This window comes from Uloborus diversus, chromosome 1 (genome assembly GCF_026930045.1).
Source record: "Uloborus diversus isolate 005 chromosome 1, Udiv.v.3.1, whole genome shotgun sequence".
NCBI classification, from domain to species: Eukaryota; Metazoa; Arthropoda; class Arachnida; order Araneae; family Uloboridae; genus Uloborus; species Uloborus diversus.
The window spans coordinates 183,479,070-183,551,158 of NC_072731.1; positions in this window are offsets into that span (position 1 = coordinate 183,479,070).

Here is a 72,089-nt window from a genome sequence, read left to right on the forward strand (position 1 = left end):
GGTATCATCAACTCATTTTACGCTAAAAATAAAACCATTAATAAAAAGGGTGAATTTTATTTGTTATGATTAATTAGAGTGTTTGTTATTGTGTACAAAACACCCTAAAACTAACCAAAGTGGAGGGAGGACGACTTGCATTTGAAAGTACTTTTCAAAAACCTGGTGGAAATTTACAAAGAAAACAGATTTTAATTTTAGTGAAAACAAAAAGGACGCTTTCAAGTTTGACGTACGCATTTAACCAAGTAATGCTTCTCGTAAAAATAAATAAATCAATGCATAAAAACTAAATAAATTCACGAACATGAATTTTAAGGGATGCAGAAAACTCAGAGAGAACTACAAACAGTATGATTCTAAAGACAGCCCCAAACCTCTCTGAAAGACTCGATTAGCATGATGCAAAAAAATCGAGGAAAAAAGGATTTCCATCCGCATCAGTGCCAAAACAAAAACAGCGCTGAAATTCCCGATAACTTGCAAACAGATGCAATTGTCGTAGGGAAGAATCATCCCCAGTCACCCACTTAACTAGTGGCCCCCGCTGCAAACGACAACTACGACAGAAGAAAGGGGTTGAGCTTGTAGGCAGTCAGCGAGGTCATTTAAGCAGATTAGGGGTCGTCCTTGTGCGAAAAGTCTATTGATTCGCGGCGCGGCATGGTAATGCGGGGCAGTAGCAGCAGGCGAGACAGAGAGAAAAAGGTCGATAAACCATCGGGGGCTGTGAGGATGAGGATAAGAAGGATGAAAAGAAGGAGGAGGACCTTTCTCCAAAAAGAGACTGGATGTTGTCTGTCTGGGCTAGTGGGGAAGAACTGGTTTCGCGTGAGAATCGGAAAGCTGCTGGAGAAAAGGAACTAGAGGAGACGGGGTTACAGAATTGGTGATTTCACACTTGTGAGGGATTTTAAATGATGCTGCCTCGAATTATAATTTTAATGCACAACATGGAGAAAGCGATATGGGTCAACCTGGAAACAGATCTTTTGACTTAAATATACGGTTTTTCTCCTGATGCCCCCTAAATGCATTCGACGAAGTTCTTCATTTTCGAAATCTAATTTTCCTAGTTCAGTATCAGCAGTGCATCTGCTGGTGTTAAACATCGGAAAAAAACTTACAAAATAGATAATATATGAAAAATGATTTATAACGGTAATCTTTAACAAGTTTTACAGTTTCACATCCCCTTCCCCCAACCATTCATAATGAGACGTGCATGATGACAAAAAATACAACTTGCTTAGTACTTTGTATTTCCTTTAACTTTTAAAAATCATTTTAAACAGTGATTGCGTTGAACAGATGAAATCATTTTTTGAAAACTTTGCTGAAAATTTTAAATTATTACAGGGGCCATCATTCCACAGCCCTTAAAACTTTCTCCTTCATCTCGTCAATTGCAGTATCTCGTCAATCCACAAGTCTCTCTCTTGACAGACTTGTGGAGAAGAAGCAGTTCTCTCTGACAACGGAAATTAAAAATCTCACTTTCAAAGCGGGACTTCAGCGCCGACTGTACAGAAGGACATAATCAGGCACACATGAATGAAACCGAAAATAAACTAAAAATAATAGCAGACAGTTTCCCCCACGCACGAAAGGCGGCAAAAACGATGTGAAGGTGAGATGATTCGGCATTGTTGTAGTTGCCGACTGGCTAAATATACACCCGAGACACAGACTTCCCAGCAGCTGACATAGACCTGTTCCAATTTTACTTTTGCTTTCTTTCGGAGTTTCCCCTTTTGTCTTTAGGTTCTTGCCCGCGAATCTTGACTTTTCAAGCGGGGAGGATGTGGTTGAAGAAATGAGTACTTGACAGCTTGATGATGTCGGAATTTCGATGGTGTTACATCTGTGGTTGGATTGGATTGATGCCATACGAGAAATAAAAAAGAATTTGCTAGAAATTACTCAATCATGCAATCAGCTAGTTCTTTCTATTGAGGATTATTTCTCAGAACCGTAAATATGTTTAATGGCCCACTGTAAATTTAACTACAGTATAACTTCGATTGAAGGATACCCAATTTAACGATTTCCTCAATTTAATTATTCATTTCAGTGGTCCAGATTTAATTGTATAAAATGTTTATGGTCCTAGGTTTATCCATATACTTGATTTCATGATAACTTTTTCCAAACCGACCCTTGACAATCGTTATACTGTATACCAAAAAGATAGGCTTTTTCCTAATTTTTTGTTTCGTGAACAATATTGCCTTGAGGCACAAATAATTTCACCTAAATTTGGTTCTTTTTAAGACCTTGATCAAAATATCTTATATTATGTTTTAGCGCCGAGAATAACTTGCAATCTTCTTTACTAATAATAAAGCTAAAAGCTGGATTTCTGTTACGCGCATAGCGTTTAGACCGTTCGGCCTATTCCAATTTTAAGCCCATTTTACCGAGCAAATTATCATAACATGGATGAGTAAATTACCATTACATGAACGAGCAAATTACCATAACGTGGACGAGCAAATTAACATAGCAAATTGGCGAGAAATTCATCATCCATTATTTGTAAACATACAGGCAAACCAAATGATCTTTTAATTTTCTAATATGGGCAAAGCTGTGCGAGTACCGCTAGTATTGAATTTAATACGATAAAAATATCCATTTAAATATAATATTTAATAATAGTATAAATAATTTACATTTCTAAATTTTGCACCTAGGACAGGAAATTTGGGCAGCAAAATCAAATATTTAATTTCAAAATGAGCTGAATGACCGCTAATTTCTAACGCTGATTACGCTATAAGGACTATTATAGCAAACAAAACGTATGCATTGAAAATTACTATGAAGATATCCAAGTAAAACATGAGTATGCATCCGATTGTTCTATTTTTAATTCAATCAAACGAAGCAAAGCAAAGTATTCCATTTTGGGGCATAGTGAGAAATCGTCAACATTTTTCTTTTCCATAACTGCCAACATCCCAAAGGAAAAAAAAATCCAGTAGATAATTACGATGCAAAGCAACATCGCATTTTTCATTTTTATTTAGGGACATATAGTTTTTATTTATCATTCTACAAAATACAATTATATGCAAGACATAGGATAATTAATGGAAATATGAAACACAGGAATAAAGTAAAATTAATACTTAGCATACAGTTAATATTTAATATTTATCCTAAAACTTACTTAGAAGAAAATGAAGGATTGAACAAAAAATGAGAGACCAACTTCGTAAAAATAACTTTACAGAGATCTTTCTTTTCTCAAAGTTCTCTAAATAAAGGGATGTTTTTCAAAATTTAGAAATCGGGAGATCTACTAAAAATATTGGGAAACTCCCAGAAAAAAACAGTAGAGTTGACAGGTATATTTTTCTGTTATTTGCACAGAGCGAGTAAAGCTTTTAACATGCAATGAAAAGGGGGGGGGGAAACCGAAGTCACGAAGTAATAGAACGTTTCCGGTACTTGGATAAGAAACATCCGTTCTCGATGTTCGGAGACAATGACGAAAGAGAGGACTTCTATCATGTCTCCAATTAAAATGGGTAAAAGAGGAAGGATTAAATCATGCGTTTAGGCTTCTTAACAGAGTTTAGCAACTCGTCTCAATCTTAGAAGTATATTATGGCTATATTTAGAGACCCCAAAAAAGCGGTCGCCATGTTCTTTCACATATTGCATGGAAAGAAAGATAATACCGATTTAACATACACTTCACAATTGAGTTCGAGTAATGAATCAACAGGCGAGAATTACTTAAAATACACCTTTCTAAAATAGAAAACTGATCTGATTTCTTAAAACTAACCGTGCTTCTTTTTCATGTGAAACGAAAACCGTAAGTTATAAAAATGATTAATATACATTCTCTCAAATCAATAGCGCAACCAGAATTTACCATTTTGGAGAGCCTCAAAATCAAAATTCCCTCTTCGGTGCGCCACCATCTAAAACTATTAGGTGTAATGCTTCAGTCATTTTCAATTGTAATGAAATTTTTATCACGCACATTTTCACCCGACATTTAACAAGAACACAAACTTTAGAGAAACAAATATTGTAGAACTGAGTTGCAAACATTTCTCTAAAACTAAAATTTAAACTTTTCGAATCTGAATAGGATGGGTTTGATTCTTTATTTAACGACTTTCAAGGTGCAACAAAAATCGTCCTTCAGTAGAGTGCGTCCTTCTTAAAACAGAATTTTTCTGCAACTACGGTAGAAGGTTTGGGACCGAGAAAAGTTTTTTAAACAGAGCTAGTCGTTAAATAGAAAACCAACTGTAAATCAAAAGAAAAATACATTTAAAAATAAATAACTACGTAATGAATTTTTTTTTTTGAATAAAAATCATTTGCACCCTATTCATTTCACTTTGATTCCTTTTGACAATCTCTAACTGAAGTGTAATAATAATAAGCCTATGGAAATCTTATTTTTTTTCTATTTCGGGAGACAGAAAACTAAAATTATATCCAGATTCAGATATCGACTTACCTCCCACTAGACGCTGATGATAATGATTTTTTTTCTTTGATTCGATAAAAAAACAACGATATTTTAATAATTTATTTGACTACAAATTATATAATTTAACTGACTACAAATTGGTTCGCTTTATGTATAAAGACCTACTAATTAGGAAATAACTGCCATCGGCAAATAGCTAGCGTCTTTATTTATCGAACTTTCACTTTCTGTGTTAGCAACTTCCGGCGAACCGCTAGTTTACTTGTTTTTTAACTTTCTTCAACTAATAGCAACTGTCAGAAAACGGTTTTGTTGCCTAACATTGTCAGTAATCACTTTCAATTCGATCTCAGTTATAAAATAGTAAATGGAATGCATCCTTTGAGCAAGTCGGAAGCCGTAGTCTGCTAGGAAACTTCTGAGGTTGCTCAGTGAATTCAAATTAGTGTTGGAGCAAAAGCACGAATCCAGAATATGCGATAAAGCTTGGTTCTCACAAAAAGGTATGAAATAAAATAAGTATATGCTTTCTTGGTTACAACACTCAATAATTGCAGTTAATCTTAAAATGTTCATAAGGTAAATTCTAAAGTAGTCCCCCCCCCCCAAAAAAAAAAAAAAAATTAAAATTATAAATTTAGCCAAGAAGAAATATAGGTATAATAAAAGATGTATACCGCCGCATTTTGTGTAACATTTGCTTCAGACGTACATGTACTCGGCCTCTCTTCATTATATAATGCACTATTTACGTTTAAATTGTATTAAGATTTATAGGGGGAAATTTTTCAAAATTAAAGTATTTTTATTTTTTTTTTATAAAATCTGGAATCAATTTGGAAGGTCACCCGAGGAGGACCTTCCCCCTCTCAAGAAAGGTTTTTTGACTTTGCAAAAAAGCTGTCTTCTCTCAAGTTAGTTTAAAAAAGATGAAAGCACACGATTTGATCAACATCTGTTTGTTAAGCATTAAAGGAAAATAAATTATTCTTTTCATTTTTTTTAAAATGGGATTTTTAAGTAATCTTGCTTTTAAAATCGTAAGTATTGGAAAATTTGATTTTCAAATTGAATTTCTAAGGTTGTATGCATCTAAGGTTTACAATAAAATACAAAGCGAAAATTTGATAAAAAAGAACAATATTTTAATCTCTCTTTAGAGGTCCCCCTTCCCTTCCCATGAGGAGGGACAATGAAAAAATAAAATAAAAATAAATGTATAAAAAAAGCCAGTTTTGGAGTCGGCCATTTCAAAATCCAGGAGTCGGAGTCGGCAATTTTTGTTCCCACACCGTAGGCCTGGTTATAACCCCTCCAGGGTTGATAGTAGACGCAAGTAAAATTTTCTGAAGACTGTGTGAAAATTTCGGAAACTATAAGGAGCTCGATACCCCCCCCCCCCGTAAAAACTCTCCAAATATGTATTAAAAAGTCATTAGGAAAAAAAAATACTTTAAAAGTTTCTTTTTTTTTTTTTTTGAATCATTTTTCAGTTTTAGAATGTATTGTCAATCCAAATTTTTTGGGAACAACAACCCAAAATTTTCGGATCACAAATACCCCTGGCCCCCCCCCCCCCTCCACCTTCGCCACTCCCTCGGATTCGCCCATTATTAATTTTCAATTATCTAAACATGCTGTTCCCTGTCTTTCAATGCGTATGTCACAGTGATCTTTCTCCTACTCTGAAAAATTACGCCCTGGCAGAGTGAGAACGATAGAACCTGCAAACGTTCCTTCCTTGAGAGGAATAGTTAATGCAAGCCTTGGCTGTCACCCGGCAGCACACTCGGCCACCACCTGAATATGCAAAGTCGACAATAACGAGCAAACTTGCCCCAGAAGATTCGTGCTCCTTTCATCTGTTGACTGCTCCCGACATCTATTTTAGATCTCAACCCTCCCCCCGACACACACACACACACACGCCGTTTCTTTTCCCGGACTCCTGGATGCGATCCGGTTTTCCGCAAAAATAATGTGCACTTCGCTCGCTCGATTTGGGGAAATCTCTCCAGGTGGACTTACTTTATCTTTCCTCTTCATTTGCTTTTCTAATGAGCATTTTCTTTTCTCCTGTTTTCGCATGAGCACAAGGGCATTCTCCCTTCCACAAACAGAGGGGTTTCTGTCTTTATATTGTCGTGCTTGTTTATAGCGAGGTCGCATATAGCAACTATGACGTAATAGTTTAAATTTTTCTTGCCTTAAGAGCTGGAAAAACGAAGAGTCATTCCGTTCGGAAGAAAGAATAAATGAAATATTGGGAAAATCTGGACAAGAATTTAACTTTTACTGAAATACTCATGAATTAAGCATGCTTTACCCGGAGCTCAAGCATTTTACAAAAGAGCAAAAGGGAGTAAACAAAGGCAGAAAAAAAATGGTTTAATGAAAGACATAATACCGTTTTTTTTTTTTTGGTATTAAAAAAAAAAAAAAAAGCCGTTTCTATATTCGGTCAAAAAAAGTTAAATTTAAAATAGTTAATTTTTTTTTCAAAAAAAAAAAGTATTTGTGGCAGTGAGAAGCGAAGGGGTGTAAGTGGGAAAAAAAAATGAAAATTTATTGATAACCCGTACAAATGGTAGGTGAACCTCTCCTGTGGTCTTGGGGCAAGAGATGGTACTAGTAGCTCTGGTATGTGCTGTTTTACAGCATGCTTTATAAAAACTTTTCAATGAAAGCCTACCTAGGATCTGATTTTTAAACACGTTTTACTCAAAACTTGAAAATGCGCACTTGGGGCATTCCACGGTATTTTTAAAACTATGTAGAGTCCGTAACGTGACCCTTTTTTGCCATAACTTTTTAATTTACCATTTGATTTGCAAATTATTTTAATTTGAGCTGGTGTGTTGGTAGGAAAAGATCAAAATAAAATAATATGCTAATCAAACAGTAAACTAAAAAGTTATGGCAAAAAAGGTCACGTTACGGACTCTACATAAATGTCAAAATTACCTTGGAATGCCCCACTTGCATTCCTTTGCTTCACACTGCATCATTTGATGTTCTGCCGTGCAAAGCGCAGAAGTCGAATCTTCATCTGAGTTCAAAATGATAAATTCCCTTTTAAAGTTTTTGCCACGCATTTGATTCAGATGCAACTTTTTCAGGAAATTAAAAAAAAAATATTTCCCACTGACAAATGACCATAAAATATTGTAGTGGCAAAGAATCACCTGGTGAACATAACTCAATTTTGATGAAAAGTGCAGATACTGTGCTTAGCACGGCAGTGTTCAATATTTTCATGCTTTACTGTATAATACGTAATTCATTTATTTTCATAACGAAATTTTCATTGGGTTCATTCGACTTCGTTACAAACGGGATCGACTGTACCTGTGAATAAATATGCACTATAGACAAAGATATAGCTAGATTTGTTTGAAAGCATGGAAATGCCCCTAGACATTTTTTCGAGGAATGAAATACATTTTGGTGGAGTGAAGGGTACGAAAACTGACGATAAAAGGGATCAATTACATTTAAAAAAAAACTAACTTTCTAGATAGTAGAAAAAGAATCAATGCGTACCATTTTTGTTTTCAACATTTAAAAAATGCTAGACATCTTTACTCTAAAAAACATGCAAATGTTACGTTTCAATAAGTCCAGTTGCTTTTCCCCATTTGCATCAATGCTAAATTTCTATTTAAAATATAAAGCATGAGAATACGCCTGACAAAATGTTTGAGGCGCTTTACCACTACATTTCAACAATAAAATAGAAAAAAAAAAAAAATAAATAAAAAAGTTAGTTCCGTCATTTTTCAAACATTGATTGAAGTCATGCATGGAAAATAAGGGGCTATGAGGTGGTTAATCAACAAACAAAAATTTGGTTTTCACTATTGTTGTATTCACTACACCATTACAACATGCATTTTGCAATTTTCTTCTAAAATTACTACTTTCATTCAACTTTTTTTTTATTTTTTAATATATTTTAATTTAAAAAAAATACATGTATTAACATGCTGCAAAATCTTAAATAATGGCAATGCTAATTTTTTCAATTGGATCTTTTTCGTTATGCACAATGCAGTATATATTTCATGAGTTCTACCTTTAGCACAACGCTTTAGGATTGCTTTATAGTTAGTATAAAGGATAAACGTTAGCGATTAAATGGTTAATAAGGGAAAAAAAGGGGGGGGGGGGGGAGGGCGGGGTTCTCAACCAAATTTGAAGTGTCTACTGGGTACGAGCTACTAACTTAATATTTGAATTTTTAAGTCTAGATTACAGAATTCAATTTTATTATTAACTATTGGTACCCGCACGGCTTTGCCCGTAATAGAAAATTAAAAGGTCTTTTGGTTCACCTGTATATTTACAAATAATGTATGGTAAATTTTCCCGCCAATTGGCTTGTGCCCATGTTACGGTTCCACGTTATGATAATTTCGTAATTTGCTCGTCCATCTTACGATATTTTTGTTCTTAAAATTGGAATAGAAAAAGAACCACATCGAATTTTTGAAAACTCGCTTCGAGGTGCACACCCTTATGCTACAAACTAACTTTGTGCCAAATTTCATGAAAATCGACCGAACGGTCTTAGGCGCTATGCGCGTCAGAGATCCTGACAGACAGAGGGACTTTCAGCTTTATTATTAGTAAAAATAAAGATAATATGAAGTTTATGCTATAAAATTTGAACTGAAACATTATTCTTATTATTTTCAATATTATGGTAAAAAAAAACTAATTCTGAAAAATTAGAATAGTAAAAATGAAAAATAGGTGGGGGAGGGGCAGAGAAAACAGAGGGAGAAACTGTAATAATAAAAATCATTTTCATTCTCATTAATCGGCTGGTTACGTTTTGCCGCTTAATCGGTAATTTGCTTATCGCTCCATCTTTATTGTTATATATTTTTTGTTGCTTTCTTTTCTTTTTTCAATATTTGCAATTTAAAGGAGAGGTGCTTTTACTTAAGTTTAGAGATCAATGACTAGAATGTTTTCCTGTAAGTATTGCTTTATGCATGTGTACAATATTTGCAACGAAGTCGTTTGCGTTTACCCCGTAACACTTAAGTTAACGAAAACAATTCCCTGTAAGTGTGGCATTTTTGTCATGGAAGTACAGCTGCAGTGAAGTCACTCACCAGTCAACTCACTATTTCAGTGGTTCTCTCAACCTTTTAACTGACCACTTGGTACCCCGTTCGCAATTCTAAGCGGACCACATACGATAGAAATAATACATTCACAACAATGGGGCTGTTTCCTTCAGTCAAAAATAGTACTTTTTGTCACTGAAATTGATAGAATAAGCAAAAAAAAAAAAAAAACATGGACCCAGAAAATACTTTTATTTTCCCAACAGTTATTTTTTAATTATTTTTTTAAAATGTCCGATTTTTGAAACAAAGCGTGGTCTTGATCACGTCACAAATGTTGCACTTCTCCGCACCTTTTTACCGCGATTCCACGTTATGATAATCAAGAAGCGAATTAAAATTGCGCTCTACGCTTGCTATCAACCATATCGTTGTCAATACACGTGAGTAAAGATGCGAATTAAATATTTTGATCTGTGAATGGTAATATAGAATGGCATTTCATCATTTGTGATGTCATCAGACAGAAGCATAAACATTGAAAGCGCGCCGACTTAAGTAATTTTTTAAAAATATTAAACTTAAACAAATTATTTAAAAAAAATGGTCAGATCCTATGTTTTTAAGCATGCTCTTTCAGAAAAAAAAAAAATACTTTTAAAAATTTGGAAATGACCCCGTTACATAAATAGTTACAAATTTCGTTAATTGTTGCTTTTGAATGACTCACAAATGAAATTTTGTTTGTTCCTTTTTTTCCCCCTCGCAGTTTTGCCTCGACTTTTTTTTTTTGGCCTCGCGGGGGGGGGGGAGGGGGGGGGGTTACGGGAGTACCCCCCACAAATTTTGTCATTTTTTTTGTACCAAGTTCTCGACTTATTTGCGAGTATTGTTTTTTTTTTTAAAAATTCAAAATAATAAAACAAAAAATTGCGAAGGAAAAAAAAAATATTGGAAAAAATTGGGTTTTGTCAGACTAAAACAGTAAGATACTTACATTAAATACATTACTGCATTATAGTACCCACTGAACAGAAGATATCGTAAACTTAATTATAATTTTTAAAATGATGAAGATGATGGTTTATGCAGTGTGGGAACAAGCCTCTCTAAGCCCTAATGAAAGAGCAGCTTCCATTTTCATGAAATTTGTACTTTGCTCCAGACAGTAATCTGCGAGCTTCAATATTAAAACTAAGTTCTCAACGTTTACGGGTTTCCTTATCTTGACTTTTAATTGAATATCTAATTGTCGTGCTACCTTCGAAGAACTTTCTAATTATTGAAGAATATCGATAATCTTGACATTTTCATTAATGGTCAGAAACTTTCGCTTTTTCTTACCACTTTCGTCAACTTTAGATGAAAAAACACGTTTGGGAGATTTTATTTTATCAACGTTCAAATGAAAAAAAAAGTCAAGAATCGGAGCGGTTATTTGTATAAAAACTGAAGCAAAGCGTTGTTTAGCCTAATATAGTGTGAACTTCCGCTTTCAGTGATTCTAAAGGGATAAAAGTCCATTCACAAAACCAATATTTAGTGTCAACGAAGCCCATTCTAACGCTCCGCCGCTCCTTTTCAAAAAACTTCATGTTGCAGGCGAGCAATTTGTGTTCACAATAAAAAAAAAATCATTACTCATAAAAAAAACTCGCATTATAGCCATTTGGCGTAAGTCGGATCGCGTTGTAGCGGGATCTTACTGTATATTGTGCAAAAATTAATAAATAAAAGTACTTTTCCACTACATAATGATTTGAAGAAAGTGCCCTTCCGTCATTATCCCCCCAGGGGGGTTCCTACCATCATATATATATATATAAAAAAAATTTTTTGTAGAAAATATCGTCCGTAAAAATCTAGTTCTTCAATAATATAACGTACGGAGAAACTACGTTTTAATCCGGTTACTATTTTTTTTTTTAACAGTGCAATATTTACCTTCTGTTGTGAGAGCTATTTTGGGTGGCATTAACTAACACGCACTACAAAACGCTGAGCATAAATAGAAAAGAAAAGCCAGAAATGCTACGCTTTTAACTTTGCTGAAATACAGTTCCGAAATAGCAGCTATGCACGCATTTTCAAGATCACGCAATAATAAGTGCGATGACTAGAATTAACATACTTATTGCGCGGAGCAAAGAAGTTAGCCATTTAACTGAAGAATCGTTAGTTATAATTTTCGTCGTAGTGAGAGAAATCGTTAGTTATAATTTTTGTTATAGAAGCGTTTATTTTTAAGCATTCTTTACGTTCATTTATTTGTACAAAGCGATATTTGTTCACTTTAGCTATAAAAGTAATAAATTTTCACATGTTTTCTTTGCCGAGAAATTGGGTGAGAGCTTTCGCAAATGAAGAATTTTTTTTTTAAGTTTAAGCTTTAGGGCCAGTTTTGACTTTAGAAAATTGTAAAATTTAACTATACATACCAGAACAGTTCTATGTTTCTTCGAAGGTACAATGAATATTAAGTTTCTCATTCTCATTATACTACCTCCTCCCGGTGAAAGACGAACATTTTAATTTTTTCATTAAAATATCCAATGAGCAATAAATAATAAAACTCATATTTTGGTGCAATAAAACCATTTTTGTTAAATCAATCATTGCTTGTCAATTCCTCCTCTCTCTGGCTTTAGAAAATTAATGCTTAACTATACAAGTTTGTGCGGTTTTTGTTGTTTTCAGATAAAATTTGCTTTCAGTATACATCCTGCGCTAGCCATCCCCGGGGGGAAAATCAAAATGACGGGCCAGTTTTAATTTTAATCAAGCAGTGAATCAATTTCTTTCAAAACCTCATAAAAACAAAACAAAAAGCGCATGTATACCAAGATATTTTAAAACAAAAAAATCTGCAGAATATTTTTTGTAACAGATAGTTTTTTCAACCCGAACAAGTTGGGGACGGGCCCCTAGTAATACATAAATAACCATAAAATAATGAATAATAAAAACTTTTTTTTTTTTTGAGTTAATGCATTCATGTTTCAAATATTCACTGAATTAATGCGTCTGAGAAATAATAAAATAGAGTGTCATGAGATGGCTACATGTGTGTGAGTTGTCCCCCCCCCCCCCCAAAAAAAAAACTTTTAGGGGAAAGAATTCGAATTGAACAATTTTTCATTATTTTTCAAAGTTATTGTATTTATTGTTTATTTGTACGGTTCAACATACAGTTCACAATTTTCTTCTAAAATTACTACTTAAAAAAAGGATGAAAAATTAAATCATCAAGCACGAAAAAAAATATATACTAGCAAATTCTAAAAAATAAAAATTTTACACAAAAAAAAGTGACAAAACGTTTAAAAGTTATTATCATAGTAATAAATCGGTAATCGGCCAATTCACTAATCGGTACACCTCTGGTTTACAACTCTTAAACAGTAGCATCTATAAAACAAAAACACAAACTAACGGGAAAATCGCCTTTCATAATATGGCGAACAGCTATCAAGCCATTAAAGCACCCACATTTCAATCGTACTTGGAATAAATAAACGTAGCGGAAGCGTATCTAAGTAAAATTTCAATAACAAGGCGAAGGCAAAGTGGTATGACGGCGGATCAACATCCGCTGACAATCCGGCGGGTGTCAATGGGCGTCACACTCGGGCGGGTGATGCAAAAATGCGCACAAGCATAACAAATCGCCCAGGCTACTAGTGCCCCAATGGAAACCATTTTTAAGAAGCTGACTAAGGAGCAACGGGATCAATTATTAATTATGTAAGGATGCTTTTGGCAATTTTTGACAACCCCTCCCCCCCCATGTAAGGGTAAGTAAGATTTTTCAGACCCCTTCCCCTCTATCTTAAGTAAGATTCCATTTCGTTTTCAAAATAATGAAATAACGAATCTTGCATCACTGGAATCGTTATTAAATTTAATATTATTTAAGAAAAATTAAAACCTTTTTGTGCAAAGAAATATTTACTAATAGGAATCTAGACTGAATGTTTTTTCGACAAATATTTTTTGCATATGATGCGATAAAATTAAAAATAAGACAGTTCATACACAGTGCGATTCTTTTATTGTGGAACATATATCTTACACAACTTGTATTTTTTACACTTGTATCATACATTACCAAACCACTTGACCGCGCGATTTCTAATATAAAATATCGACTTGGAAAATATTAAGTAAGAATGGGTCTGCCCCCCCCCTCCCCCCAAGTAAGGGTATGTAGAGATGACGGTGGAAAAAATGCCAAGAGAACAATACCTGAAAAATAAAGTATTTTAGTTAGTAGCCAGCAGGTGCGGATACAGACTAATATTGTTTCCTTTTTTTTTGGGGGGGGGGGGGGAAAGGGGGACATGCTGAAAATTAAAGTTTTGGAAGCAAAATACTTGCGGTGGGTCTGTTGGGGTGTCAATAAAAAGCAACAAATCAGTCAGGAATATGGCGCCTAAAAGGGCCTAAACTTCATTAAGTAATTTCAGAAGCAATGAAAGAAAGTATTTCAAATATTTACTTAAACAAAGAATTTATATATTAAAAAGATTACGGCAAACACTTACATTAGGTATCTGAACACAATGAGTAATATTTTCTCTTGTGTACAATTAATAAACTAGGATCATTTTCAATAACAATGGATGGATGATATGTCGGCGATTTAAGGGCAGTCATAATCCCTAAGAATGTCCTTTTGTATTCGCCCTGGTCGTCAGTTGCCGGCAGATTTTTAGTTAAGCAGCAACTTTATCCAGGAGTATTTTTTACGAGAGAAAAAAAACCAAAAAACAAACACGAGTTGATGAGTGCATCACATGACTTCCGTTTACACCAATTTAATGTTATTTCTCCATTATTGCCAATTTTAATGCGATTCAATAGTGAACTCTCTGAATATCACCAACAATGGCCAAATTGAAACCAGATTTAAAAAAAAAAAAAAAAAAAACCGCCAAGTTTGTCGCGGAGTTGGCGACAAAACTTGGCGACCAAAAGACTGGCGATATATTGTCATGTGCCCGCAAAATTATAACACCACTTGAGTTTGCATCGAAATGAACAATGATTTCCCCCCAAAAAGGCGCAAAAGACCCCTTTAGAAACACCCGAATGCAACCAAAAGGGAAGGTGCACAACTAGACCCCACTATGAGTGTACGTACGAAATTTCAATTTTCTAGGACATACCGTTCTTGAGTTATGCGACATACATACGCACATACATACGTACATACAGACGTCACGAGAAAACTCGTTGTAATTAACTCGGGAATCTTTTTACTTCCTTTTACAAAAAAGAAAGTATTGTATTCGCGAAAACATTTTCACTCAAAAATCGACCTTAATTTCCATTCTGCTCATCCCCGAATGAATGTTGAGTTTTTTGTTTCGACCCGACCACACGTGCATACATACCTAAGAACGTATAGACAACCGAAATATCCATTTTGACGATTCCCGAGTTAATTACAACGAGTTTTCTCGTGACGTCTGTATGTACGTATGTATGTCGCATAACTCAAGAACGGTATGTCAGAGAAAGTTGAAATTTGGTACGTACACTCATGGTGGGGACTAGTTGTGCACCTTCCCTTTTGGTTGCATTCAGGTGTTTCTAAAGGGGTCTTTTGCGCCTTCTTGGTGGTAAATCATTGTTCATTTCGATGCAAACTCAAGTGGTGTTATAATTTGGCTGACTTTTGCGATATATCGCCAATCTTTTGATCGCCAAGTTTTGTCGTCAACTAGGCGATTTTTTTTTTTTGAAATTCGGTTTTATCTTGGCCACTGTTGGTGATATTTAGAGAGTTAACTATTGAATCAATTTTAAAATTGCCAATAATTGGGAAATAACATTAAATTGGTGTAAAAGGAAGTCATGTGATGCACACATCAGTTCGTTTGTAAAAGGAAGTAAAAAAGGCATTGCAGTAAAAGGTAATTTTTGGAAGAAAAATATAGGTGTAAGAGCCCTTGCTGCAATTTCATTCATTAGCAAAATGTTACCCCCCCCTCCCCCCTCATCCCCAACTGAGGTGCGTTCAATTCAAACCTTTAGTACAAACGGTACTACCCTCGAGTGTGTTCTTCTAGTTCAAGGACGTAGCCAAGGGGTGGGTCCATGGGGTCCGGACCCCCCCCCTTCCCGAAAGACCTCTCTCCTTTTTTCTCAGTTGTAGCATCTCACATCAACAAAATTTTTCCGAAAGATAATGATTTTATAAAACGCAGCATTCTCTCCCCTTAAATATTCCCAGTAATCGGCAATTTTCTCAGCGCTTGAGTCAATTCAGGCGACGAGGTTCTCGTGTTAACAACTGCAGGTTAGGGTGCGTCTTATTTTTGAAGATGTTATTTTTTCATGAGGCACCCTCTCATTTTGTTCCTTTGGATGAAAAAAAAAATCACATATCATAAAAATAAAAATTGAATAAAATTTAGAGGTTGCTACCATTGTTGCAAAATTTGAAATCTTTTTTTTTTTTTTTTTTGCATCTTTTATTATAATATTTATTTATGTTATCTTTCTGTCATTAATTTTAATTAGTAATAAATTAGATTGTTACTGACTTTGAAATTATTTCATATTTTATTAAATCATGTTAATTAACTGTAGCTACAATCAACTCTCAACCTCTTGACTAACTGTTGGTTAGCATCTCAAAGAAACACAAGTTGTCAGTTAGGCTCAAAAAGAAAATTAAAAGAGTTCTATTTCAATAATCAAAAACAACATTATTGGAATCCATCATTAGATTATTTGCTTGACCTTGCTCTTGCTGACGATACTTTACTCAAGATTTCACTTCCAGGCGAGAAATTACTTAACTGAAAGAAAATTAGGAGGACAAGGCGAAATTGGTAGCAAATTAATCTCTTTTAAAATGGCAACAGAACTTGCATGAAAAGAAAAAATTTTGAAAGAAAGAAAATCATGAAGAATCTGAATCAACTGTAGTGAAATTATTATTATTATTATTTTGCCTCTATTATAACTGAATGTACTTTGATTGATTCTGAAGAACAAGAATATGCAATAAAGTTTATCTAGATTTGATCTTTTGTTGTTGAAAAGCATTTTCACTTACAAGAAAGAAACTTGCTTCAAAAAATTTTATTTGACATCTACGTGTCATTTCTGAAGAGACAAACTCCAAATTGGTCTCTTTCTTAAAGAGACTTAAAAGAACAACTCCTCCAGTGAAACACTGAACATCAGATGTTGTAGAACTAAAACCAAAGGAAATAAAATAGAGGATTTCATTACTAACATTCAGATTTTTCACCATTAAGGTTTTTTCATCAAGTTTTTTGGAAGAGATATTATCAAATAGTTTGGATGATGAGTAGCAATCAGAAAAAGGCTTGTATATTTCACATTACTAGAAACAAAGGGGAAAAAATTACAATATTTGTGAATGTAAAAGAGTGAAATTGTAAACCAATGATATAAATGGCGTAATGGAACTTTTGCATGATTTTTGTTTGACATTGTTACACAGCATAGCAACCATGAAATGCTTATTATTTTTTTGTATGTATAGGAAATACGTATTTGGGTTATGTTTCTACCCTAACCAACCCAATTTCATGTTGATGTCAAGTATTGCAATAGAAAATTGGAGGAATATATTTTTACTCTATTTTTTCACAATGAACGTAATTTTAATCGCTGGTAGCAACCTCCAAATTTTGTTCAAATTCTATGAAACTTTTAAGTGAGTGTTTTTTCATCAAAAGGAAGCAATTAAAGGGGTGCCCCATAAGAAATTCAAATTTTTTTCAAAAAGTGCATTATAAGACGCACCCTACTGCAGGTTCCCAATTTTCATCTGCTTTTTGTTGTGTCACCTACTCCGTCCTAAACGGGGAAATGTCCCTTTCGACTTTCAAACCAGCTGGGTCCTGTGACCTTGAAATTCAGCCCCTCTCCTTGGTCCATCAAATTGCCATTGGCAAAGTAAAAACAAGCATTTATTGCCACTTCCGCCGTATCTCACAGTCTCATTGGCGTGGTTTTCTTTATTTCTTTCTCTTTTCTTTTTGGATTTTCGTGGATTTCGTAGACGCATGTTGTACGAAAGACAGCCAGAGTGAGGTGCGTTCCTGGTGAATCAGAAATAGAATTCCGATTCTTTTCTGTTTTAACATGCAGTTTTTATCTACGTCATACTTATAGGAAACATATCTTGAACAAAAAATTGTATGCAAAAGAAAATTAAGTTTACTCAAACTAGGTAAGTCGCAGTGCTTCCTTTTAAAGTTTTCTTGATAATACGAGCAATTTTACGTGTTTTTCCATTTAAAAACTAATTTTAGATTCTAAGCCAGCAGCTAAAAAAGAAATTCTACACATTTCGTGTGTTTGAGGATGAGAAAAATAATTATTGATTTTTTGTTTTTTTTTTTTTTTTTCATTTTAACTCTATATTTTTGGCATGGTTCATTTCAGATTCATTTTATATTTTGATAAAAATTTGATTTGAACTTACTTTACTTAGATTACTTTTAACATCTTTCTCCTTTCTGAGTAACAAATTTCGTAGATTTTTTACTGATGTTTTCCCTCCAATATTTAAGCATGATCATGGAACATATTAAATGCCCCCCCCCCAAAAAAAAAATCGTGTTTGAAGGTAAAATAAATAAAATAAATAAAACTTGAAGTTGATGTAACAAACTTTTTACGGTATCAAAATTTTATAGAAAAATTAAATTGAAAATTACTTGAGTATTTTACTGTGATCAGTTTATGAAATTACAAGTTCGGCCATATTAACGCATGTAATAAGTAATTTATTAGAAATTATTACTTTTAAATCTTACTGAATTGTGATTCTATGATTCCAAAAGAAAAACAGTTTTTAATTGACGAAAAAAAATCTTATTCGATGTTGTTCCATAAAACATATTTGTATTTGCATCATTGGAATACATTTTCTGATTGTTATTCACTGGCTTTGCACTAAGGAGTTCTTTAATTAGCATCTATGCATCCATCTTTAGTAAATTGGGAAGATAGCATTAAATGTAACAAAAAACAGGCATGTGCATTTAACTATAAATTACTAGGTGAAAATTACCGCTATTTACTGCCTTACAAGCAAAGAAACAAAAAAGGTGAATACGATCTAAATGTTTTTGAGCTTTTCTTTTATATATTGCCTTTTTTTAACACTTATTTTCTTCAAGCTAAAGATATTTACTATTTCTTGCAGTAGAGTGTTTTTTAACATCGTATTGAAGAAAAAAAATCATTACCTGCGTCGTAAAATATGATATGTATTGTTGTTAAAATTAACAACATGGTGTTAAAATAAAATTACACAGATGCTTAATATAATTCATTAGGTATACATTCCATTAATCGGCATGTAAAAGATCCCTTAGGTCGTTTGACTGTGAATACTCTTGACAAAATTAAATTCCTTTTGCAGTTTCGCATCGAAGAGAGCTCAGGTATCTCCATCTGGTGGAAACTGCGCATCAAATTTTCCTGTGACATTCACATCCGCGCCTAAATGGTGGCATATGAATGACTGGATGCCGTATCGTTGGTTCGCTCTTGTTCCGCAAAAGGCTAAAGCCTCTAATACTGCCCCGTTAGAAAGAAAAAAATAATGATAAAAACTGCAATACGCCTTTACCGATATTTAAAATTTTTTCGAACAGCTTTCACCCTTTGAGGAATAGCGACTTCACTTGAGAACACCATTTATTTCTTGCTTCTCTCTTTTTTCAGCTAACTGAAATCACTGTGCCAGTTGGCTGAAGAAAGAAAAAATATATACTATATATGAAAAAATTTTTGAAAAGAAAATAGAACCGACTTCAAAATTGCTCTAAAAAGTGAAAAATAATTTATTCTTTAAACAACATCGATAATACTTTTAAACATAATTTTTGAAGTTGGCACAAAAACAAAAAGTAAAATCCAGAGTAACGATGCTTCGTTCATATTTTTTTCAGAAAATGATCCAAAAGTTAGGAACGAAACATTTATATCGTTACTCAAATATGCTGCTATCAATGCATAATGTATGTGGTAGTGAAGAAACTAGGCCTGGTTAAACTTATAGTTGTAGTTGAGTTATGGCTGTGAATGATCTTATCTATCGTTTTTGCGCCAACTTCAAAAATTATGTTTAAAAGTATTATCGATGGTGTTTAAAGAATAAATAATTTTTCACTTTTTAGAGCAATTTTGAAGTCGGTTCTATTTTCTTTTCAAAATTTTTTTGTTTCATTCTTTTTAGTGTAAATGTAGATATTTCAGTAAAAGTAAAAATTTACCTAGTAAGAAGTTCGGCTCTATATCACTGTATTGTTTTAGAAAAGCCTTTATTCAAAATTATCATTACAATTACTATTAATGTTACTGTTATATTGCACCAAACTTTTATAACAATGAGTTTCACATTGTCGCGTAGATGAAGATAGCGAAGACAATGTAAAGCCAAATGAAGCGAATACTCGTTAGTCTCAACTCGAGATCTTTATTCAGAACCACAAATGAACATTACATCTCCTTATATACAACTTGAGAAAGTGCTGGAACTTTCCAGACTTTGAAAGATACAGAAATTAATAGAACATTCGAGAAAATACGGGAAACAGTAGAAACGAAATTTTAGTAAAATTCACTTTTCCTAGTCGGGGTTTGAACCCGGGTCGCTCGTGTGGGAGGCGAGAATTGTACCACTGAGCCACCGTTATACACGGATGAAAAGTGCGAACTTCGCTACAATATCATTTTAATCATTTAATAGGGAAATTGCATAAAATTTACTCTTTCTTGCCCATAACTTTTTTTTCTAAAGAACAAATATGGTCAAACAAAGTAATGGGACCTAAGTTGAGCCATCCCCTATCCATTAAAAAAAGAATCATCAAAATCGGTTCACTAGGTGAGACGCTGTGAGTGGACAAAAAAAAAAAAAACATACATACGGTATGAACTGATAACCGCCTCCTTTTTGAAGTCGGTTAAAAAATGGTTGAACAAAGGAAGTCTCCGTCCCTCAAAGAGTTAATAGTTTGTTCAAGCTTTTAATTGATGATTATGAATGATAATTAGAAAACGGATAAGATTGGAAATATTATTCTATTTCGTGTTATCAAAAGAATATTATAAATGTAAATAAATAAAAACTAATTCAAGCTTTTTAAATGAAACCTTGTTAATATTTTCGTTGAGAGAGTTGTGGGATTTTGCCTGAAATGTTGTTCAAATCGGACAGGGTTACGTTATGTAACATTCATATAGTTATACATTCGACTTCATAGATATAGATTTATTTATCCTCATATAAATAATGCCGATGATCGAGTAACCGCGTGTTTCAACAATGAATTCGCACCACGGCATGATATGTAATTCGATAATATGTTTTGGTAATGTTTAACATGCAAGGAAAGGCTTTATTGTAACAAGGCTGAACTCGATCCGGTAACGTGAACAGTTTTACTGGTAAGACTGTGTCATATCAGAGGAATGAAGAAACGAAAACAATGAACGCTATCTACTGGAGTTTAGGGTTAATTCACTGGTGTTAGAGTTAAAATTTCAACCATCAAAATATCACCAAACAGGCAATTGCTTCGTTCAAATGAAGAAGAGTTGAAGCAATTTTCATCCGTCATGCCTTGACGGGTGACTTTCTAGTTTTCAAATAAAATGGCATAAGTACAAATGTACATATTTTGTTGAAATATATTACAAAGCTTTAATATTTTATTAAATTATCGCATGCATTTTCCAAGTAATTTCTAGAACAGTTTTCGTTTTCTGTTTTTCTTTTATTGTGCCCTTTTATTAATAGAAAATATATCACTTATTTTCAGGAGGACAGAGGTTCAAACATATTTGGAAACTTTGTATGTGATAACTTTCAGTTGAATGTTAATTTAAAAACTGACAATAATTAATTTACCACTTAACATAAACTTTTTGATAACTAATTTTAACTAATGACTCTATTAATTTCAATTATTTAATTAATTTTAGTTAATTATCATATTTTAATGATCAGTTTTAATTGGATTTATCTTAGTCTTGTGTAATTATCAGCTACTAATTCTGCTTTAGCATGCCTCCTCTTTTCAAGTTCGTACAACCTTGGACCCCCCCTTTAACGAAGTTCTAGCTACGTGCCTGTCTAGTTCCTGAGGGAGTAAGGTGAAAGTGAAACGAATAGCGACTCTTCTTATCATTTAAGCGATATGGAAAACTAAGTGAGAACTTAGAAGCGCTATTGCAGCCATCACAAACAAAGAATTAAAAAAGAAGACTGAAAGATAAAAAAAAGTCAATGAAGAAATAATAATCTTTGGCTGGTTGGGTTTCCAAAAGTGGCCCAGTTTATTATGTTATTTCGTTATCAAAGTAAGAAGTTTAGTCGCCAGGACGCGAGTGATTTTTTTTTTTTTTTGACAACATGAGAACAAGAAAAATATAACTAGAACACCAGTAAAAGATTTAAAACAATTAAAAAGATTTTTAGTGGCAAAATGATTCATTTTCGGTTGAAGTAACGAAAACATGAAAAAAGCACTTCGAATTGAAAATTATTAAAGTATATTAAGTTTTAAAAGATGAAAATCATTGCTTCAAGCAGTGCTTGATGGTATTTATTGTCGAAAATATATAAAACTTGATTTTTATGACTTTTGTAAATTGTACAACAAAAATAAGCATCAATGCATACGTAAAATACATTCAACCATAAGTTTTATTACAGGTGGGGGGGGGGGAATCGATCAACACTATCAATTTTTGATGGAGCGTGATTTTTGAACTTGGAGAAGTGCAGGGGCAAGACACTTTTACCTTTATATGCCCCCCCCCCCTGCACAAACCGCCTGGGTAATCCTGGGTTCAATAGACAAAAGAAGGATGCGTACTGCATAGTACTTTTACAAACCAAAATAGCTTCTTATATTTTTTTCATTGCCGAATATTGAAATAGTCTCCTTTCATAATTTCACTCATAAATTCTCTTCACTCTATGTTCTTAATGTTGCGTCACATATGTTGCACAACATGCAACGCTTAAATGCTCCACATGAGATATTTAAAAAAATCAAATTATCATAACAAATACCAACGGATAAAGAGCATATTACGCAATCGCATGCAGATATTTGGAATGAAAATTGTTACCATAAAAAAAAGCAGACAGAGAGAATTGAAGCCTGCTTTTCCAAGAATCAGCCACTCCCAATCGCGTGGTCTCCGCAAAACAGCTGATCGCACCGCCCCTCCCTCCTTTCGCTCCCGCGTGTCACTCAGATCTCCATTCTCAGCCGATTCACGGCAACTGTGACTGAGCGAGGACCGCCTACCGGGATAAAAACACGGGGGCGTCCCGACATAGTGGTATCCAGGAGGACAACCAGGATATTTTTAGGAGCAGCGGAAGAAAACGGAACACATGACTATTTTCGTGGGCGGCGGTATTTCCCAAGAACAACTGATGACATCCGAATTCCGAATCAAGACAAAATTGCAATGACAAAATCTCAATTGATTGTGGAATTGAATGGCGCAACCAGAAATTACCTCCGGGAGGGGGGGGGGGAGTTGTTCAACCACAGTTCCATTAACATAAACTCCCGTTTTAGAATCAACAATGTGTGTCAACAAAAAGAAGAGCTCTTAGGAGGGGGAGGAGTAGACGCTCGCACCCTACCCCTTGAGTGGCGAGGATGACGTACATTTTTAAAACTTCAAAGCGATTAAGGAAATTTCAAATCCAATACATTTTAATCGAGTTTTTGATGCGAGCAAATAATGGTTGGACCAAACGTAATCTGGCAGGCTGTGATTAGAATCCGCGTAGCCTTTTCAATGCTGCAAGGTTAGGTTTACCCCCAACTATAAATGACACAATAATGAGACTATATATAACAGCTAATGTTCTTTTACGAAGATATGCTTACCTTTTTCTCAATCTCCCCCCGCCTTTTAAGGTACTGGTAAGTACTTTTTAAAGCTGGGAGAGCGCGCCTTAATTCATTTATTAGTTTTCCCGTCAGCGTCACATGCTAAAGGTCATTCCAACGAGCAGCCCACGTTTTTGACAAATTAAGTGTTTTGCGACAGAAGCAGGAAGACACGGAAACTCTTGTAAAAAAGAACGTTTGTCCTCAAATGTTTATTTTTGTACATTGAAAGTCAAATAATTCTTTTCTAATTAAGTTCATTTAACGTTTTAACGCCAGTTTTCTCGACATTTAAAATTTCTCTCCCCCCCTTTACATATATTAAAAGGTAAGATTGAAATTGAAAAACAGGGGGGAAGGGAATTTCGTGTCGGCGAAATAGAGGGGACACCCATCTAACAGACGAAGTGAATCGAAATTAAAACAAAATTTTCACTTTCACTAGGCTTCATACGTTTATTTTATTGAACAAATTGTGAAGTTGATGAAAAATAATTTTAAATGTATAAAACTTAACAGCTTATTTATTGTACTAGCTCGACTCACTAAAATATGACTGGTATCCTCCTATAAGTTCATCGCAGTTTGGATGATACTGATCCAATCTGTTCAATGAAAAAATTGTAAACTAATCAAATTATAATGACAGCATTAACATGAGAGAAATTTGAAATGTTCAAATTTCGAAAATCAGTAACATTAAACGTGGCATTCATGCCGTAACGAACTGCAACTAGCTATAACTCTACACGCAGTTAGTTGTTCAATTTTTGTTGTTTAAATAAATAAGTAAAGAAGTATCGGGGTCAGGGAAATCATATTGTTAATATGTGTATGTTGATATTATGTAAGAACTGTATTGTTAAATCCTCGGGAGAAAATTATAACTGCGCTAGTGATTCGAGAAAATAAAATAACTAAATAAATAAATAGATAAAGCCAACTTTTTAAAATTTAAAAACTGGACTAGCGGCTACGATACGGATACTAGAAACTAGATGTTAATAGAAAAGCTAAACAAATAGTGAAGTATTTGGTACGGAACTTTTTAATGGAATGGTTTTAATCCTGCAAAAAGCCAAATACGCAGAAACTGGACGCTTTTAAGTTATAATGTAAGTCTTTTCTACTCTCTGATTAAAGAGCGAATAGAACTTTTCCTATCTTCATAGCACAATTTCCATTTCTCCAAAAATGATTTAATCGATTCAATTTTTATTTTTAAGCAAACAGATTACATATTTTGAGTTTGAACCGTTAAAAATGTTGTGTACAGTGAGTAGCATTATTTCGTCTTATTTGTGTGATGTTAAGCAAAAACTACATGACTTGGTAAGAAAAGCATTCGCTTACCAAAGAAAGACTAAAAATATATATATTTAAAAACCTGATAGAAATGAGGAAATTTTTATTCACACTATATTAGATAGCAGAGAATATTACAAATGCGTAATATGTATCACTCCGAATTATGCTACAAATACAACTGTGAAAAATTAGCAAATGTTGCCTAAATGAGATCAACATTAAATAAGTCTACCAACATTCGAATTTCGTTTTTGAGAAAATAATTTTACCCTCTATTACTTGAGCGCATTGCACAGGAAAGGGGGGGGGGGGGGAGGGCGCCAAATTTCTTCTAAACCTAAGCAGCACTAACTACAGGCACGAAAACTAGAACTTTGTTTCCTTTGGCGCAGATGAATTGCAATGGGAACAAAATTCAAATTCGAACTAAGTTCACGACAGGAAAAATCTTTCTGCCGACATGACAAAACCTTGTCCTCCCACCTGTAAAGCAGAGGGAGGGGAGATGGAAGGGAGAAAGAGGGGATCGCGTGATGGATGTCGCACGAATAAAATCCTTTCATCATCTTGGAAGGGATGCATACACATGCCCGGGCTCAAAAAGGAGGCAATAATTGAAAAAGCGCTGCATAAGTTGATGAGAAGTCCCCCCAGAAAGAGACGTGAGTAGACTGTAAAGTATGGGATTCCAGCTATGCGTTAGGGTTGCTGTATTATACTGTAATTTTCGCGCCAAACAGGATGCCAAGGATGATAAAAAAAAGTTCAAAATAAGTACAGACTTACATGTCAGAAGGAACAGAATCTATTTTAAATAAATGATAAGCTGTACATGTGAAAATGTTTTTGCTTGTGCAAACTGCCAGTGAAAAAATTATTAATTGGGTGAATAAAATTTGCAGCAGCATATTTATGCGAACTAGTCGTTTTAGAGATAATGAAATTAATAACTTCATTTTAATTAATTCATATGAAACAGCTGATTGAGTATGACTGAACATAAAAACTAACACAAGATAAAAGTTAACCACACATTCACATGCACACATAATCATAAAACTATTCAAGATATAGAGTGCAAAAAAATGTTTGGGGGACTTGACTTCAGGTTTAGAGGGGAGGGATCACGAAAAGAAAAGGTGGTTTGAAACCAGGGTTCGTTGATTTAAATCAGCTTGATTTAAATCGTGATTAAAATCATGATTTAAATCATGTGATTTTTTTTATAAAAAATCACTGATTTAAATCAACTGATTTTAATCAAGTGATTTTTTTAACAAAATCATTGATAAAAATCAGTTGATTTTATTTTTATAAATTAATTTTGCATTTTTAAAATATGTGGCTCTAAATTTACCAATGCTGCATTATACAGTCTTAACTCCAAATAGCAAAACTACGTAGCTCTCTCTTTCTATGTATGTACTATCAGATTTTCAAACTCTTTCAATATTGCTTTACCCCAAAATTAGTTGTTACGAACAAAATAAAAATTTCCAGTTTTTCTTATACACCATGACAAATATGTTATAGTCAAGAAAAGTAATTGTTCAACATATTATTTTACATTAAAAATGTAAATGATGATGGAAACCTTATCTTTTAGCAAAGCGTAAAACAAAATCATCTTATCCAAACATTATAACATATTGTTAAATTTTTATAAAATATTGAATATTTAAAGTACTTTTATTGGGGAATAGATGCTGAATGGATTCATTAGTTCAAATTGCTTTCAAGGTTTTTTTGTTTTTTGCTTTCTTCATCCCAATTGAACAATTGAATCAATTTCAGAACTTTTGTGGACTCTAAGCTGATAAACATAGAAAACTGCCAAATTTTAAGAATCTTTTTTCTAAAAAGTATGAAAATCATATAATTCTAGGAAACAGTGATATTACTGTTTCCTAGAATTATAGTTGAAGGATTGGTGGTTGTAGCTGAGGGGGGTAGAGGGGGGGGGAACACAAAACTTAATTTGAATCATGTATTTGTGTAAACAGACCTGATTAAACTATTATTGAAAAACAGCAACTGCCATGATGCAATGAAATGAAAATAGCTAAAAAGTTGCTTTTTCATCTATAGTATCAAATATATTATGTAAATAAATGTAAATTAATTTAAAACCACAAATTTTTGAAGATTTAAAAAAAATAAAAAAATCTGATTTAAATAAAAAGAAATCCGATTTAAATAAAAAAATCCGACTTTTTTATTAAAAAAAATCAAAATTATCACGAACGCTGTTTGAAACCAATTTACATTACATTTGCATTTTTTTAACAATAAAAAATAAGTATTTCGGTGGACAACGTCCCCCTTCCCTTTAAACACCCAATATACAGATATAATCATATAAAAATGGTAAAATAAATTTTTTTTCAGCGATTGGTTTTCATGAAAATTGTAATTGATAATAGTACATCTAGTGTTACTTTTATTTGATTTTTCAGTCAAAAACATCCAAGATTTTTTACCTATGATAGATTTCGTTTACCTCATTTTATCTTCTGTACAACATCATTCTATACTAAAATAATAATTATTATTCAGGGCTGCTCATTTTCTTCCAATGATGAGCTCTGTGTTGAAAAACTAGCAATGTGTAGATGTCTGAAAAACGGTGTTTCTCATCCGACGATAAATAGTTACTCCTAGAGGAATATGTATCTTCCTCATTATGTTCCTCTTGAGCTTCAATTAAAAAAAAAAAAAAAAAGAAAAAAGAAAATTACAACAGGCAATGCAGTGCTTTCCAATCTGTGGGGCACGTCTCCTTGCGGAGGCATATAGTTATAGTAACGAGCTCCTCAACTATCACCAAAAAAAAAAAAAAAACCACCGGTGTCGGAAAATAAGAAGGTGTTGGAAAATAAGAATCAGTAAAACGTCACCACATTAGCATTCGGGTTTGAGCTCATACACTTATCATTGATATATTTTCAATGACATTACGGTTTCAGAAAAACTACTAAAACCAGTGCAAAACCATCAAAAGGAACTTCTCTTTTCAGAAATAAATGAATAAATATTCAAATAAAAAAAGGAAAAAAAAACATTCTTTCCAACAATATTCCACACATCAAACATATCACTAAAGATATGTTTAAACGTCTCTTTTTCGGTGTTTTCGTACGATTTGTTAAGTGTAGTAAAACTATCAATACTCATATTATATGATACATGGGTGCAAGTATGGTGATGTGTTCAAGACGGAAAATATTTTCAGCTCCCCCCCCCCTCCCCCGCCCGCATGCGGGCTTAAGGAAAAATTTGTGTATAAATGTTGTAGATTTTAATAATGCCAGTTTTGGAATCTGTGTTTGATTTAAAATTTAATCCTTTAAATTGCAATATTTAAGCGTTTTGGCATCATAATTCCAAAAAACCTAATATCCGGCAATAAGGGGGGAGGGGTCTGGGGGCTCTCCCCCAGACATTTTTCCAAATTTGAGTCCAAAGAACGCCATGGTAGGCCATTTTGATAAAGTTCCGGGAAAGGAGGGGTTCAGGGACTCTTATATCAATTATTTCAAACTGATAGTCCGAAAATCACAATATTGGGCAACTTTCAAAAAATATTAGGGAAAGAGGGGGGGGGGAGGCGCTCTGGGCTCTCCCCGAAATTGTAGCTTTAAAAACGAAATTGTACTCCATCTTTCATAACGTTTGTACTCCCTTTTGAATGCACTATTGAAGGGATGGAGTTCAGAAACACTCCTTCGGCAATATTTCGAAATTGAAGTTCAAAAAACGCAATTTTAGACGATGTTGGATAATGTTAGGGGTAAAAGCGTTCGCAGCTCCCCACCATTAGTTTTTTATCGATCGTAAACATTTTTATTGTAGCAATAAAATCGCTTAGGACATAAGATTTTCATTTTTGCAACATAAATCAGTTCTGATCGGAAAGTCTACCCAAGGTAGCGCCAACAAAGCACAAAAGAAGGAAAGGTGTGGGAAGGGTATGGGCGACTAATGATAATGAACTGGCACCATTCCCTCCACAGTCTTCATTTGAAAAAGAATTCTTTTATAAGATAGCAGGTGGTGAAATTAGCAATAAAAAAAGCTTCAGTGAAGTAGATATATTTTTTGAACAAGGTACCCTTTCCAATATTCATTAATTAAAAAAAAAAGTAATAGGGGAACTGAATCCTAACCCCAGGCAGGGTCCCCGAATCACATCCCTCTTAAGGCACTCAAATATAGCCTAAAGTGGCGCTTTAAATATTTCAGCATCAAAATATTTTCGCTCTGAGTTCACTACAAATGTCCTAAATTTCAATTTTTAGGGCTTCAGTTCCTAATTTTTTTTTTTTTTTTTTGTAGGAATAGTACCCCCTTTACCTATAAACATGACTTATGACTGCCTAAAAAGTTTTAATACTTTGATTTCGGAAACTTTTTGAAAGAATCTTCCAACACCCTTCCTTTTAAGTCATCCAAACATAGCCCAAAACAAAGCTCTAAAAATTTCAGAAATGGAAATATTTCGGGCTGGGGTGCGGAATTCCCCCCCCCCCCCTTCCATTGTGTTTACTAAACGCAGTGTAAGTTTTTGTTTAAGATTTATTTTTCTATTGAGAAAACAACTCCCCTCCACACATCGCCATAACAACCCAAAGTTTTAAGATCTCAATTTCGAAAATGTTTCGAGAAAGGCCCCTGAATTCCCTAACTCTTAACTCACTCAAAAATAGCCAAAATAACATTTCAATACTTCAGCATGGAGAAATTTTCGGGAAGAGAGACCCTCTCCCCGAACTCCTTCCCCTAAGTTCACTAAATTTGACTTCAATTTGCGGTTTCCACTTTTCATCACCGAAGATTTAAGAATTTAAATTATAAATTTATTGAGGTAAAGGCTTCCAATTCCCTCTTCTTCAGTCTTCCTAAGATTACCTAAAGCTGAGTTTCGAATACTTCAGCTTTGAATATTTTTTGGGGAAGAGGAACCCCGAACCCAAAGATGGTCTAAAGTTGCGCTTTTAAGACTCCAGTTTCGGAATTTCGCCCAAAGAGAGCCCCCTCCCTCCCTCTTGACATTGCCAAAGACAGCCTAAAAGTTCTAAGACTTCAATTACAAACACTTTCCGGGAGAGGGTCCCAAATGCCCTTTCACTTATGTCATTTAAGTATAGCCTCAAATAGTTTTAATACATCAGCTACAAAACATTTTCATGTTAGAACACCAAAACCTTATATCATAAATTCACCAAAGATTGCCTAAATTAGTGTTTTTAAGACTCCAGTTTTATTTTTTTTTAACTTCCCCCTCCCCACTTTTACATCATTAAAGAGAGCCTAAAACTTTTTGACTTTTAAATTTTTAAGAGTTTTGCAGACGAGAAATATCGAACCACTCCGAGCTTCAAAAATGGTTTTCAATTCATTTTCGATATTTTATGCTATAGTCCTTGAGTAGCCCCCCCCCCCCGCTCCACTCAGATTGTCCAAAATATAAACGTTTTAAGACCTCAGTATCGTGGGTCAATTTGCGGACTTACCCTCTTTGCAAGAGCAGCGTTTTTTTCACAAACTCGTGCTGCCTTTATTTTTCTCCTTTCCTTTCTCTCCCCCTCCCCATATTTCTATTCTAGCGAGTATTAGATTCAATGACATTGGAATTTAGTGATTCCTCAAGTCTTTGTCAAAAATGTAGGAACGGTTGCCCATCGGTGTTTCCAACCAGCTTGAAATTTTTCCTCGATTATTTCCAAAATTCCCAATTTCATTAAAGTATAAAAAATCCCTGAGTTTCCGTTTTACCTGGTATGCGGATGCCCTTTGCTGTGGCGAAAACATCTAGTCAGCAATCACTCTCATTCAGGGGTTCAGATTCGACTCTTAAGACATTTTAAGAGCGTACATAGCTTTCATAAATGCGTGTAAAGTTTGAAAAAAGAAAAAAAACATGCGCAAATGAAAAAAAAACGAAATGATCGAAAATAGCATAAGAAAAGGCTAAGTTTTCAATTAAAGCCGATTATTTCGAAAAATCAGGAAGAATAGCGAGCAACTCCTCGGTCTGCAATGCAGTGAGTTCGAAATAACACAGCTATACCTGAAAAAAGACAAACGGCGCGAGTGGAAAAGTCACTCCTCCAAAAGCACGTTGCAAACAAAACAAGCCCATGGCGGAAAACCGAGAGAATGTCGATGTAAATTCGTGGTTATGAACGGTCCAGTAATATATTAAAGCATATTTTTCAAACACTCAAATTTTCTTTTTTAAGTAAAAACTTAAAGAAAGTCAGCGAATTTATTTCCGTCCCGACCTCCGTCTCGGAAATTTTTGTCCAAGACGGAAATCCGTCCTGAGACGGAAGGTCTTGCACCCATGATATGATAATAACAAAATATATTTTTGTGCATGAAAACTTATTTTACATAAGGAAAAAATGTTTTTCAAACCGATCAAATAAATTGTCAAACCAATTAGATAATGCCGAAAATTGTAGGAGGGTAGAACAATTTTTGATTTCAAGGAAAGGGAGGGCGAATAAAAAGTTTCGGAACCACCGAGTTTATCGCTAGAAGCTTCATTTAAATTTCCCGAACCTTCATAACGGGATCCTTCTATCGGCGGCTGTTACTGCAAGCAGCAAAGTTCAAGAGCTTTGCTGCCTGTTTCTACCGTATCACAATTTCACCAGTCCTCAGATGCCCAGCAACATGTTTGTATAAAGATGGCGCTACAATTCTACGCCTATCAAGCTTTTGTTTCGGTCAAACGTCTTACTGTATGTTCGAAGATCAGCCACAAAAGGCGAAAGAAGTGAAGCAGTCGGAACAGAAAGAAGAAAAAAACGACTACGACACGGATGCAATGCACTTTTCAAGGACAGTCGCAAAATCAAGGATACGGGAGCAGACGCTGAGAGGAAATATTTTCTCCGCGAGGAAATCCTTCTGATGTAGAGAGGGAGAAAAAAAATCTTTCAAGATTCTTCATTTTTACTAATCTCAGTTATTCATTTTAATAGTTACAATCTTTTTTTTTTTTTGCGACGAATTTGCATATATGAACCCAACTGTTGAATAAAAATATGTTTATTTAATTCTTCAAAAGCACCAAACAAGAAATCGCGGGAAAAAACATTTTGCACTAGGAAAGGAAAGGCTTGTTAAGAATTTTTCAAAGCACAGACAGTATCGGTGAGGATGCAACTAGCTTATTTAAAACAGGAAATAAAATACTTTTCTCCCCTTTGAGGTATCTAATCTCAATAAAAGTAACGAGCACGGAATTGATGATGACCAGGAGTTGAAAATGTCATGATATTAACGAAATATCAAAAACATCTGATATTTAAATGAATTTTAATCGACAGCAACTAAATTCTTTTATAGCAACAGCATGAGAAATAATACATCTTAAATGAGATTTAAGTACGAATGATAGCTAGAATCATTTGCGAAATGTCATAATTTACCGATTTAAAAATAAAATGTAACATAACAAATTTTGCAATTGGCTTTTTTGATTATTGTATACGTGTGTTCTATAAAACTGGTCATACATGCATGTTATTATTTTCATTAATACATATTGCATTAGATTAGACAATGGTAATAAATTAACATATTATGAATGAATAAGAGTAAGTTTTTATTTTACAAATAACAACGGTAGTTCAAAAAAAAAAAAAAAAAAAAAAAAAAAAAATCAAAGTGAAGAATGAAATGCGCGAAATGAGATAATTAAGCGTTTTAAAACTAAAATATGATATAACTGATTTCGCCATTGGGTCTTTTAACTACCACATACATGTGCTGCAAAAAACTGAAAATATACAAGTCAACATTTTTTTATATATATAAAATAAAAAAGTAATATATATTATTTTGTGGTATTAAACTATATAACAACACAAAACATTTTAAATATCAACAGGAAGTTAATCTTTAGTTATTTTAACAATTATAATTATTAATAACAAATAAATTATCTCAATGATATTAATTGTAAATGTTGCAGTTCTAAAAATTAATATCGAAACTTTAAGGTATTAAGATATTTTCAAAATAAATATCATTGCGACCACAATTTAATTCGTTTTGTAACTTTTTCACTCATGAATAAAATAAGTTTCCACTTCGGGTAAGACTATCCAGCAGAAGGTCAACCATTCAAACATTTAAGGCTAGTTTAGACAAGCACTTACAGGTTTGATTCGCATGGCAACTGCTGGATCAGGCTTTTACAGTAATAAGCGTGATAAGTTCAGATACACGTGATAATAATCGAGTTTGGGCCACTTTGGAGACAATTTTTGCGATTGGTTCCAGAGCTCTTTTCAGATGTAAAGTTATTAAACTCACAGAGTTCAGAACACACTGGAAGAAGAGCTTTTAGGAGTGACAAAGGAAGAGAAATGCAACGAGGATACCGACATCGATGACACAGAACCAAAAACGTTAATATTGAACATTTTGAGCCATACCTTGACAATAGAATTTATCTTTCTGATTTGTTAGTGAAGGAAGATTCTACCATGGAAGGAAGATTCTATTCTGGAAGATTCATTCATGGAAATGATCATGGATGCGTTAATGGTCTGCAAAGAACTACAGAGAAAAATTCTTAACTGCCAAAAAACACTAAACTATTTTTTTTATGCATGTTCTGCATAGAAATCGATATAAGTACAAATTAAACTTATTATGCAATTAGTCATCGCTGGAATGATGTTTTTTTTTCTTTTTAAAAATCTACGGAACCTAACCCCTATTTTAACACTATTATTAGGTCTCAATTTACGCGGTTTTGATTTACGCGGCATTTCTGAGGAACGTAACCCCGCGTAAAATTAGGGTCTACTGTATTACATTTAATTGTAGAAAGACTTGCAAGATAATTAAAGCATTTTTACATCAATTCAATACCACGTAAATAAATGCAAATAATACAGAACAAGCTGCTTTTAAATAGTTAACGACGTTTATAACTTTAAGCTTAAAGTTACTCAGATTTTGCAGTTTTATCGAAATAACGAAACTTCAGACAAGATATTTTCATTTTTTTTTTTTAAATCGAGAACCCAAAAATAAAATTTTGAAGGGGGAAAAAAAGACAAAAAAATTTGTGATCATCTAAATACAATTAAGTTTACACTCATATCACGAAGACACATAATTTAGAAAATCAAAAGAAATATCTATTCACTGAAAGTAGAAAATACCGTTTTCGATTGCAATAAAAACAAAAGAAAATAAATTAAATGAAAGTTGAAAGGAAAAGAAAAATTTCTGACACACATTTTATTAATTTACAAAATGTTGCAAAATATAAAAGTGATTAAATTAAAAAGTTTATTATATTCCGAACTATAATAGCGCAATTGAGTTGGTTATCAGAATCGTATTCAAGCTTTGTTTTAAATACAATAAAAAATAAATTGCCTTTCAACAAAATTAGAGTTTAAAAGACTTCTGCTAAAACGCTCTCAAAACAAAAAAGAATAACAAATACAATGAATAAGAATTTTTCTACACGGTGAAGTAATTCGTTTTATAAACAATAAAAAACATCGGTAATATTAATCCGGAAAAGCAAACGAATAGAAAAGAATGAGAAAATGAAATGAGCTATTCGTGAAATGAAACATTTTCTGTGGCAATATTTATCTTGTTGCCACAATCTGAAGAAATTTACTCATAAAAAATACGAAATTCATCTCCCTATTTTTTTTCTCTGTGTCTACCTTCTTTTAATTTTCTACAATCTTATACGTAACATTAATGAATTCTACAACAAAAGAAAAAAAGAAAAAGAAGGGGGGGGGAGGAGCTGATATCGCGGAATTAAGGACGTAAAAAAAAGGAACTTAATCTTTCAGAAACAGAATTCTTTTTTAAAAAGTTGATTTTTAACTGGAAGTTAAAATTAAGAGATGCACCGATTAATCGGCAGAAAACGGCTATTTTGCATATAACTTGCAATCAGTCAGTTTTTATCGACTAACAAGCGGGAAAATTAAACTATGATGAGTGAGCATAAACAAGAAACAAATGTAATTTCCGCAACATTAGATAATATTCATAATAAATAAATAATGATAATACAATTGGCTTTAAAAAAAATGAATTCATTCACTTTTAAAAATATTCAATTTTAATTGCTTAGAATTTTATAAACATGCTTAAAAAATCTTTTTAACAAAAAAATTATCATTAAAGTAATGTTAGTTTTTAAAAGAAATTTATATTGATCTGCACATTTATATACCGAGTTATAAGCCCTGTAACTCGGGGCACCCAACCAGCAATGGACAGGTTTGGATGGTATTGTTAATATCAAGTTCGTAATCGATATTTCAGAAATACCATCAGTGGATTTTCAAAATAGCATCTTTCAGGAACACCCCCACCACATTTTTTCCAAACATAAGTTTTTATCTACGTTTGGAAAAGAAAAAGTTCAAAAAGGAAAAAACGCAATGTTTTTTGCATTTAAGTTTTTAAAGGATTTTTTTTCTTAAGGACAAGAGATTCTGTTTCTTATCAGATCTCAGTTTTATAATGTGGAAAATGTGAATAAAAAGGAGTAGGGAAGTTTCCTCTACAAAATATATTTAATGTAAATTTTATTAGGAAAAAACGAAACCCATGCCCACTTTTTGTAAAAATGTAAATTTTTCAAAAGAGAGGGGCGATTGCCCCCGCTAAATGGCGGGCCTGCATTCCACACCGAGGAAATCTGGAGCTGAGAATGCCAATTAGAGGGTCTGATTCACTCAGATTTATAACAAGAAAACCCCAAGAAGATCTAGAAAACAATGTTTAAAAAACTATATTGATTCATGGAATTATATGGAGTTGTTACTTGGGAGTTGGCAGTTCGCAGAATAGAATTTCGTCCCAGTTAGCTTATTATATTAGTTCCGCATTTAAAACTTGCAATTGCGTATTAATAACGTTTCTTTCATTGAAAGCAGGCTCATCATTAAGGGGGTCTAGAGGGAGCAATTGCCCCCCCCCCCTGCCTTTGAGACAGGGGTGATTGTGAGGTCATCAAAAAATACCTGAAAGTTTCAAAGTGAACGGGGGGGGGGTAATCTTGGGCCCCTATTACTTAAGTGCATCTTTGCCATAGTATTAAATGTATTAAATAGTTCTGAGTCAAAATATTGTGTGTACATTTGGTTAAATTTTTAATGGGTTACAAAGTTACTTTTGAGCTGGTGTTATACAAATTATCTTGACATTTGTCCATCTTAAGGCTCTTGCAGGTATTTTTGATGAGTATTATATAATTTTAAAAAAATGCGGAGGTAGGGAGATAAAAGCATAAAAAAAAAAAAAAACACATAATTCCGGTATTTTCGGACATAAAAATACCGGAAATACGTCCGAAAATACCGGAAATTCGGTAAAATACCGGAACACAATCACCCCTGCTTTGAGAATTTAATTTATTTACACATATGGGCGTGAGATTCTTTCTTTTTTTTCCCGTGCACGTGTGTTCAGATTTAATATAAATAGTGTACATAGATATTTTTCACTCTTCTACAAGGGTATTTCAAGAGTTGAAAATCAAAAAACATGCGTCAAAAATTTAGTCACGCTCCCGGTAGCAGAGACTGCGAGACGCGAAACGTGCGTCGCAGATTTTTCAGTGGCTTGCAGATAATTTTACCAAGAAAACAAAAAGAAAGAAAAATAAATAAATAAAAGAGAAAAATAAAATACAACTTGGCAAAAGGATCTTCGGAGTTCGTTTTTTCACCGGAAAAGCGATGGATGCTTCAACATTTCAGCTAGAAACATAGTCGCCATATTTGGTCATTCATAAGATTGAAGTAGATAAGATGCTTAAGTGCCTACATTTTCCAAAAGAAAGGAAAATTGAATGTTTCATTTAACTGCAAACCAACAAAAAATTTTTTGAAAAAAAAAAAAAAAAAAAATTGAACCGACTTCAAAATTGCTCTAAAAAGTGAAAAATAATTTTATTCTTTAAACACCATCGATAATGCTTTTAAACATAATTTTTGAAGTTGGCGCAAAAACAAAATGTAAAATCCAGTGTAACCATGCTTCGTTCATATTTTTTTCAGAAAAGCATCCAAAGTTACGAATGAAAGATTTATATCATTATTCAAATATGCTGTCATCAATGCATAATGTATGTGATAGTGAAGAAACTGGGCCTGGTTAAATTTATTGTTATAGTTGAGTTACGGCTGTGAATGATTTTATCTATCGTTTTTGCGCCAACTTCAAAAATTATGCTTAAAAGCATTATCGATGGTGTTTAAAGAATAAAATTATTTTTCACTTTTTAGAGCAATTTTGAAGTCGGTTCTATTTTTTTTTTTTTTTTTTTTCAAAATTTTTTTATTTTATTCTTTTTAGTGGTAAATGTAGGTATTTCAGAAGTAGTAAGAAGTTACCATCACGAAACTTCGCCTTATTTTTTTCATAAAAATGCTGCATACTAAAAAAACCCCAATAAACACGAATTAAACTTTAGGCGGTTGGCACTGAAAACTTATCTTTGTTCCTCTCTGGAATTCATGTGTAGTTAATTTAATTATAACCATTTAAGTATTACGTAACTAGTTTCTATTTTACAGCATACAAGTTGCTTGTTGTGCAATCCTGTATTTTCTTACTTTCCCTGATCATCTGTTATCGGCGTAGATGATAACGATAAAAATACACTGTGCAGTTGAGGCAAACCAAATGGTAGCATTGTGAAGGCTAAGCAGATCCTAATGACTGCATCACCTCGCTTCCAGATTAGGTTTACCCCCACTATGGAGCAATAGCACTGAAGAAGGGAAGACTTCGATAATTCACATAGGCTTACTATAAATCAGCAGGGTTACCAAAATAAAATTTACGCCAAAAATGAGACGACAGCGCCAGATTCCCGATCATCGAAATATCCCCCTGAAGAAACTTGATGCTTGCTTCAGAGAAGTCTTCATTCAAAATTATCACTACACTTACTATAAATGTCACTGTCGTATGGCACCAAACTTTCACAACAATGGTTTTAAATTTAATCATTTAATAGGGAAACTGCATGAAATTTGTTGTTTTTTGCCCATAACTTTTTTTCTAAAGAACAAATATGGTCAAACAAAGTAATGGGACCTAAGTTGAGCTATCCCCTATCCATTAAAAAAAGAATCATCAAAATCGGTTCACTAGGTGAGACGCTGTGAGTGGACAAAAAAACATACATACGGTATGAACTGATAACCGCGTCCTTTTTGAAGTCGGTTAAAAAATAACTTAAAATGTGCAGCAAATCTTTTTTTTTTTTTGATTTTTTAAAATAGTTTTCTTGAGAAATGAAAAATTTTATATTTAAAATTTCACCTTATCCTCATTGCTTTGGATACAAAAGCGCTTAAAACTTTTCAACTTAAGTATAGTCTCATGAGGATTTTTATTTTTAAATTATTTTTTAGCAACAAATTCAGAAATTAAGAGCTTAATTTTTGGTGTAGTCGCCATGTGTGGTCATTTCCAAGATGCTGGTACGCAAGACTCTTTAAGGGCCTAAGTTTTCATAAACGGAATTGGATGTTTATTGCAATTCATGCTGTTGAAAATTGTGCAAAATATGCCATTTTTTTCGGATAATTCTTAATTATTGTCTTGAAAAATGCAAAACTTTATCTTTACAATATTATTCTATATTAATTGTTTTAGAGACTAATGTGCTAAAAACTGACTATTTCAAGAATTTTGAATTAGTTATTATTACTTTACAAATTAAAAATTCTATTTATAATCATTGAATTTTTCGCGTAGACGCCATGTTTGGTCATTCGCAAGATGGAAATAGACGAGACTATTACTTGCCTAAGTTCACAAAAAAGAATTGGATCAAGTTTTGATCAATTTACTTCAATACAAACTATTGAAGGTAACATAAAATGTACAATAAATCATGTTTTTTTTTTGTTTTAATTATTTTCATGAAAAATGAATTATTATCTGCACAATTGTATTTGATCCTCATTGCTTTGGAAACTCTGCTATAAACTAAAACATTCATCTAAAATGCAGTTTCTGCCAACTTCTCATTCACTAATTTATTTATTCATTTTTTGAAAAAAAAAATTCAAAACCTATTTTAACTTGAATTTTCCACATTTAAATAAATATGAATTGAATAATTGTTTTTCATAGTGTGCAGATTTCTATTCACTTTTATGAAAGTAGTGCCTTCCCCCCACATTTTTTATACTTTAAAACTCGGTGACGGTGGGGGCCACTAAGTTTTTCGGGTCTAGTGGCCACTGACCAGTTGGAACGTATCTAAATCTTGACCTTTCAAGGGACTTGTGTATTTTATGAAAACTTAAAATAAAACTAATAATAATGCTGCAGATTATTTTCAACTGCCCAAAATAGTGTCGCAGACTGGATAGAAAGTTTCTGCTACAGGGGTCACGCTCGTTTTGACGTTTGTTACTTCGACTAAAAAAACCGCATCGTATAAAATAAGGGGAAAAAACAAATAGAATTCTTAGATAGTATTTGATTTTTTTTTCTAAATAAAAATATCAAAAATTTTAATGTTAGAAAAATTCAAAATATTACGCATATCTGGCTTTTCCTGCTACCTTCCATTTCATTGGCAAGGGAGTTAGTTTTCTTATACAATCGATCATTTTATGGTTTTCACTTTTTTGTATATTTCAAGCCTCTAAAAGGAATTTTACTCACAGAAAAAAGATAAAAGAGTATTTTGACGTTCTAGGGGAAAAAAAAAACTAATCATATCATTGAACACTGATTAAGTATATTTGCTACACGCTGGAAATTTTGAAAAGACGAACCTGGTTGAAGAAAGATGCTGAAGTAAAAAAAAAAAGACTTTTTAAATTAATGTTTTTTATTTTTTATTTTTAAAAAGATAGAAAATGATAAGAAAGCCATGTGCTGCAGTCTATGGTTTCAAAAACCACTGAAATAGGTAACCGTGGGAATTTCTCAAGACATTCAAAGTTATATTTAATTCTACAGAAAATGTGTATGGAAAGCTGTTTCCATCTTCATTTAGTGCGCAAAAAATGCCCTTGTACATGAAATTAAGATAAAACTGGGAATTTCCTGCTGGGGTATATGCTTACGTTCTTCTGGGGTTCCCCAGAATAGACAACGACAGACCGCTCAGATAGCACACTAGTTAGTTATATAGCTCAGTGCACAGTAAAAAAATAGGGGGCTCTGTCTAGCCAACCACATACTTTCTCGCGGAGTCTGGCGAGCGTTCCAATCCCCCGAACTACTACTGTTACCTCGGTGTGACTGACCCCCTGTGCCAGAAGAACGGATCGATAGGGGAAGCTGGCAGCAGCCGAAGTAAAAAGCCGCCATTTGTGATGCCGCGCGCGCACCTCCCCCCATCATCGGGAGTAGGCGGACAGAAAGGGGAGGGGGAGGAGATTGGATGCTGCTGCCGCCGCCGAATGACGTCGCACAAACCGAAAGGCCAAAGGTAACGGAAAGGCGCACCAGGCAAGTTGCGTTTCAGATTCCGGCTCGAAAATAATACTTTTGCGACAGCCAGACTGATCACCCTCCCCCTTCCACTACTATATAGTTCTCAGGATGAATCTAATTGATCAGTCTGTTGACTAGCTCGGAAAATTTTGAACATTTCTTAAACGGTTTGTCAGATTTTCGGCAGGGGCGGCCCAAACTAAAATTTTTGGTTGGGCGAAAGTACTTAATTTGCCGGATGAAATTCCTCTTTTACAGAATGATAAATACGAGCACATGTTTCACACACACACATAACACCTGAAGAGAAGAAACCAAGGGCATCATTAAAAAGAAATTTCATAGTTTTAAAAAAAGGAAAAAATTATCGCAATGTTTCAATACTGTTTCCAAATTTGTCAAATCGTCAGCAAAATTTGCCGAATACGGATATTTTTGGGAGGTCACAGTAAGAGTGACCTAAAGGCTGTGTTTTTGGTTTCATTAAAAAATAAATTTCTGTATGAAGTGGAAACTGAAAATAAAAATGTGGCTACATAACTAAATTAAAAAAGTCTTCGGAGGTCGCACGTGAGAAATTGCGCCCAGGTTGCCATCTTTCGTGAGCTGTATCTCGGATCAGGATTTTTTTTGGGAAAAACGAAAATATGCCTGCAGTTTACCTTTATCTGAATTTTAACATACGTTAAAATCAAAAACTTTCGAGACAATGGAGGAGGAATTTTTTTCTTTGCCAGGCGGAATTGACATGGGATGTGCCATACACAGTTAGCTTCCGAGCTTTTTTTTTTGCTACGTAATTTCTATCATTCCCAAATTATTTCCATTATCTCTTCAATTAAAAATCGACTATTGTGGGAAAAAATAGAAACAGCAACAGAGAGCACCTTTTAAATCAAAATATCAACGAAAACGTCATCACCAACGAAACGAATGATACACTAAGCATGTTAAATGACACTGTAAAGTTCGAAAAACGATAATTAGCTCATCAATACTTTGTCTTTCCTAAACACTGATCTCTTTTGCCAGGCATAGTAGGAGAAGACAAACAAACCGCCCACGCACCCGTCTGCTACATCCCGCACACCCACCCACGTCGACAAACCAGTGCAATAAACGCAGAGTGACTGATAGCGGGAGGGGAGGGGCGTGGGAAACAAATGACCTTTTTATAGTTTCGTTTCTCAAAAAAACTCTCATATTTTAAATGTTCCAGAACAGTATACACAACATTCTGTTGTAAATAACTATTATTAAGAATATTCTTTTGTAAAACTTAATTCAACAACATATGAAATTCAAAAAATAGAAGACACGAGATCCTTCGCTACAGGGAACATTCTTTTTAATGCAAAAGGAGTGGCCACGAGAAAAGGGGGGTGCAGAATGTGCTGTTAAAATTTTTAGGGGGTTGCTTTTAGGAGTAGTTTACTATTTGGGAGCTCCCATTCTGAGGGAGGGGGTACTTTATAGGATCGGAGAGGGGTGAGTCATTGCTCTTGGAGGAGGGGGGGGGGGACAACCATGGCTAATGGATGAAAAGCTTTTGTTGTATTTCAGCAAAAAAGGCATTACTTTGTACTGTTGCTTTAATTTCTGAAAAAGTCAAACTGATTCAGTAGCACTGAAAATTCAAAATAAAGTAAATCAATAAATAAGGAAAAATGAATTAAAAAGATTCGTAGATAAAATAACTAAATAAAATAACACCATAATAAATCAAAAATAAAAAGAAGTGCTGAAAAGGTCTTTTAAAATGAACTTATATTTATGAGATGTAAAATGCTGAGTAAATAACCAATCTGCATACAGGGTTTAAAGTTGGACCCTTCCCTCACTCAGTTCAGGTTTTATGCAAAAATTCGCACACGTTCATTGTTTATTTAAAAAGGATTTATATTCCTCAGTTTCAAGTTTCTTTATTGCTTCAAGTAGCATAAATAAATTAATGAGGAATAACGACGTTAAAAAGGCACAAACAGCAACAAATTAATAACAAATAGCACCAATCATATTCTGATTGCAATATTCGCTAGTGCTGAGCGCATGTTTGTAGCTTGCTGAGCACATGTTGTTGTGAGACAACACCTGAGGAATCGGAACATTTCGGGGAAGCCATTCCGCTCAGTCTCATCCTTATGGCGTTGAAGTACCAGAAACATTAAACCTTAGTTTGAAACCTAAAATTCTATCCTCATATGCGTATCTGTCTGGTCCTTTAAGTATAAGCTACTTTTTGTCAGCTAACAGTCGGAGTTAGGGCCTCATGCAAGTGAAACGTTTGCGGGTTGCGAAGCCGCAATTGACGTCATCTGCGATTTGTGCCATGCAAGCTGTAACAATTTCAGCATGCGCCGCCGCAAGTTGCAACTCAACTCTGTGGCAGAAAAAATCTCGCCACAAATATTTGCGAGAGGTTTTAATGGCGGACGTTTTGTTGTGTGTTGCTTGTCGTATTTTATGAACGATGTAAAAGATCCAATTCAAATGAGGAATATGGATTTGGTTAGTTGATTTCATTTATCGAAGGAAACAGCAAGATATATGCTTAATTAATTGAGAATTCTGCTCGGGTGCATTCAAACAAAATGGGCTGCAAAAGAGTATGCTAGTAATACGTTAAAATCTACATACTCTATTGCTGACCTTTTTTGTTCAATAAAAGCTTAAACTGTGATGACAAGCAGGTAAGAATTGCCCTTCTCTAAGGTATTTATATTTTTTTAAAGTGCTGCTACTGTTAGCCTGAGTATTATTAGCGAGAAATTATCAGAATATCTTGATCTAGTTCTATTTTGGCAAAAAAACTCCATTAAGAAATGAAATAACTTTGCTTTTAGCTACATGTTTTATTCATTAAAGCCGATGGATTTAATTGGAAATCAAAAACAACCAACTGTACTCTAAAGTACAGTAGAACTTCAACTATTCAAAACTCTATGAATCAACATCTTTTTTTCCTTGAATTTTACTTGAGTAAATGTTTATAACAGTCAATAATTCTGGTTTTAAAAGTTCTACTTAATTCGAAAGTTTTCCATTCAAAATGTAAATGTTTTTTTACAACGCTTATCTCTTGTTTTGATTGATGTTTTATCTATATTTTGAATGCTTGTATGCAAAAACTGATTAAAACTTAAGGTACATTTGAATGAAGCATTTATTGAAAAGAAGCAATTTCCTTTCAAAGTTCTCAATTTTTTTTATAATATCATGAAAAGTATTGTAAGATAGTCTGAGAATATTGATGATTCCAAATTTAAGTGAATTTCATTGCTGAAATAGTTTTATTTCAATTTTAAAATGAACTAAGGTTAAACTAAGAAATTTAAACAGTCCCATGCACAAAATCTGAAACTATCGGGCTAGGGAAAGCGCTTTCTCCTTCTCCCGCTGGTACAGAACTAGTGTACCATCTTCAGTATCTAGTGTAGTTCTTCAATTGCTTTGCATCTAGCAATGCATCTTTACAGTTACGAGTCGAATGCTTTATCGATCAGGAAACTTGTTTAAACTAAAGCCCTCACAGGGGAGGAATTTTTGTGGACAAGACTGATATTGGGCCAATTGTTTATGCACGTAAGTAATGTAGATTTAAGAATTAAAAATCAGTTAAGTAGTGTAGATGTAATAATCAGGTTTCAACTTCTTAGGCTTCAATGACCATGTGAAGTTTGATGTTATTGGAAGGGTTTGTTAAGGAATAAATTGGAATGTCTAAAAATAGATTGTGCATTTGTTAAGTCAAAATGCTTGCTTTTATCTAATTTCAGTTGAACATCTGTGATTTTTTTTTCAAGTTGAAAAGGCCGTTACATAATAGGCGCTGCCAATAGTTAATAGTTTATTATACAGTCAAACCCCGAATTAACTGGGACCTAAACTTTTATACGTTAAATCAGGGTTATTCGAAATATCCGGGATTGAAAATTTAAAAAAAAAATGCACTTGCCTTGCCTAAACCCCTAATAAGCAACTGCGAAAAAATATCCATAATTAGAAAGCGTACACTTTTTATTCAGCATTCAACGACTTTTTACATGCTAGTTAATTTGAAATTTTAAACTATCGAGCAATAGATGTTTGACAATTTCCTTGATACTTGACTCGAAAGAGTTCTCTTTCGACTTCATGGAGAGAAGAAAATACTTTTGCAGCCTGCTGCATGTGATACATGTTTTTAGTTTCCAGGCCATGTAAAGCACTTGAAATATAAGTTTTAATGGGAGTTTCAGTATTTCTTTCTGTGTCAGAATCACTATTCCTTGGTTGCCACCTCGCCCTCCCTGTCAAAAATTGATGATTCCAAGAAGCCATCTGCTTCGAACAATATGGATTTAGTATTTGGAAAACAATCCGATATTTACTAGTGCAAATTAACAAAGAAATTTTTTTTCGGCTGTGAAAAGAATTAGTTATTTCGGGGTTTATTATTCGGTAAAAAGGGGTTTTTGCCTTTATATTAGTCAGGGGAAAAGAAAAATTTGTTAAATAGAATTTCATTAAATTGGGGTTCGACTGTTTACATATAGTTTGTTCTAAAACCACCCTCCAGTCAAAAAAGAACATAAGTGGAGGGTGTTCTCTCCGATATTTACCTAAAATATTCCCACATTGAATTTAAATATTTTTTAAATTTTAATAACTCCGAGTTGAAACCTATTAGAATCCTCCCATCTTTACTTCAAGAACTACCAGTGGCGGATTAACCATATTGCAATTGTGAGTGGTTCCCACGGAACAATTCACATGATAAATGCATTAGATATATGATAGTTAACAAACCCCCCAAATTGTAAACTAGCACAGGGACACATAACCAATGTCTCTCATAAACCCACCCATATGATAATTCATGGACACCTTTTACTCAAAAGCATATCACTTAACTGCCATTTACTTTTGCGGGGGCAAATAAAACACATGGTTAGTTGATTAACTATATTGTTGTTCCAGTCAAATACTGATGCAACTGCAAAAAGTACTTTTACTGTAAAATCAAATATACATAAAACAACCGCATACAATGAAACATATTTAAGTTACTGCCTAGTGGCTGAATGTTGCAAAACAAATCTGTCAATGTTCCTCCATATGAGGTGGCCACGTTTGGACTCAGTGACGACAATAACTCATTTTCAATTAACTTTGTAGTTACGTCAGTGTTCCACCAGAACAGCGATATGTCAAAGCTTGAAAGGTTCATCAAATGCTAACTGCAGGGTCTCATTACTGAATAGGCCATGGCCTAGGACCCCTACTTTTTAAGGGCCCCAGATGGCTAAAATTGTAAGGTTTGATAACAGGGGGGGGGGGGCTTGTCTGGCCTAGGAGCTCCAATATCTCAACCGGTCCAGGTTAATTTGTAGAATGAAAAAGAAAATAAAAAAATCTGTCAATGAGCGTGACGGGGCCAACTGTCGATAGGTGATTCTGATAAAAGATTTTTTGCTAAGTAAAAACAATACGACACTGGAATACATTCAATATATTTTAAATCTAGGGACTCATTTCCCAACTCGCACCTATGGATGTAGAGTCGTGCCTTGTATAACACAGTTAATTTGTTCTGTGTAGTATCAAAACCGTGTTATACGAGACTTTTTTATAAATGTTTTTTTACTCATATTTTAACCTAATTAATCATGTACATATCATAAATCATGTCAATATGTACCATATTATATCAAAACCATGTTCCGTGTTATATCGAAACCGTTTTATACAAGACCTGGAAATAATGTAAATCAAGGAATGTGTACCGTGTTATATCGAAACCAAGTCATAAGGTGCAAATTTTATAACAGCTGAAATTTCGGCGCAATAGAGCATACAAATGAAAACTGGTAACCAGAACATGCAAAGACCCACTGATTTAGAAACAAAGAGTTGTTATAAACGATAAAACTTAATTATTTTATATATTTCAAATTAAAATTGTTATGCACAACAAGAAAGCAAATTTATAGCATAACAATTGAATTGGTTGATGTTCCTGGTACAGATACTTGCCTTCTTCAACTTTAAGTCACGCTGCAATTTCTTCCCCTTTGTCATATTAAATCATTCCTGTATGTATACAGGGGTATCCAAAAACATGGCACATATCAAAATTTTTAAGGGGTATCTTTTTCTTTACAGAGCCTTTGTGGTATTCAAGGATGAACACATAACAGGGCGTGAGGTATGGTAAGGGATAAAATTCAGTTCACTCTTCCTGAATTTGTTTGAAATGGAGGTTGCACTTCGAAAATAAAAAGTTTAAGACAATCTTTTGTGATGTAAAGGGGTGAGTATCTGGGGAATTTGAAATCAATCGCAAGGGTGAATCTAGAAAATGTTCAAGGAGGGAGCGGTTGATTTTTTAAACTAATCTCTTAGTACGTATCTGACTTACACTGGAGGGGGGGGGGGGAGTACACCAATTTTATTTAACACAACAAAAACATAGAGATCCAAGCAGGTCTCCAAACTAACCCATTTCCTTTCCATTGAAAGAGGTATTTTAAAATTGCGTTTTAGAACTTCAGTTTTGTAGAAACGCTTTGAAATCCCTTCTCGCAATATGATCTAAGGTTGTCTAAAACTGCACCTTTTTGGGTCTTCAGTGTCAAAAAAATAAAAACTATCAGAGGAAAGTCACTGCACCCACTCCTTCCTGAAACAATACCTGAGATGTTTATAATCACGCCTATAAAACAAATTTTGTAAAATGCCCGGGGAGGGTCTCCAAACTCCTCATCCTAACATCATCAAAATCGTCTGAAATTACCTTTTTTAAACTTCAATTCCAAAAAGTGTCTGGGAGGGAGATTCCTTACTTTAACGTCATCAAGGACTGCCGATTCTTGTGTTTTAGAACTACAATTTTTTTAAATTGCCTGTGCAGTTCCCTCAAGGGGGGGGGGGGGCGATTGCCCCTCCCTTGTAACACACAGACTCATCTCAAAAATAAGGTTAAAAAATGTTGTTTCTTTTGTGGCTGTCTTGAATTTTAATAGAACTAATTAAAATGTACCAGGACATCCTACAAATCAAAATGGACAATTTTTGACTTGCGGCAGTGTTGTATTACGTATGCGATATACTGTATCAAGATGCAGTTAAACTCTCTTGAAACGACCTGTGTTTATAAAGAAATCACGGCTACAACAAACATTCTATTCGTTAAGTTTGGTTTGCCATCTAATTACATTAAAAATTTCATGTACAATAAGTACATTAAATTAAGGGTCTTGGCTAAGACAAGCGAAATTTTCTGACCTCTTTGCTTAAAATCTTTGTTGTTCAATACTGTAATTTTTTTTTTTGGAAAATTATTTACCATTTTGTTAGGTAGTAGAAGTCCCATTGTGTAAAGAGAAGTAAATACTAGTTATTTTACATAGAAAAAAAGGCCTGTACATTTTTTTACCTGTGCACATTTTAATTTACTCGCTGATAAAAGTGTTCATCTTCCATTGTGAATTAAAAACTTATTCCGTAATTGTCAATTTTCATTTTCCTTTTTCAAAAACATTCATTTATAAGAAATAAGAATTTTTTTCTGAACATACTAATAGTAAGAGTTCAGTGTGCGTATCAGTAGTAATGTTTTTTAATACATGCAAGCAGTTCTTCATTTTTTTCACAGTATTGCTCATTCACAGCTGTTGCGAAAAATGGCTAATACGAACAAATTCGCAGATTTTTTACATTTCGTATTTACCGAGTTTAACTGTACTTTCAATCTCTCTGATACCCCTAAAAAGTTGAACAGGCAGGGCGCTATCGACCAAAAGTGATACCCAGGCTGTAGTAAGTAGTGGTATCACCATTCACCAGAAAACCCGTAAATTTTCCATGTAGCTGTTGTGTAATAGAAAAGCAGTCGTGCATTCATGCTTAACAGGTAGAATGAAAGTGGCACTAATATAATGGTATTCAAATTTAAAAACTACCCCTTTCATTCTACTTGTGCAATATATGTTGTACACTTATTGTGGTACAAATTATGAATTCATTGTATATTGCTATCTTGTACATATAAGCTAAGAAAAGCTTTACACGGAAAATTAGTGCAAAGTAATATTTATCTATGTTTTTTTTTTTTGAGCAATCACGATTGCTTATTGCTTTCATTTGACTGTTTTTGGCGTTCCTATCATTTTATTTTCCCACCAGCACCCTCCGCAGCATGACCGTCGACCGGCTCCTCACGATGCTGCTCCTATAGCAAAAACCGTCTCCAGGTTTCGTCAATATCCTACTTACACGCATACATACACGCTCCTACACACAGATACATATATACACCTACACACACATACATATACCTACACATACACACATACATACACAAACACACACCCACATACACACAACTACCTACACACTCATGCCTGCACACAGACACAAACACACATGCCTACACACAAACACACGCCTACATATGCACACACACTCATGATTGCGAAAAACATAATTTGAATTCAAGATAACAAAATTCAAATTAATTTTTCTCTCTTTTTTTGAAATCTCTTTTCTACCGGTACCTTCATAAAGTTTTTAAAGGATATCCTTTTTTGTGTTTATATGGTAACTTTAGGGAAGAAGTGATAATCATTTTAAATTAAAATGAAAATCAAGAGTATTCTGTAACACAGCTAGATCTATCATATCTTGTCAACATGAAATAAATGCAGCCGCTTTACTTAAAAAGAACTTATTCAATTGAAGTATAGAATTTGGAAGTATATTGTAGTCTTTGAAACTTTTGAAGAAACAATTTTCTGTCAATATGTACAAGGAATAGAATTCAAAAAGAAATACATATGAAATTTCCATTTAGCTTGAAGCAAATAAAACTGAATTATGTTCATTTATGACAACTGAGTTATGTTCACACTGAAAATACTATTTCAACAGAATCTTAAATACAGATCTGAAGTTGCAAATTTTAGGTTTGACAAAAATATGAACTGAAATATTACATAGCTTTGACATGTCAGGGTAAACAATCAAATCATGCATAGAATATAACCATAACAAAGCTTTCAGTGATTGTTACAAGCTAAATAAAACATTTACTAGTATATCACCTTTGAATTCAACCCTAGATCTGTGTCCTTCGAGTGTAAAAATGTAAATTTATTTTATTTTCTGTGCCTACATTTAGAGTTAGGATCACTGCTCGAATGAACTTATCTCTTTATCTCGTTAGTTTCAACATGTATTCAAATATGCTCCTCTAAAAGAATAGACAAAAAAAAAGTTGATTCCTTCAAGTATTCGGTGGATCATGTTGTCAGTTGTTGAAAAAATTAAAATGATTTAGAATTTTAGACTGAAAATGCGTTTTTCCCATTTTGCTCTAACGCTCTCATCTGCGCGGCAACTATACAAATTGTAAACAGCATTTCGCGGCAGCTGGAGATCACGTGATCCGTGAGTATGATGTCACGTAAACAGATCCCCATTGGCTGAGAATCGTTATCATCGGTTGTAGATGCCGAGTAGGAGAAGAAAGTTGCAAATCTGCGGCGGTGTTACACTTGCATCGGATAGTGGCCGCAGGTCGCTCGCAGTCCGCTCGTAATCCGCAAATCGCAACTGCGGAGGGTGTTTCACTTGCATGAGGCCCTTAGCCTCAAATTTGGCAAGATATCGTGAAATGGTTGTCAAGCGCCAATAAGCCACCAATGAAGACTCCTAACGAAAACAGCCCTCTTAACGAGCGAAGCGAGCTCCTACTAACAACAATAAATATAATACACACTTAAAATTTCACCTCGTCGCCCACAAATGATGTCTTTGGCTTAGAGGGAAAGGAAGGTAGAGGAAATTGTGACAAGGGGGATAAAAGCGTAAACAAGAAGTGCGACACACATTTTGGTTGAAATAAAAAGTATTTTTAACAATGTGTTTATGTAACATAGCGTGATCAGGGAAGAGGGATCAAATATGTTGAAAAATGTTTGTGTTATCGTTTCGACAGCCCCTACGAAAACAGGTAATTTTCATCTTTCTATTCAATGCGTAAAAGCACGATAAATGTTCTGCATTGTTCAAAAGTACTATGCGTCGTCTGGGAAAAACCCTCACTTCAGGAAAATCCCTTTACGACAACGCCCTTGTAATACCCAAATAAATCAAATGCTTTTAAGTACTACTGGACGAAAAAGATTACTCATCTTCAATTTCGTTTCGTTCACTGCTGCAGAGCATGTAAGAGAAAAAAAGTTAAAATGCAAATTTTATAAAGATTAAAAGCAAGTTTTCTTTGGACAATTACAGATTTTCATTAAAAAAAAAAAAAACCATTTAAACACCTCCCCCTAGGGTGGTTCAAAAAAACTTCTTTTCAGCTAGAGTCCAGGACACCCCCCCCCCCTTTTTTTTTACATCACTAATAGTATTATGCTGTAAAAGTTTTAGCTTCTTACTCAAATTTTAAGACGGTGCTCAATGACCCCTTAATTTAACATTAGCCGTATCATACAAAGTGACACAAATTGAGAAATATTTAATTTCCTCAGCTGTTTTTTTTTTTTTTTTTTTTTGTAAATGATTGTTTTATTGCAATGTATATGCATATTTCTAGTGAATATTATAATATGTAGCATTGTCTTTTCAGTTCGAAGTATTCTTTTAAACCCCCTCCCCATATTATTGAAATTTGAGGGAGGGGGTTGAGCACCCTCTTTCAGTTGAAATAGGAAGCTAAAATTCTTCCAGTATATTGCTATCCACAAGTCTAAAAATATTGAGGGGTTTCCCGGCATCTAGGAGAAACCTTTTTTACATGTATTTTGAACCCCCCCCCCCCCAATCTTTTTTTTCTTTTGAATTTTAAATCGCATTTAAGTAGTTAAGATTCATTTTGTCCAATTCAACTTGTTGTTTCCTAGGGATATCTTCATGAAGAGAAGTACCGAAAATCTATAAAATAATTGTAAATTGTACTTAGTAAATTGATTAATTGCTGAAATTTACAGCTCTTTTCACAGCTAATTTACGATGGAGGATTATCAAAAACGTTTTCGGTTCCTTCAACCTGTTACTGGTCCCCAGAATGCATGGGTAATATCATTTTTATTGAAACATGTCAGCTGAAGCATATTTCTCAAGCGATAAAAATTACGAAGCAATTGAGTCCTGATTTATCAAAAGGGAACATATCCATTTTTCAAATATGTTCAGGAGGTGAGAAAAACGAATTAGCGATAAGTTTTTTTTTTTTTTTTAAATCTGTTATGGGGGCAGAATTGAGCACAATACAACAAATCATGGCCAGAGTAAGAAACATTTGGGTAAAAAAAAAAAAAAAGAGATCGCCATCTTAATTTTGAATATGTGCCACTTTGAACGAAAACCGGAATGTTGTGAATTTCAATTTGGCTAAACCCCTAATTTTTCCTCTTCTCATATTCTCTTAACGAAGTACTTGAATAGAAAACTAATGGATAAAAATTTGAGGATTTTGGACATCTGATTTTTTGAATCGAAAAGTTTTCGCCCTACAGATTCATTCAGGATTGTGCTCTTTCGTTCAAAATAAAACGTGCAGAGGACGGATTTGTTACCTTTTGATCGAAAAGTCAAACGTTACCCTTAAATAAACTAGGATTTGACCCGTTTGGACTTCTCGAGAGTAAGTGATTTGATTAAGGTCATCTGAAATATATAAAAAATGTCAAAAAATGAGCTTTAGTAAAAAGTAGATTATGTTCCCTTTTGATAAATCACTCCTGAATTCGTTCGCTTATTTCTCGAGAAATTCTTGGAAGTGAGAATTTCTGCAACTGTTGCATTTTTTTTTTTTGTCTGCCACTGTATAACTGTACAGTATGCAAATAATGTTAGTGCTCCACAGGGATTTCGCCACCTCACTACCGTCAAATAGTATCTAAATAAAAGTGGCGCTATGAGACGACATCGTTGATCGATAAAATGCCATTGATTATCGAATTAAAAGATTTACAAAATAAAATAAAAACAAATAACATCAAGTAATATAATTCAACTGAAATTTGAGCTGCGCTGAGTGATTCTACGATACTTGTCACCGAAGAAAAGTTGTTCATATTAAGAAGAGATGAAGCACTCAAGCACTTTAAAGCACATACCAAGGACACCAAATTTTCAATAGCGAAAAATATCATGTTGTTTATAGCCCATTAAATCTAGCAGCTCGAGGTGGTGACACCACGTGTTTCAGAGATTAAGTGGGGACTAGGGAGAATTACTCGAACTAGTCGATAGAAGAGAAGTTCTTCTGTTTTCTCCTAATCAATAAGGGGATGCTGAGAACGCACATTTACACTCTTCCAGGAAGGCAAATCTGCATAAAATGGAATGAGGTAGGGGAATATGGTAGCCTAGCTAAGATAAACCATACGTCCCGTTTTGAAAGAGACTGCCAATTTCAGGGAACCTAAAATGTTGTCCCCGTACAGAGTTGGAATCTTAGAGCAGGAATTAAAATGGAGGGAGCAAGTCCAATCATTGGCTTAGCAAATCTGACCCAAAGACGCCTATCACGTGACTTGGGGGTCTTGGTTTCACGAATTAGTCTTCACTCCCTCCATTTAATCTCTTCTCAATGGGAGGAGGTTACATCCATGGAAACATCCCGTTCTCAGAGGAAATGATGATATATAATGGAGGAAAACGAATTTATCCATATATCGCTCGTTTGGAAGAAGAGTGCCACAATACGAAATTTTAAATTTTATTTTGTTTTCGCTTAAAATATTCAAAGGACGATATCTTCTTTGGAAAATAATGACAGATTTTTTTGTTCAAATATTAACCACTGGAGAGTACAGCAAACTTACTTTTCTTAATGCAAATTGCCTGAAAAGTTTAACTTCAAACGATTCTCCTGTAAAATTTTATTTCTTCGTATTGAGGCATTCTTTACACAATTACTGAGTATATTTTATGTTTGCCCTATGAGAGATTAAGAGAGAGCATCTTTTCGCTCACAAAGAATTTGTGGACTAACGAAACACATTGATGACAGTAAAAGTATAAATTGCATAAAATCTCGCTTGGAATTTCACTCTTGTTTAAAATATGTACCGAATGTACCCAAGCAAATTTGTACAGCAAAACATATAATATTGCGCAATAATTCTCTTTTTTGAAGTGATTATTTCTGTAGCATTCTGCAGCGAGCACAAACTCTAAAGTATCATGTGACTGTTTTTATTGCACGTGCAGATGCATAAAATTGTTAAATATCCTGTTTTTGAAGGAAATAAAAAAAAAAAGGTTCACGTAACACAGCAGACCAAGGGGCGTGCACAAATATTTTGGGGCCCATCACAAATGACTTCTACGGGCCTGTTCCATATGGTTCACCCCTACGTCCCTACACATACTTCATCCCTCATTAAAAAAATCTCGGGACTCTTTCAGGCTCCGGCTCGGGCCAACAGGTGTCCCTTCTCTCCCCCTCCCCACCCTGTGCACGCCCCTCCCAAACCTACAATAAGAGCGGTGCTTCCAAGGAAAGATCTGCAAATGAAAATGACCGAAACAAAATAAATCAATTGCCAGCAAGAAATCTTCAAAAAAGAAAAGAAAACCACAGCACAAAATTCCCTGTGTGTGTGGTTGGGAAATATATTTTTCACTGCTCTGTGGGAAATAGGTATCAAATTTACAGGGGTGTTTGTACTTTTTATTTTTCAATGAATATTTGAATTAGACATTGATTTCGGCTTGCGGAGATCAAGTGCTGTGGAAGAAAAAAATATTTGAGGAACGCACTTTTTTATAGGGTAAGTTAAGGGACTTTTGTAAGGCTCAGTTTAGAATACATGCGCCAGCTTTAACTTATATGTACATCGTTAAAAAATATATTTTTTTTTTTGCCTATATTATGTAATTTAAAGCCAGTTTACATCAGCTTTGCATTGTTTTTTAAAAAATAAACCAAATATTTCTGGAAACGGCGTATCCCTCCTCCCCACACAGCACTGCGTTCACATGAATATGAAGAGGTCTGAAGAATGCAAAGTTCCTGCACTTTTTTTTTCAGTAGCAATAAGTACGCTCTAGTGGCAAGAAAAATGTAAATCCTCATTAAAAATTCGAAAATGAACTTTTTTTTTCCAGGAAGTTCGCTACTGGTAGATTTGATTCTCAATTTTTATTCAGATTACATATTATGTAATAGTGCCACCGCTTCTTCATTCGAACTATAAAACAAGCCACGTTTTCCGAACTAGCTATAATGAATATTCAAGTCTAAAATACCGTGCCGTTTCTAACTTCTTTCATCCCAGACTTCATTCAACAGAACTGTGCGATAGCTGATTCAGAAGCATCAAAAAGGTAAAAGATTCAGAAACAGACGTCACGCCGACGAAAAGGTCAAACGGGTATTGCGGAATTTGCGCACAAGTGCTTCTCCTTCGACGGGCGTGGGCGTGGGAAATACATCGCTAAGTAATTCTAAAACGCGTAGGAGACTAATTTACGAAATCGAATTACGCAGCTGAAAAGCAGCTCCGACAGCGATAGAACTCGAATTGTTTTTATCGTCACGCTGCGCTGGTGGAAAATCCATTCACAGACAGAGCAGCCATATGGCAGAAATGTCGATATACTCCATCATCGTATTGTTTCACGTGGTTACTGAATACATCGTTAGATCATTCTAAATAGTTACATGGTACATTTCGATCATACACCCCTTGTTCTCTGAATATTACTCCGGTTTACTAGCTGGAGATTTTGAGGAGAACATTCCTCGGAAGTTTAAGGAGATTTTTTCTCAAACGCACAAAGCACTGTTTTGTGGAAAGTCCATTTCTAAGAATTTTCTGGAAAGTTTAGTTTTGGATTTAAAAATGGACGTAAAGCAGACATCTAACAAGTATGAACCACCGATTGGAACAAAACTTAACACATCGATAGAAAACCTAAAAATATTGAACACATAGTTTCTTTTTATCGGCAACAAACACTTTTAACGGGATGAAATTCATTCCTAAATGATAAATAATCGGGACATTAGAGGTACAATATATATTCTTTTATTTTAAATTTTAATCACAAAAAATAAAACTGATTAAAAATTTGAAAAACTAAACAAAATAAAGTTGACGTACTTCGGCGATTTTCTGAAAATACTATTTGTACCATGGATGTGTAGCTACCTCCATGATTTGTAGGGGCAAACCATTCTTCGTAATCTTACCCCTTCGCGTGGCTAGTTGCCGATGTGAAATTCCATGTCAGATAAATCACCTTCTTGACCTCAATAGGTAAAGTGATCTCACATGTTGGTGAAGTAAAATTTAATTAATTGTTCTCCTGATAATCGCAACGAGGATAGAGGTCATTGAACTGTAAAGATATCCCATGAAGTGCTATTAATCAAAGTGTTAACAATATGACGGTTAAGATGACAATCTTCAAGTCTCCAGAAGGTTTTGTGAATATTCTTTCAACTTGCATCAGGGGAGCAGTTTTTTTAATACATATTTTAAAAGTAAAATAAGAGTAATTCTCTGCCTCGAATTGTTAAATTAAAAAAAAAAAAGTAAAGATAATAGTTAGAACTACCGGGTGTATCAAGTAAGAACTAACAAATCATATTATTTCAAAACAATTAGCTAACTTCTTCAAGCAGTGACAATGGATAAAAAAAATCTCGCTATCTACCAATCACATACGAATTATTTTTCCCCTCTTTCTAAAAGAGAGGAAACGTAATCAGATGGAAATAAAAACAAGGAAATCATTTTTGAGGACATTTATAAGTACCTAATTATATCTTGTGACATTACTTCGAGTGGAGATTCCTTGAAAAAATTATCTATGATAAAACTAGGCTTGTCAGATTTCTGAAATGCTACGCTGGGACACTGGAATGCCATGCCCCCCCCCCCCCCACGTCAGTGTCGGGGGTACACTTCGTTGGCTGGTTTTTAGAGTAGTTTTTTCTCAATGCTCTGAAAAAATGGTCTTAATTATGAACTTAAACTACGAGTAATCATAAATGACACAAGCATATAAATTTAAACATCAACTTTTTTATAAGACAATATTTAGAAATTACTTAAATAAGAAGAAGCAGTTAAAATGAGGAATTGAAAAAAATAACAATATTTACAAGTATTTTTCATTGGATAGGACATTTTTCGGAAAGTGTTTTTTAGATTTAATCTTATTGTAAAAATCGGTACATTCCAATACGATATTTACATGTCATTAAGCCTTTAACGGTTGATTCCTTCATCACATCCCTATCATCAGGCCATGCGTCATCAAAGAAAATACTCTCTCAACTGGTGTAGATTTCCCTGGTAAGCAGAAGGAATACTCAACAATCTTGATCAGGTTGCTGCTATGTGATTCTCCTTAAAGTGGACAAACAGTCTGAGCCACATTTTTTCACTTGAAACAATCACATTTCTGGTAGTCTCTTCTTGCTTCCACGGTTCCCAACTTGACTGCAAATACTCCTTAGCAAGCACAACTTCGTCTAACAGCTGATCATTATTTATTTTCATATCGGGTTCATGACAAAGACTGCTGTTAATAATTTCAGCAGAAGTTTCGGCTTTTTCTCTATCAATAGCGTTTATTTTGGTCAGATTGACCCACGAAAACTGTTCAGTTTCCAGAACTATTCTCCCAAAGGTCCAAATATGCAATGCATCTTTCATAAAAGCAATCAAATTCTTCTTTCATTCTGTTACGGACTTGCTCTTCTAAATTCCTATAGATGTTCTTTGCGCTCATAGGGATAAAATTTGAAACCTTTCTTTCTGCTTGGTTTCTTTTGAGAGCTTTATGAACTTCAGCAACCTCAAAAGCTGTAGTGTTATCTTTTTCCATTCCCAAGATGGCCTTATTAAACACCGCAAGCAGTCCATATACCATACAACCCACGAGTAAAGCTCGCCCGTTGAATCGTTTTTCATTGTTTTTTATTGTTGAAGGGCACATTTCTTGGTCTAAAAAAACGCTTAAACACTTTCACAAATATGTAAAATTTCCATTGATCATCAACATTCATTGATAGAAACCGGGTGTTCCGTGTCGAATGAGTTTTCGGTACTGCACCACGGCATATTCACAAAATTCTTTTAGTTTAGTTACACGGACTGTGTATATGTTGAAATTTTTATAAATTTTCATCACAAAGGCCGATTGGGAGACTATCTACTGCAGTTTGCACACAGTTGTTAACTACGTGTACTCCACACCTGATTCCAATGATGTCTCGTCCAGGGGCTGTTCTTGAGTCGATGGAAAACATTATTTTTCCCAGCTCTTTTCACACCACTGAAGTTAGAGTTTCAGTGATCTCCACAACAGCCAACTACTTTGTTAATCAAATTGTTTTGCAACAGGACAGAGCATAGGTGATTTGTTAGAACTTCAGAATTTCACCCGCCACAGATTTGAAATTAACAGTTTTACTTGCACACCTGAATTAGGATTAAAGAAGCACACAACAAATGGTACAAGTTTTATATCATTTCTGTTTGATGCATCCATTCTTACAGAAATGTAGTTTGACTTGGTCAAATCATCTTTAAGCTCTTCTTGAGCTAAAGGAGCTATGACATTTAAAACTATTTCCTCATACTTAATTTTTCCAAGTGAGAATTGTTCAAAAAACTTAGAAATCAATTTTGATGAACAAGAATTCGAATTGAAACTTAGGCTATGATTTGCGGTGTGATGAGCAAAGGTCGCCTCTTTTGCAGCTTAGTCTAAGTTTTTGTCATTAGAACCCGCGGTCTTAAAAAGGATCGTCAGTTTTAACGAGCTAGCAGCACACACTAAGCTCTTTTTGTGTTTACTCGATTGCAAATGCTCTTTTATATTGGATCGGACACATTGAGCAACCGAAAACTAAGAATTACAATATGAACAATTAACTCTTTCATCTTGATCACCAACTACAGTACAAACCTTCTTCAAAAAAAGGAATTAATTCTGTAAATCCTCGGTGAATTTACACGACCGTTTTGGCATTTCAACAGAGAATACATAAACCCAAACTTAAAATATAAATTCAACACCACCAGCTTACTAATTCAATAGGCACTGCTATTTCACGCTAACAGCACTACAATTTATTAGCAGAATATCGATCTTCTATAGTTTTCATTTACATACAGTGCAGTAAAAAAAAAAGAGAGAAAGTAAATATTCTGAATAATCCTTCTTAATTATAACATTTTTTTTTTTCGTCTTTTGTCAAATATTTTTTCCCCCCCGAGACGCCAAGCAATCCGGCCGGGACACGAGGATTTTGTCTGAAATCCGTGATTGTCCCGGTCTAGCAAGCCTAGATAAAACACATATTTCCGTCACAGTAATAAAATATGAGCAATTACAAAAAAAAAAAAAAAAGAGAGAGAGAGAGAGAGAGAAAGAGAAATCGAATTTCGAGAAACGAGGGAGTTTGAGAAACGGAATATAATTCACATTCCTCACAATATTTAGATTCCCCCACAGAAGCCTAGAGCGACGCCCAATGGAAGTTCCTCAGACTGCTGAGGGTATCGGCGATGACCTTTAAAAGACAGGTCAGGGACATAAAAGAAGAAATCGATGCACAAGACAGTCTGCCTCTCGCTCGCCTTAATAACACGGACCGCTCCCAAATTGTGTTTGGATTCTTTGCCCCCCCCCCCCTCGATAATAAATACATAATCAGTCAGGTGCAGATCACGAAATATGTGTAAATATATCGCTGCCATAAATAACACAAAAATATAAATACGATGGAGGAAGCCTTCGAAAAATTAGGACTCGCAGGCGCCATAAAATGCTCATTTAGATCTCAAAATATTCGATGCGGACTGACGACATTAATAAAAGTGGGTATTTGTTATATTGGAAATTGGTGTGAAATTCTTCGCAGAGTTGGACGCATCTTTAACAACCGAGTCATAAGTCAAAGGAATATATTTGGTATGAAATATTATTAAAGCTGTTAAGTTTGGGAAACTTGTAAATGATTAGTTAGTACGTCATTTTACAATGGACATTTTAAATAGGGCTCTAAAACACTTTAAACAGGATTTCTCCCATACTCCCCCCCCCCCCAACTTTTTCTCACTTAAATGCACATTTTTTTTTTTTTTTTTGTATCAATCATTTTTTTTGTTAGAAAAAATTTAAAAAAACTCTTTGTTAGCCAATCTGAAGTATAATAATTTTGAATCAAAACTATTTAATTGTGAAGCTTTTCCAATTAATTTTCACTAAAAGAAAAACAAAATAAAAAAATATGTTTTTCCTTCCATAAAAACCTAGTGTTTGAAGATGCTGAGATCACCTAACCCGACCTCTGAAAGGATGAAAAGTTCTCTCACTTCGAGTGAGTTCAGTAGGAATTTCGAAGAACGACGGCGGTCCAAGGTTGTCATTTCAAAATTATTTTCCGGGGGAGGGGAAAGTCCATTTACGGCGCAGTGTGTCAATAAAGAAACACACGCATATGTATGTGCATTGATTTCTCAAACTAGGGAGGGGGAGCAATCGTCCTTTCCTGACCCCTCCCCCCCACACAGGGAAATTTCAGAGTGACGAACCTGACAGGGAGTTTAGTTTCATTTGCCTTGTGCTGGTGAAGATATTTTACTCCTTATTCTAAAGGGGTTTTTAGAAAGGGATGCCACTGAAACTAGATAGTGAAATTCTCTAACTTTTTCAGTGTATTTTAGGAACAAAATCCAGGTTATTAGGTAATAACTAATGTACAACCGGGACAACGGAATACTACCTCCTTCTCCCATTGGGAGTATTCAAAAGGGAACCAGGGGTGATAGGGCATGGACGCAAGTAAAGTTTTCTGAAGACTGAAATATTCAGAAACTAAGGAACTGAGGAAGCTCGACACCCATCCCCAACCCCTTAAAAACAATTGAAATATGCTAACAGAAATTATTGAAAATAAACAATTTAAAAGTTTTTTTTTTTTTTAATTTTTTCAGCTTTAAAATGTGTTGTCAGCCAAATACTTTTGGAAATTTTACATCACAAAACCCCTGAAGGAAAACACACCCCTCAAGGGCACCCATATAGGGGGCAAGGGGGGCTCGAGCCTCCCTTAGAAATTAGAACTTTCTTGCTTTTAGTACTTTTTCTTTGTAAAAATGTAAAAATATTTCTTCTCCAGTCATTAATGAATAAGTTATTAAAAAAGTCAAATTTTAATGACTCGAATCTGTCCTGAAATTGGTTTTCATGAGGAAAATATCATGCTAAACCATGGTTAAAATATCTGAGCCACCCCTTACAATTTTGAATATGGGCGCCCATGATACCCCTGGCTGGTTTTTAGCTTGTTTTAGAGAGTAGTTCATTCTGCTATTAATAAATACTAATTATGAACCTAAACCAGGGGTGATAATGAATGACAAGCAGATAAATTTAAACATTTTATTTTTTAAATGTTAATATTTGTTATTTATTTCAGTAAGAAGAAATACTTTAAATGAGGAATAACAACTGGAACAGTATTTACATGCATTTTTTCATTCGCTAGGAATTTTTTTAGTCTTTTTTTTTTTTTTTTGGTTTTAATGTTGCTGTAAAAATCCTCACAAGCTGTTTCAATATTAACTTTACAAGTCTATGTTTCAAATGACAAAGTCAATATATCGAAATAATCCTTCACAGTTAATTATTTTTAGACTTTTTTGGTCATCTAATCAAATTTATCTTTTTCCGGGACCTGAAGTAAACCAGCCAGGACACCAGGATTTTGCCTGAAATCCGGTACTGTCCCGGTTACACCGGGACGTCTGGCAAGCCTATAATAACTTACATTATTTATTACCAGCTCACCCGTGTAACGCCTTCATGCTCGACAGTGGGTGTTAAAAGAAAACAGTGTATTTAAGTGCAATTTTTCAAATAACAGTCAAGATGTGACCTTTCAAATGAAACGGAAATATAAGTTTGTTGCTTGAGGCACCTGGGGGCCCTGCCCCTTATCCTCTGGTGTGCTATGTTAATATTTCCTCGGTTGGGGACATGGCTTTATTTTGATGCAGGAGATGGTTGCGTGGATGTACGAGGTATGTGGCTTCCTCTAACGGGAGTGCCATAATGGTTAGCCAAGGGCTCTTCAAAGTAAATTTTAAATAGAGTTTCTTTTTGTTTTGTGTTTTCTTTAAGTAAGTTCAAGATTTTTTTCCGTTCCCACATATTTTAAGTTTTATCCCTGCCACCCCTGGGGATTTCAAGGCTATTTGAATGAATAAAAATAATAAATAAAGACAATGTTAAAATGTTGTTTAGAAGTAAATATAGTGAAATAGAAATAGAAAGGAGCATTCTCCCAGCCAGAGTGCTGTACAATAACTAGTGTCGAGACAAGGTAAGTGAACCCTAGAAGGGATAACGAATTTGAAACTAAGCTAGCAGAGCGCGAGGCCTGCGAGAATTTGCTGAATCCAATGGATCATAATTTGGAAGGTTGTTAAGTAGTGGATTGCCCACATGGGGGATGTTGTTGTGGAATCTCTTGACGAGCTTCTTGCAAAAGTTGCGGAGCGTCGGGATGCCAAAAATGGGTCTTAGGCAGGACTTATAAATGAGCAGTTTATTATCCGTTGACAAAACGCATTTTTTGTGCAGGAGAATTCAGTGGTTTTTTGGAGGTGAGGTACTTCTTGCGTACCTCTCAATGTGAGGTTGCCAGGTCAAATTACAGTCAAAAGTTATGCCTAAATATTTCATCCACTGAGACCAATCAATCAGGTCGGTATAGAGATGCAGTTTAATGAGAGGGAGCTCTGTTCAGAGTTCATACTCTATTTCGATAAAAAAATTCCATGACTTTTTCATGACCTCATAAAAATTTTCATGACCTTGTTACACAAAGATAATAGTACTGTTTCATGTCAAACTTGCCAATTTTCTGCAATGGGTATTAGCAAAACTTTTACGTGAATGCCACTACCTTATCAGAGCTTTTAATTGTGACAAAGAATATCAGCGCATAGTACAAAAACTAATAAGTATTCCTATTTATCTTAATTTTTTTTAAATAAGGTAAAAATAAAATCAATGCAATACATAGATGTTTAAATAAATAAAAATTTAATAAATAGAGCACAATAGTAATAAATGGGGCAGAATATTAATTAATGGGACAAAGGTTGGATGAGTCATTACTAAGTTTCTAAAAATAATTTCAGACGTGATCCAAACAGGATAAAAAATACTGAAATAGAATGGCTGTGTGAGCTAACACAACACTTAGTATATTGTACTACTCCTGAAGGGCTCTCCCATGTATTTTTGTGTCTATATAGCAGACTATTTTCATTGGATGCATGAAATTAACTGGAACATGTTGAATTTAGCTTCCAATCCTCTTTCTTTTTTTCTGCATACAGTATTTTGCTTTCTCAAAATACTGAATTCAGTAAAAATATTTAAAAATCACTTGTCTGTAATTTACTTCATAAAAATATTGCCTTTCGGTGTCAACAGTATGTATCTAATTTATTCGTTCATTGAAGTAAGCCTCATTTTTCAATAAATTCTTTTTTTTTAAACCAAATATTTCAAATTGCCACATGAAGCAATTTTCCAAACCGTATGTTGGGCACCACTGTTATATGTATTAGAAATTCCTATTTCTTTGTTCAATCACCTGACTAAATGTTTATTTCCTAAAGCCTTCAACAAATTACGATAAACTCTGACATGTTTAACAATGATTTTTTTTATGACTGGTTGAAATGAACTTGGATGTAAATGTAATTGAATTCTACTTACGTGGCAAAATTTAGAACATGTAAGTCAACTTCAACAAAATATAAAAAGTTCTGAAAATAATTGTGAATTCCAAATAAGTGATGTTTCAGCAGTAAAATCACATTACAAAAAAAAAAGTGGACAGCTGTTACATACAGAAGCAGATGCAATAGGATTCTAAAACTCAGATTTGTTTTTGGGATCGCTCAATTTTCCAGTATTAATAATTTTTACTATGCAATACCATTAAATTACCCAAGATTTCTAATGTTCTTTTCGCTTCTGTTACTTTCTTACTGCCCAAGACATATTTCCATAACTTGAAATAAACTTGCATGACTTTTAATGAAAATATTGTTACAAATTCTGTAAACAGTAATTATTTTTGTGATTAATTTGTCGTAATCTAGCTAAATTAGGCGCTTACTAAATTATCTTTCATCTAAAATTATTGCAGTAACGTAATCTGTAAATTGTTTCCTGTAATGAATATACAGCCCCCGTACATTTGGCTGAAGTATACGTCCCCTCATTTCTGAATGATAAAATTTGTGAATGGAAAAGAAATAAAATAATGGTCTACGATTACGATTTTTGGGAATCTTGTGGAATATTTGAGAGTTCTCTTTCGGTGTGTATAAAAAGCCGTTATGCACAATAAAAAGTTAGTTTCGATTGAGAATTTGTACTGAGAGTGTATTAGCTCTGTTTATTGCGAGGCATTCTGCTGTGTTGTTTTTCGTATTTGGAAGTAAATACGTGTGTAACCGTTGAGTTTACGGTGTTGAATAATATTTGCTTAATTGCTGATGATTAATTTAGCAGTTGTTGACGATCTTTCCTGTACATAGTGTAAATAAATTTCCTGTGTTTCACTCAAGAACTGTTTCTTCATTTCAAGAAAGTGGAAGTTGCACCGGATCTGTTACAATTTTGGCGCCCAACGTGGGGCTTCTTCAGGACTTTCTTGGAGTAAGCGTGACTTTGGACATTTTTTTCATAAAGATTTTGAATTTGGACTATTTTTTTATGGTGATTACTCGCGCAGTGGATGACCAATTAAAACAACTTCTGGAAGCAATTAATGCTGTGAAAAGTGACTTGACTGAAAGTTTGGCAGCTAATCAAGAACAATTAAAAAATGATATGGCGGCTAATCAAGACCACTTAAAAATGAATTGCTGACTAACCAAGAACAGTTAAATAGTGATTTAACTGCTAAAATTACTACAAGACAAGATGAAGTAAAAAGTGACCTAACGTCGATGAAAACCATGATGGAAAATCAACTGACCGCCATGGGAGATAAAGTTGATGCTCTGGAAGAAAAATTTGATACTGTGGAAGAGCGCATCGCCAATGCTGTAGAAAATAAATTTGAAGAAGATAGAAGATTTCATCTACTTAAAGAAGAGATCTTTAAAGATATAGAAAGGAAATTGGCGGCCCATGGAAGCGGCGCTGGTGATTTTCTACCTTCAGCTGCACGACCGTCAATTAATCTGGCCACATTTTACAGCAAATCCTCGTGGCAAGTGTACAAGACCCAGTTCCTGATAGTTTCCGAAGCAAATGGATGGGACTCAGTTACCAAGGCCTGTCATCTTGCAGCATCCCTGAGAGGTGACGCAGCGGACATTCTTCAAACCCTTCTAGACAGCCAGCGCCTGGATTTCGCCACCCTCACATCTGAGTTGGAGCTTCGCTTCGGCGAGAAGTGCCAGAAAGATTTCGGCCGATTCCAGTTGAAATCCCGTTTCCAGAAAACCGGGGAAACCCTGCAAGAGCTAGCGGCAGACGTCGAGAGGTTGTCTCATCTTGCGTTTTGCGACTGTCCTGCAGATGTTCGAGACAACCTAGCACTCAACTACTTCATCGACGGATTTCGGAATCCTGAAATCCAGAAGGCCCTCCGGATAGCGAATGTAAACGACCTGAAATCCGCTTTGGTGTACGCGATGAAATACGAGGCCCCCCAAAAAGCAACCCGTGTGGAATGCCATCTAATCTGGACTCGGGAAGCTGATGCGTCTGATTCCAGGTCGTCCCACCTCGCTGAGCTTGAGAGACAACTCGGGGACTTGGCAAGACATCTGAACAGCATAACAGCCCAAAAGAAACAAGAGCAAAAGTGCTGGAAATGCAGTAGTGAAGGGCACCTGCGAAGGAGTTGTCCGGCTCGCCAAGCTACGCGAGGGAAGAAAATCACCACCACCAGAGCTCTGCAGATTTCCTCTTCTAGTAGTGGCAGAGTAATGGACTTTTCATTTATGCACATGTAAATAGGAATCCCTACAAACTGATTGTCGACACTGGAGCCAATGTGACAATCATTAGGTCAGATGTGGCTTGTGAATTTGGATTGAAACTGTTGCGGCCATCACCCACGTGTAAGTCTCCAGACTGTGACAGTTGACAAAATCGAGATTGAAGGCAAAGTGGACTTGGAAATAGTGTTAGGGGAATGCCACCTACTATCATATGGCATTAGTTGCTGATATCACGGACCCCTTCATTCTCGGATTGAACTTTTTAAAGAAGTATGACTTCAACCTCGACTTCAAGACTAATGAGCTGCACTCGACGAGAGAAGACATAGCCGTTTTCCCCGCAGAAAGTGATGTAAAGACCGCTCATCAAATAATAGCCCAAACAGATTTATCGATTCCCTCAAAGTCAGAATCATTAATACCTGGCTCCATTAAAGAAAGCAATAGTTTTCGATTTGGACTCATTGAATACCCCAACTTAAGCAATAACTCAAAAGGAGTGCTGGTAGCATCTACGCTTGTGGACCTTTCTAAGGATGTAATTCCTGTGAGTGTCGCCAACATGAGTGAAAGGCCAAGGAATATCCGGAAAGGGGAAGTGTTGGCAACTTGTACTCCAGTAAACTGCATCATTAGAAGAATCAATTCCCCCGATACTGTGTCTTCTGAGTCTTTGACATCGAAGTTAATTGAGTGCGCGCCATTATCGAAAGATCAAAGAACTGCTGCGGAAAATTTGATGGACAACTTCAAGCATCTGTTTTCATCTACATCGGAGGATGTAGGCCGTACGAATTTAACGCAGCATAGGATCTACACTGGAGAACACTCCCCTATTAAACAGCATCCAAGACAACTACCGTTCCCCAAGAAGGAAGAGGTTGAGAACCTCCTGAAAGAGATGCAGGAGAATGATGTCATTGAACCCTCATCCAGTCCTTGGGCCTCTCCCATCATCTTGGTCCGAAAGAAAGATGGCTCCACCAGATTTTGTGTTGATTACCGACGGCTGAATGAAATCACCAAGAAAGACAGCTTCCCTCTTCCACGGATAGACGACACTTTGGACACTCTTTCCGGACACAAGTGGGTTTCGACCCTCGACTTGAAGAGAGGCTACTGGCAGGTTGAGATACACCTGGATGACCGAGAGAAGACAGCGTTTACAACTGGACAAGGCTTATAGCAGTTTAAAGTGATGCCCTTCGGCCCGTGCAATGCACCAGCTACGTTCGAGCGTCTTATAAGAGGACTCTCCTACAAATCCTGTCGGACTCGGAAGCAGGATCCTTGCGGAGTTGATAGGTTTTTCATAGCTGATTTTTGACCTAATTAAGTTTTTGATGTGGAGGGGGAGCTCCTTAGCATAGCTTTGCCGTAAAATAGGGGTGGAGGTTTTGAAATGGGTATTAATAATGGTATTAGTTAAATTGTGAACAGAAGAATCGAGCTCAGTCCCAGTATTGATGTCCTGAAATTCAAAGCGAATGGAGTTCAAGGTGTTACGAAACCTGGGTCAATCAGGTTTCGAGGTGTGTGGAAGTGCGGTATTCACTGTACCAGTGTCAAAGACAAATTTGACTAAGTTGTGATCCGAAGAAAGCTTTGCAAGCGAAGTCACCTCACAATGTAGGGAAACAATTTGACCATCCCAAAGTCAATGGTAGATGCGCTGGTCAGTGATACCTGTAGGTGCGGGGGGAGCTACGATGGTTATTCCTGTGCTTTGGGCAAAATCAAAAATAATTCTGCAAGTGCCGGCGGTTCCACAGCAGCCCCAAAAGGTGTGGTGTGCGTGAAAATATCCATAAACTATTGTGTTATGAGGGTATTGAAAGACTGCTTCTAGGTCCCGGAGGAGCTTCGAGGCTTTTTTTTTTCGCCCTCATGAGTTTGAGTGTTAGGCTATACGCAGAGACAATCGTGATGGGGCAAAAGCCTTTTGGTGCAATTGTGATAGAGTCAAGATAGGTTCAAGGCTTGGTGTTGGGTTCTGGTGGTGGGAAATGATTACAAAAATCTCAGCGAAAATGAGATTGTTTATTTTTTGCCGGAACAAGGAAAAAAATCTTTAAAATGATAACTTACTTATGAAGTTTGGTGACGTTTTAAAAAAGTTACTGTGCCCCCCCCCCCCCAAATAAAAAACTTTGAAAAGAAATATAGGGTTGGGTAAAATGGGCCATTTTTGACCTATTTTGCTCCCCCTATTTCATATGTTTTATAGCAACAGCAACACAATCACTTTTTTTTCTTTGTATTTTATTTTACTTACATTTTGACATTCGACTTATCCTTAACATACTCCCCAGTACAATTTCTGTAAACATTTTAAAATTATAAATTAACAAAAAAAAAGTCGACTCATTTTATCAAATGATGGGGTAAAATGGGTCATCGTGCGAAAATGATGTTGATTTAAAAATTTGGCGTACTTGTTCATTAAGGAGTAACTACAATAAACAGACACAAAGATATTTCTTCAAGCAATTTTGTTTTCATATTTTAAAATAATGTTGTTGACGCTGATTGAAATTTGAATTTTCCAATAATTGTAGGCCCTTTCTACAATATCAATCTTCTTTTCTGTTTTTTTGGTGGGGGGGAATACATAAAATTTCACCATTTTTGATCTTGTTTATTACTTTATTTCCTTTTTATCAGCTTGAGTGATTTGTTGTATAAAAGTAAGCTTGCCAGATTTCTGAAATGTTAAACCAGGACACCGGAAAGCACCCTCCCCCCCAACGTCCCTAGTATTCAACAGGGTGCACACCTGTGACTGAATTTTCGAGTGTTTTATAGCACTGTTTATTCTCAATGCTATAAATAAATGTTTACTAATTGTGAACCTAAAACAGGGGTAATAAAAAATGACATAAACAGATAAAGTTTGAACGTTTCACTTCTTAGATGCAAATATTTACAATTTATTTTAGCTAGAAAAAACACTTTGAATGAAGAATAAAAAAATTAACAATATTTAGATAAACTTTCCATTTTATAGCACCTTTTTAGACAGTCTCTTTTTTAATAATCTTGTTGTAAAAATCCTCACAAGCCAACCCGGTATTAATTTTACAAGTCAATGTTACAAATGATTAAGTAACTAGACCAAATAATTCTTCACAATTAATTATTTTTAGACCTTTATGATAATTTGTAATCAAATTTATCATTTTCTGGGACATGAAGTAAACCAGCCGGGACACCAGGATTTTTTCTAAAAACCGCGACTGTCCCAGTCAAACCGGGATGCCTGGAAAACCTATATAAATGTAACATTAGAGAAAAATGTGCTAAGTCTAAATGTGATCCACTGCAATCGAAAATAACATGAAATAACAAGGAAAAAAAAATCAATATTTTCTCATGAGGAAATACCTTAAATTTGCACTGTTATTAAATAAAATGTAACAGATTGAGAAGCTTGTCAATTGCGTGTTTTACAATGAGACATCTGACGCTGATTAAATGTGTTATTTCTGTTATATTAATGAGAGAAACTCTTTTGAGAAGAAAATCTGTTGGCAACAAACTATGAAATATTAGTAAAAATTCGGGCTAAAAAAACAAAACACCTCACCATTTAGTTAATTATAAATTGACCCATTTTATCCCACTTCGTATATGATCCACTAGGTGGAGTCGATGCACGTGGGTCTGTTTTTTTATATTTATAATTTTATACCTGCTGCAACAGTTTGCGGTTTCGTATACAATGCGACACTGCTGTGACTATGCTATGCGATTCGATGCTGCGGTCATGATTTCAGGATCGCGTTCCAGAGCGGGGCAAACGGCTGTCACGATATGAGGGTGTGCTGCTAGGTGCCCACTCATTCAAAAATAGAGAATCATTATAATGATTCTCTATTTTTTCCTAGTACCCGATAATATTCTTTTCTCCTCGGCTCCAAAACACTTGTTTCACTTGCAGCATTGAAGCAGATATAAATTCTGAGAACAGCCAAGAAGCCATTACCATTCTGTCAGTGAGTTTTCAAATTGGTATTGTTTAAGGTCTAGTTTGATATATTTTTTTATGATCTAAAATGGTGGATAATCTTACAAAATGATAAGAGCAGACTTAGATAAAATGAAAAGCTTTCTGCGAACACAAATCCTAACTGGAAAATTTTCTGCAAATAACTATTTTGCCTTATTCACGCTTTTATATAAAAATATAAAAAGGGGGGGGGGACTTTATTTTTATTTATTTATTTATTTATTTTAAAACAGCATATTGTTTATGCTTACTTTTCACTAACTGAAGAAAACTGCTTAAACTATTATTTTTTGCTCAATATCAATCACATGATCATTATTATTACTTTCATTTTACAGTGAAAAAGTTCATGTAGATCAGATAAAACATGAGTTACCTGCTTTTTACTTGAAAATTTTATCAAGATATTTGATTTTGTACACAAATCAACAAAACTACTTATTTGTTTGAAATTAAGTATTTCTGCAAAAATAAATACTGTATTTTCTGCATGTTATCTGTTAAAAAAGTTTTAAATTAGTGCTCCCCCCCCCTCTTTCTACGCCAACGCATTTGAACTCAATTTACAGCGGGAGTGATCGTTCCTTAGTCTGTAAAGTTGTTTTTATTATGTACTTGAATTTTCCCCTTACGCGATCCAGGCTGTGTAAAATAAAAAACTATACAGTCATATTAGGAGCGGTCTCGACTTGATTTGCAACTGTTGACTCCTTTGTCTTTTAAGTAATTAGCGTACTATAATCGCAATTTCAAGAAGAAATAAATATTTTTTAGATTAATTTTGCATAAGATTTAGAAGAAACAGAAATAAAATGTGGGGTTTTAAAAAAAAAATAATAATAATTTTTTTTAAAATTAACGTTAGTAGTGAAAAATAAATTTCTGCAGAGCCAAAAATTTTCTGCGAACGCCGTTCGCGCGTTCGTCTATATTATGCAAGACTGGATAAGAGCAATATTGAAGCAAAAGGTATTGACAGTAAAATTTAAGTTTAGAACCAGTGCCCCATGTGCCCTTGCCTTAACCTGCCCCTGAATTATTAATTTCAGTAACTCAGTCAATTCAGTACACAGTTAAGAATAAAAACCTTAAATACATTTTTAAAAAAAGGAGTAAAAATATACCTTTACAACGAAATTACAAGCAAAGTAATGCATTGATACATACTTTTTTTCCCTCTTCACAAATTAATGTACATTTTAAACCACGGATGGTCATTTTGATTACTTGGGAGCCAGTTCCAAAAATCATTCAATTTGTCCGTTTAGCTTTTGGCTTTAAAAATAGAAGTAAAATGACAAATTAGGTAATATATTTTTTAGTAAATGCATTAAAAATATGTGTTGATCGGGTGCCTATCAGCTTTCAAAAGTTTTGAAACAGCAAGTAACAAAGCAATGTCTTACTTGCTAACGCTTCTTCTAAAAACTAGTGGTGCCCAATCTGAAAACAACTTTTTCGAAAAGTTTTTGGGGTATTTATTAATAAATATTAGAAACAGATTCATTGCTTGCGTTATAATTTATATGATCCATAGCCATCTGATTGTTTCGCTCACGTTCAGGCGTATAGTGCATTGATGTTATAACTGGATTTCTCTGTGTATGGGGGGGGAAGGCTCCAGGAAACCTTTTCCCCATGCTCCATCAGCTCTTCGGAGGACTCTGTCTCTGACTGGTGTGTATGTAAGTACTTGTATGACTTATACACACACCACTCATCAATTTTTAATGACTTGGAAAAATTCATTTTTACAAATTTCTCGAGGTAATAAGAGACTAATTGCTCTGTAACGTTTGCTACATAAAACCCATGCTTTAGCTGTCATTTTTCAATAAAAATTATATAAATCACCCCTTTACGGGAATAGTAACAAATTGAAGAAAATAGAAAGTTTTTTTGATCATCCTTCATTGTAAATAGATTGGAATAAATTTTAAATGTCAAAAATTAGTGCGCTGACTATGTACAATTATTTTATACAGTTTCTTGAAAGTGTCACTATATTCACAAACATATAAGCATTTCTTTCAAAAATATCAGTTTTGTTTGCATACTTTTAGCTTATAACATGCTGAGTTTTCTGTCCTGGCTTACCAAACTTTCAGAAAACTTGATAGAAAACACAAGAGTTATTGTACCAAAATTTGAAATTCAATTTTTTAAAATTTAATACATGAACATTAAAAGCAGTTAATCTGTCGCTGTTCATGTGTGAGAGATAACAATTTATAACCAGGGGTGTTCCCATTGGGTACACTCCATACACTTTTAAACATTTCTATGACATATAGCATATACCATCAAGCTTCAAAAATTTCCATATTATGACATATTTGTATATGATCACATACACATATTGTGGGTAATGGATTTCTGGGAGTATACTTTCAGAAAAATTGGTGGGAACATCACTGTTTATAACCTTCAATATGTTATAGCTACATGAATTTGACTACTTATAAAAGAAATCAGTGAGCAGCATTTCAATTCAATTATTCTCAGATAGGGGAGGAATTATAAAGGAGCATTTAAAAATAATCTGTTTTTATCACAAATCGTACTGATCTACTGCAGGTATAAATGTTTCAAATTTGAGAACGTTACATTATGCTTCACTGTCTATCCGAGAATAGTTGAAATGTAGCTTATCAAATCATATCTTTTTAAATTTAAATAAGGCACAATCAACTGGAGTTTATTTCATAAGTTGTCAAATGCATTTTGTTACAAAGATTTGAAAGTTTAAAATTGCTATATTTTGTGCATGTTCAGTAAGAAAGTAACTCCTTTAAATCCAAGTGATCGAGGGGT